This window comes from Gymnoscopelus microlampas (genome assembly GCF_963454915.1).
Source record: "Gymnoscopelus microlampas genome assembly, chromosome: 13".
Lineage (NCBI taxonomy): Eukaryota > Metazoa > Chordata > Actinopteri > Myctophiformes > Myctophidae > Gymnoscopelus > Gymnoscopelus microlampas.
The window spans coordinates 23,915,925-23,988,013 of NC_139950.1; the positions used below are offsets into that span (position 1 = coordinate 23,915,925).

The window sequence follows — 72,089 nt, forward strand, 5'->3', positions numbered from 1 at the left end:
CAAGGGGCCTTCCTGTTGTGATCATCTTTGTAATGAAAACCACATTGATAATAACTGCATATTGTAGCCTATTTTATTCACGTTTCTTTTTCTTGTATAATTGACGGTTCAATAGCTATTTCTCAATAGACATAGGCCTATTGGAAACCATCCTATGACAACATCCACAGTCAGAAACATAATTACATTTACTGTACTGACTCTACAGTACTGACATAAATCTAAACCTATTTAGATTTATAAAAGCAACCAATTTCTTTCACAGAGACTTTTGCCAGTTCCGGAACTTCCGAAAGAACTTCCTTAGAACAATGCGCAATGCCCCCTGCTGCTCTGCAAGGTGAGTGTCACAACACGCATGGGCGCGCGCACGTGCACACATGCACGCGAGCGCACACGCACACGTTGATCGACTGAACAAACAAACACAAACACAAACAAATCGACTGAGCGAACGAACATGAATTTGAACATAAATTATATTCCCCTCTCAATTCTGGTCCTAATGATCGTAAATAGGTTTTTACAGCCCACTCATGTGAGCATGGGGCACTAAAGATTGTGTCTGTTCAAATCACTTTGTTCTGGTTTGGTATAGCAAGCAAGGTTTTTTTGCAAAAAAAAAAAAAAAAAAAAAACCTGGATTGGATGCAGTGAAAACTGGATCGATTTTTTTGGTCCCTAACATTCATCGACCTCTGGACTTAATACATTTCACCATTGTGTCACTACCGAAACGAAAGTTGGTCACTACCGAAACGAAAGTTAAATCTGAAAAAATCACTAAGTGTGGAGGCCAAAATCGCCCCCCCAAAAACCTGTTAGGAGTACGTTTCAGGCAATTTAGAGTTGATTGGTAGTACTTTGTAGTGACGATTTTTTTGGTCCCTAACATTCATCGAGCTCTGGACTTAGTACATTTCACCATTGTGTCACTACCGAAACGAAAGTTGGTCACTACCGAAACGAAAGTTAAATCCGAAAAAATCACTAAGTGTGGAGGCCAAAATCGTCCCCCCAAAAACCTGTTAGGAGTACGTTTCAGGCCATTTAGAGTTGATTGGTAGTACTTTGTAGTGACGATTGTTTTGGTCCCTAGCATTCATCGAGCTCTACATGGCTATAAACACATTATAAACACATATCGATGACATAATGTATCAAAGGCGCCGCTACCTTCACACAGGGTGGGATTTTTTTTTCTACTTTTGGAATTGTAACAGCTGAAATCAATAATATATCAGTATTCTGATATTAACCTGCGGGCTGCTTTAAGTGAGGGTGGGGGCCGCGTTTGGCCCCGGGCAGCCAGTTGACAAATTCATGTGAAAAACAAATTCATGTGAAAAAAAAACAGTGGCCATAAAATCACAAAAAATACTAAATTAAAAATTGTTAATTAATATGTAAATGTATTAAGCTCCTCCCCCTGGAGGTGGGTTCCCTCCATGCTCCTCCCTCTCCTACCGGAGCCAAAAGAGGGCGTGAGGAGGGAGGCGGGCTTCATCCATGGTTCTCGCCTTAAAAAGACCGAAAATTGAGATCTTCCCTGACCAAGATTCAAACCCACAACCATCCGCTTGTGAAGCCTATGCTTTACTCTTGCACCACCAGACCTTTCACATTAATGAGGATTTCGAGGTTATATTTAAAGTTAAAGCGAGAGGTGACAGGTCAAAAGATGAAAATCCACAGCAAACACCTCTACCCCTGACAGAATGACTGGATCTACTAGATACACCCTCTGATGATCAGGGAAAGGGTTCATTATGACACGACTGAGATTTAGGTTGTTTAAAACCATCTGTTTACTCTGGCTGAGTCTGAACCCAGATTTACACTTTCATTGAAAGGAAACAGAGAGATGTTTCGTAATGTCATAAAAATTCATACCCTTTTTGTCATTTATAAATTCCTTAGTTTCAGATGATCAAAACTATAGCAGTTTTGGTGTTAAATCAAGTAGGCTACATTGTTCTCACTTTGGACTGGACATTACAAAATAATAGTTGCTCTAACTGCACCACTGGGGTTTCTTAGTTGTCTAATGTCTTGTATGCTCTTCAGCAGTGGTGGGAGAAGTAAGGCCCAGCATCCCTATTCTGGCGGCAAACATTTGTCAAGATTTACAATGTGTCGACGTGTTGTGAGCTTGTAGATTGACAATTCTTTGCGAAAAGATTTGGTGTAGATGGTAACAAGGCAAGCGGGAAAGTAAAGTTGCGGTTTAAGTGGTGAAGTTAATGTAGAAATACACTGTGCATCTAAATACTAAAAGGATAAGTATTTCCTTCTCATCTGAATGTTTCATGTCTCTGTGGCTCAAGAGATGTGTCACTGTTTATGAACCAAAGAATTTAAGGTTCAAAGCTCCTAAAGAACATTTTCATTGTCCATCTCAATCCTGAAAAGGTGGTTTAAGTATTATGTTCTCAGTTGCATGGTTCATGCCACCATGGCTCAAGAGAAAACTCTGGGATTTATAAACCGAAGGTTTAAGGTTCAAAACTCCTGGAGCACATTTTCACTGTCCATCTAACTTCTAAAAGGTGGTTTAAGTATTACGTTCTCTTCTGTATTATCCATACCTGTGTGGCTCAAGAGATAAACTCAGGGTCTGAAAGCAGAAGGTTTGGGGTTCAAAGCTCCTGAAGAACATTTTCACTGGCCATCTAAATTCTAAAAGGCGGGTGAAGGATGACGTTCCCAATTGTAACTTCCATGCCAGCGTGGCTCAAGAGATTGACGCAGGGTCTGAAAGCAGAAGGTTTGGGGTTCAAGGCTCCTGAAGAACATTTTCACTGTCCATCTAAATTCTAAAAGGCGGGTTAAGGATGACGTTCCCAATTGTACTTTCCATGCCAGCGTGGCTCAAGAGTTAAACACAGGGTCTGGAAGTAGAAGGTTTGGGGTTCAAGCCTCCTGAAGAACATTTTCACTGTCCATCTAAATTCTAAAAGGCGGCGGGTTAAGGATGACGTTCCCAATTGTACCTTCCATGCCAGCGTGGCTTAAAAGATAAATCAAAGGTTCACAAACTAAAGGTTCGAGGTTCAAAGCTCACTCAAAACAACTACTAAATAAAAACTAAAAGGGTAATACAACAAAAAAACAATGGAGCTGTGGTCAATACAAACTGGTGATGAAAAAAAACAATAAAAAAATGTCTCAAACAAATTCATGTGAAAAAAAAACAGTGGCCATAAAATCACAAAAAATACTAAATTAAAAATTGTTAATTAATATGTAAATGTATTAAGCTCCTCCCCCTGGAGGTGGGTTCCCTCCATGCTCCTCCCTCTCCTACCGGAGCCAAAAGAGGGCGTGAGGAGGGAGGCGGGCTTCATCCATGGTTCTCGCCTTAAAAAGACCGAAAATTGAGATCTTCCCTGACCAAGATTCAAACCCACAACCATCCGCTTGTGAAGCCTATGCTTTACTCTTGCACCACCAGACCTTTCACATTAATTAGGATTTCGAGGTTATATTTAAAGTTAAAGCGAGAGGTGACAGGTCAAAAGATGAAAATCCACAGCAAACACCTCTACCCCTGACAGAATGACTGGATCTACTAGATACACCCTCTGATGATCAGGGAAAGGGTTCATTATGACACGACTGAGATTTAGGTTGTTTAAAACCATCTGTTTACTCTGGCTGAGTCTGAACCCAGATTTACACTTTCATTGAAAGGAAACAGAGAGATGTTTCGTAATGTCATAAAAATTCATACCCTTTTTGTCATTTATAAATTCCTTAGTTTCAGATGATCAAAACTATAGCAGTTTTGGTGTTAAATCAAGTAGGCTACATTGTTCTCACTTTGGACTGGACATTACAAAATAATAGTTGCTCTAACTGCACCACTGGGGTTTCTTAGTTGTCTAATGTCTTGTATGCTCTTCAGCAGTGGTTGGAGAAGTAAGGCCCAGCATCCCTATTCTGGCGGCAAACATTTGTCAAGATTTACAATGTGTCGACGTGTTGTGAGCTTGTAGATTGACAATTCTTTGCGAAAAGATTTGGTGTAGATGGTAACAAGGCAAGCGGGAAAGTAAAGTTGCGGTTTAAGTGGTGAAGTTAATGTAGAAATACACTGTGCATCTAAATACTAAAAGGATAAGTATTTCCTTCTCATCTGAATGTTTCATGTCTCTGTGGCTCAAGAGATGTGTCACTGTTTATGAACCAAAGAATTTAAGGTTCAAAGCTCCTAAAGAACATTTTCATTGTCCATCTCAATCCTGAAAAGGTGGTTTAAGTATTATGTTCTCAGTTGCATGGTTCATGCCACCATGGCTCAAGAGAAAACTCTGGGGTTTATAAACCGAAGGTTTAAGGTTCAAAACTCCTGGAGCACATTTTCACTGTCCATCTAACTTCTAAAAGGTGGTTTAAGTATTACGTTCTCTTTTGTATTACCCATACCTGTGTGGCTCAAGAGATAAACTCAGGGTCTGAAAGCAGAAGGTTTGGGGTTCAAAGCTCCTGAAGAACATTTTCACTGGCCATCTAAATTCTAAAAGGCGGGTGAAGGATGACGTTCCCAATTGTATCTTCCATGCCAGCGTGGCTCAAGAGATAGACGCAGGGTCTGAAAGCAGAAGGTTTGGGGTTCAAGGCTCCTGAAGAACATTTTCACTGTCCATCTAAATTCTAAAAGGCGGGTTAAGGATGACGTTCCCAATTGTACTTTCCATGCCAGCGTGGCTCAAGAGTTAAACACAGGGTCTGGAAGTAGAAGGTTTGGGGTTCAAGCCTCCTGAAGAACATTTTCACTGTCCATCTAAATTCTAAAAGGCGGCGGGTTAAGGATGACGTTCCCAATTGTACCTTCCATGCCAGCGTGGCTTAAAAGATAAATCAAAGGTTCACAAACTAAAGGTTCGAGGTTCAAAGCTCACTCAAAACAACTACTAAATAAAAACTAAAAGGGTAATACAACAAAAAAAACAATGGAGCTGTGGTCAATACAAACTGGTGATGAAAAAAAACAATAAAAAAATGTCTCAAACAAATTCATGTGAAAAAAAAACAGTGGCCATAAAATCACAAAAAATACTAAATTAAAAATCGTTAATTAATATGTAAATTTATTAAGCTCCTCCCCCTGGAGGTGGGTTCCCTCCATGCTCCTCCCTCTCCTACCGGAGCTAAAAGAGGGCGTGAGGAGGGAGGCGGGCTTCATCCATGGTTCTCGCCTTAAAAAGACCGAAAATTGAGATCTTCCCTGACCAAGATTCAAACCCACAACCATCCGCTTGTGAAGCCTATGCTTTACTCTTGCACCACCAGGCCTTTCACATTAATTAGGATTTCGAGGTTATATTTAAAGTTAAAGCGAGAGGTGACAGGTCAAAAGATGAAAATCCACAGCAAACACCTCTACCCCTGACAGAATGACTGGATCTACTAGATACACCCTCTGATGATCAGGGAAAGGGTTCATTATGACACGACTGAGATTTAGGTTGTTTAAAACCATCTGTTTACTCTGGCTGAGTCTGAACCCAGATTTACACTTTCATTGAAAGGAAACAGAGAGATGTTTCGTAATGTCATAAAAATTCATACCCTTTTTGTCATTTATAAATTCCTTAGTTTCAGATGATCAAAACTATAGCAGTTTTGGTGTTAAATCAAGTAGGCTACATTGTTCTCACTTTGGACTGGACATTAAAAAATAATAGTTTTCAACTATAGTTCCTCAAACAGTGCTGTATTATGACCACAGATCCTCTATGATTAACTGAATTAAGTTTAAGAAAATACCACTTCGCACTCATGGCATGCAGCATATCAATCAAATCAATGATCAATTATAGGCCGAGCTCCATACTTCGTTTTGAGGTATTCTAGTGACTCAGGGATAACAAATTACATAAATTCAACCACTTAAATGTAATGTATTTATTGCAACAACCAACCTAGAGTGTTGCAAACGGCTGAGTTTGTAACAAAATGTGGAAACTCACACAAACAAAGAACGTTTAAATTATTTTATTAAAACTAACTTAACCCCATATGGGTAACCGGTGAGCCTCAGGGCTCAATACTAGTGTATTTTCTGTTTTGTGTTATTATGAGGAAAGTTTTGACTGAAAATAGCCGATCGACAAGCTCACAACGTGTCGCAGTGAGCTTGTCGATCGGCTATTTTCTGCTAAAGCTATACCCACAATACGGATACTGGGATGGTTAACAGTGCTTAAAGGGCAAGACCACTTTGGTAGAGGTTTGGGTTGTGTAGTTACCTTGCCATGATGCATCTCCAAAGGTGGGCAAGAAATCTAATATAATTGCTCCATTGATAATTAAAAAATATGCTCCTCATTGAATTACATTGTAAGCTGAAACAGCTCTCAAAGTCACTCTTTTAGCACAAACGAACGCAAATAAAGTTGATTCAGACTATATAGAACATCACCAAACCCACTACCGTTTGTTTTTTAAATAAAAATGCTAACATCCTGTTGGATTTTGCTATTTTTATTAAAAAGAACTCGGACTGGATTCGCGGATCTGGATCTTCAAATAGTAAAAACAGGAAGTTGACATTTTTATTTAAAAAAAACAAACAGTACTGGGTTTGGTGATGTTCTATATTGACTGAATCAGCTTTGTTTGTGTTCGTTTACGTGCTAAAAGAGTGACTTTGAGAGCCGTTTCACCGTACAATGTCAATGAGGAGCATATTTTGAATGATCAATTTCTATTCAATTATTATACAGCAATTATTTTAGATTTCTTGTTCAGCTTTGGAGTTACATCATGACAAGGTAACTACACAACCCAAACCTCTACACAGTGATCTTGTTCTTTAACAAGCAAAATCCAAAAGGCTGGAGTGCTCCCAGTGAGCTTCACGGTGAGAGAGAACAAGAATGAAGTCCAGCCACCTCTTTTATAGAGGACAATCCAGGTGGGCCAGATCTCCACTGATGACACACTCCGCCCTCCAATCATTCTGACACACATGACACATGGTTAGTAACCATGACAACCACACCAGTCACCTTGACAATCCCCAGGGTTGTCACAAGAATTAAATATAAAAATATATAGCTGTGCTGTGAACAATTTAGGCTGACAAGAACAAAGTCTTTTTTTAACGACAGGACTGTATGGCATTTTGTTTATACTAAAGTATTGTATGACTTAATTTTTTATGACAGTACGAGTTTAGTATGACTTTTCTCATATACTATTGTGTCAATGTAGGAACTGAATTAATAACAAGCTAAAGTCCTTTTTGCATCAACTCCTCCAAGGAACAGGCCATATGGTGTAGTTGGCAGGGCTTTATTGATGAAAAGGTGACATTAAAAACAAACAATTAGACAAATAATCATACATTGATGATGACAATGAAGTGCACATTAGCATTCACACGGATTTACATGTCAACCTTAAAGTCACATCAGACAATGAGCATGAAACTGTCACTTTTACAAACTGTAATAAAAGTTATCCTTGCCTGGGCGTACATCTGTGCTGGAGGCTGACGACAGGGGAACAGGTTCTCCTGAGAGCAAGAAGCTGCGATGGAGAAATGAGTGAATGACATGGTCCAAGGAGTCTCAGATTCACTGAAGCAGTTAAACCGTGCAGGGTACAGAGGTCTTTTTTTTTTACCACTATAGAACTGTTGTGTGTATTTGAGCATTGCCCTGCATGCTCTTCAGTGAAAGATTACAGCCAGCTACAAACATGAAAAAACACCTATAGTGTAGGTCAGGGGTCTTCAACGTTTTCAGGACCCCCTAGCTGAGAGAAAGATGAAGCAGGGACCCCCTCTATAATTGTATAAAATTGTGTTTCAGATTTTTTGTTTACTTAGTCTGCTCTTTTTACCCTCTACACCTCTACATCTTTGGCAAAAATACAACACAACGCCTCGCAGCACGAGGCGTTGTGAGCTTGTAGATCTGCTATTTTTGGCTAAAGTTCTCCTCAGAAAAGGGATGCTAGGGTTCAAGTGGTTAATGTAAAAAAATAATCATAGCACACAAAGTTTTGGCGGACCCCCTGTAGTAACTCTGAGGACCCCCTAGGGGTCTCGGACCCCCTGTTGAAGACCCCTGGTGTAGGTATATTTTGCTTGTTACGGGGCCAGAGCTCAGCTCTGGATCTGTTTTATTACGGGGCCAGAGCTCAGCTCTGGACCTGTTTTATTGGGAGGCATGCGTTAATCCGACAGACCTTTTCTCCGACTATGTGGCATCCGCGTGCGGTTAGGGTTAGGGTGCGGGTTTGGTTCGGGTTTAGTATTGGAAACGTCGGAGCGCTGCGCTGCCGGAGGAATGTGCTGTCGGACTAACGTACTGCACCGGTTTTATTATTGGCAGTATTTTAGTTCTTCTTCTGCCACTTTTCGCAGTTCTGGCTGAACCGTGCTGTCGCTTTTTACAAAACTCGGCCATATGGTAGATGGTCATGAAAAACGATCAAGAAATAATTCTCACACTCATTCGTCAAAAGGTGGCGCTATAGCACTCAATTGAAAAATGGCAACTTTGAACAGCTACAACTCATGCCCTGTTTGCCATGAAACTTGGATACACATATGCGTCTCCTCATGCTGAACAACTTTCACCCTCTGACTTTTGACCTCTGACCTTTAGATCTCCCACCATTTTGAATTATATGAAAAACAGTCATTGGCTCCTAACTTCTGCATTTTTTCACTTAGACAAAATCCACTCCTATCGTTTTGTCGGCAGAGGTCCAAAGTTCACATTTCTTTGAAACTTTGCAGAAATGTACAGTTCATTCCAAATATCACTGAAACCAATCTCACTCCAATTGGCCAAAGGGGGGCGCTATAGCAATTTTTTGAAAATGCAAACTTTAACCAGGCATAAGTCATGCCTCGTTTGGCCGAAAGTCGTGAAACTTGCTCACACTTGTGCCTTGACTCACGAGGAACACATGTATCGCTTTGACCAGTAAGCTCCGCCCTTAGATTGTCCGCAATTTTGAGATGTTTGAAAAATACTTGTTTTTGGCAGTTCTGGCTTAACCGTGCGTACGCTTTTTACGAAACTCGGCCATATGGTAGATGCTCATGAAGAACTATCAAGAAATAATTCTCACTCTTTCGTCAAAGGGTGGCGCTATAGCACTCAATTGAAAGTGCCAACTTTGAACAGGTACAACTCATGCCCTGTTTGACCTACAACCATGAAACTTCGATACACACATGCGTCTCTTCATGCCCGACAACTTTCGTGGTCTGACTTTTGACCTCTGACCTTTAGATCGCCCACCATTTTGAATTATATGAAAAACAGCCATTGGCTCATAACTTCTGCATTTTTTCACTTATTGAAAATCCGCCGCTTTTGTTTTGTCAGCAAAGGTCCTAAGTTCGTGTGTAAAATATTTCGTGCAGATTACTCAAAAATCCCAGGAGGAAATAGATTTTAACTATTGCAGTTTTATGAAAATTATTCATCTGCCCCTAACACATACATGCAAGACTCACATTTCTTTAAAACGTTGCAGTTATGTAGAGAGTCATTCCAAATATCACTGAAACCAATCTCACTCCAATTGGCCCGTAGATTGTCCGCAATTTTGAGCAGTTTGAAAAACACTTAAACCCAGGATTTTTCAGCTATTTGCGTGAAACTGTATCATTTGTGTGATCTCCTTTTTCACAGTTCCTTGTCCAATGGCGTCTCCCTTAAATCAGTGCCTTACAATCTCAAGGTCGCCAGTTCAAGCCTCACTTGATGCAGATTTCATTTAAGTTGAATTGCAAACAACATGACTGTATCAATGAATACATGTGCAAATGGTAAAGATAACCTGAAATGCTTATTTGAGAGTACGTTTTTTCAATCTATGACATACTTCATTCTGAAAATAGCCGATCTACAATCTCAAAACTTTTCAGATAGCAACGTGTTTCTGAGCTTGTAGATCGGCTGCTTTCACTGTTTTCGGTTGCGAGGAGACATACAATTTCTCTATTGGCAAATGGTTTTTGAACGAGTGATCTTAGTGTTGGCTTGGTTCATGACAGAAGGCAAGAGTTTATGATCTTCAACAGACAACATCAGCCTGGACAAAGCTATAGCACTATAGGTAGTGTTGCAGCATATTAGTCCGAAGGTTGAAAGTTCGATTCCTGTTAATGGCAATAGGATAAGATGTCCAATCAATCCATTCTGTATCCATCTCTCTCTCTCATCAATCTATTCCGTTTCCATGTCTCTCTTCAATCTATTCCGTTTCCATGGCTCTCTCTCTCTCTCTCTTCAATCTATTCCGTTTCCATGTCTCTCTTGTCTGTCTGTCTGTCTGTCTGTCTGTCTCTCTCTCTCTCTCTCTCCCCCTCTGGCCCCGTATTATCGCTGCTTGCAGCTATATTTATTTATTTATTTTTGTAGTTTCGTACCGTACTTTTTTGAAGTCCGGTCTGTCTTGGAATGTTGGAACTAATCGGATCTCGGAACAAATTTCACGGGGCCAATTGGTAATAAGAAAAAAAGGGTCGTAATGGCTCGGAATCGGACCAAATTGTCACGGTTCAACTCGGTTTTGATTCCGTTATTTGAAAATATAAATCATTTTGAGAGAAAAATGCTATTTGTCCCAAAGTGACTGCAAAAGATTGCTGCTATCTTGTATTGTCTGTAGACTGAGGTCCTCATGGTGAGAGCCAAGCTTAAGAATTTTAGCAGGACTTGATCAAAGCTTACCATATACAAATATTTCCTGATCTCTTTTTTTCACCACACACAAGTTAATCAAGACTACAAACAAACTTGTTTGGTTGAAACAGGTTTAATGTCGCAAAGAGTTTCACGCCATCCTACGAATAAGGTGCAATACAGTAGCTTATGCCAATTATTAAAGTATTCCAGTGCATGTGCGAGGTTAGCAAAATGCCAATCAAAGTGCTTAAAGAGTTCAACAAAAGGGCAACTCAATGCGCCCAGGGAAGGAAAATTTGGAACGTCTTTTTTAAAGCTTAAACACAACATATCACTAAATACTTATACCATTATACACTGTATGTAACATAACAATACAGTAGCTTATGCCAATTGTTAAAGTATTCCAGTGCATGTGCGAGGTTAGCAGAACGCCAATAAAAGTGCTTAAAGAGTTGAACAAAAAGGGAAACTCAATGCGCCCAGAGAAGGAAAATTTGGAAGGTTTCTTCTGGGTCTTTTATAAAGCTTAAACACAACAGATCACAAAATGCGTATACCATTATATACTGTATGTAACATAACATACTCAACATTGTTTTAAAATTTTACCATAAGCGCGTATACAGCAGCTGGTATTTGCAAACAAACACTAAAAGCAGGACAGCAAATAGCATGTAGAGTAACTGGTAACTGGTAAAGGAGAGGAAGGGATGAACGCTACCATACCTCTCAATGATTATACAACATCTCAATCACAGAGGGGTATGGCTATTAAACCCAGCCAACAATACACAATTAAAACCATCAATGTGCTGCCACATTGTATAGAATGGTAATCTAACAACCAAAATGGAGACTGAAGGCAGTCTCGGACAGACGGACGGACAGGGAAGGGGGTAGGACTAGGTAACCTATGTGGTGTTCTTTCCTTCTGATGCTTTTGCGATGCATTGTGATGATCAACCAGTCTCTGATTATCCAGTTGAAGCAGCCAATTGGGGGATGGGTTTGGGTGACCAACGCCGTGCCCTGGGGAACCCTGGGATCGGCAGTGGAGCACAACATTCATTTGTTCTTCTGAGCCTTCTGGGCGGACTTGGTGACTTTGCCTGTAGTAGACACCTTCTTCTCGACAGCCTTGATGACGCCGACCGCCACAGTCTGACGCATGTCACGCACTGCAAAACGACCTGCACAGAGGATGAAGAGAGAGACAGAATGTGAAGGTTTTACAATTTTAGGCATTAAGACCTGAGGTTAGGACCTGAACAGTTTTCTGAAAACTGTATTTTTCTATATCAGTGGTGCTCAAACTTTTTCTTGTCAAGGACCCCCAAAATTAAATGTATTTGGCCGTCGACCCCCATCTCAAAATATTTTGTTCCATGGACCCCGGAAGCAAAGATTTGAGTTAAAAAATGTTGCTTTAAAAAGTATACAGTATATATTCAAAGTTTTGCGCAATCTTTCAGAATTGTTCTAAAATATCAGATCTACAAGCTCATAGCGCAGCACGAAGTGACGCGCTATGAGCTTGTATATCTGCTATTTTTGAATTTTTTGGGGGTTTTAATGGGTTAAGCCGAATATTAAGCAGCTTTTTACGAGTAATGGAATAAAACATTTATTGGCGGCAGTTTTTATGATATTATCTAAACATTCTGAAGCTGTCTGTTCCAGGATGTTTATTTGGTTTTCAGCAAGGCATAACAACCAACAGTAAATAAAATATGAAGGAAAATACATGCAAACATACAAAATGGAAAAATATATAAGATTGAAAAGCTCTAATCACCAGGAAAATGGGGAGCATAAAAAATAACCAGTTTTCATACCCAGTGGAGGGTACTCAGAGAAGCTCTCCACACACATGGGCTTGCCGGGGACCATGTCCACGATTGCAGCATCTCCTGACTTGAGCGCCTTAGGGTTGTCCTCCAGCTTTTTGCCGGAGCGGCGGTCGATCTTCTCCTTGAGCTCAGCGAACTTGCAGGCAATGTGCGCGGTGTGGCAGTCCAGCACCGGGGCGTAGCCAGCACTGATCTGGCCTGGGTGATTCAGGATGATCACCTGAGGAGGAAGAGGAGCAGAGAATTAAAGTGGAAAATACCCCCACTTGGGTTGAAATGCAAAAGAAATTGTGCAAGTAAATACTCTGTTACTAGCACGGTCATTTCAATCCATCAGTAAATGAACTAAAAAAATAGAGCCTAAAATGTTGCCTGATTTAAGAGTTTTAGAGAAAGCTCTGCCCCAGAGAAAGCTCTGCCAAAGTCCAAGAATCGTTTTCAACTTCAGGTGTATCCTTTGAAGAATTGGTTGTGCCCACGAAGGGGGTGCTAAAACCCTTAACAAATCAGTGGGTTGAGTCCACGGCGTAGCCCATCCATTGATTATAAGTAAAACAGATATCCATTAGAGTTGGTGCACACATTCAAAATGTCTGAGGCGTCTTTATGAGCGTCCACAACAGACCAACTACCTGATGGTGAGAATTAATTCTCAAATCAAATCGGGGTATTATGTAATTTATTGCCAAAAGCGGGTGGGATATACAAAATAGTTTCATTTTAATGACAACTGATAGAATTATTTTGATTGATCATAATTTGTCTAGTGTCCTAAACCTGCTTTAAATGTCAAATTAATATAATGCTGTCATATTGGCCTAAATTCGGTCATGTACTCTATTCTCCCTATTTCTCCTGTCTCTGTCTATGCAAGGTCAAACTAGCTACAGGGAGTACAGGCGTTCTGTGACTATCTATTGTTTTGAGAACACTATATCTCGGTGTTCTCCTCCAATGCATAACCCTTCTCGCAGTGTCACGAAGTCACCTCTGACCAAGTGACCGGTCAGAGCCGAGGCCAACGTGTTGTTCGAGACATGTGGACGCTGTTTGTTCAAAGATAAACTGTCACACCATCATCATCATCTTCATCATCTACCATCCTCATCATCATCTGACGATGACGTAATCATCACTCTCCACCAATGGCAGGATTACACCTCCGACGGCTGGACGCTCGATGTATCTTCAATGATGTCATATGTTTATGTTACCGGACGCTGTTAAAATCCAGTGCTTTCTCTGTTTAACGGGAGAGAGACATGACCGATGATGCGTTAACACCTGTTGATACTGTAACCTTCCATTCTCTCTCTGTCTGAATACAAGATATTTCCCTACATCCAATGGCTGCCTGTGTTCTGAGTCTGGTTTTTCTTTATCGCCTTTTATGAAAATGTCTGGTACTTATATACATATTTATGTGATGTTTCGCCATGCATGGATATATATATATATATGGTTGATAAGGAAAAACATACGTATCAACAACAAACTTTATATAGAAGATATGTTGGATAATAGATCAATGGGCTTCATCCATATTTTAAATTAGACAATAGCAGTTCTAACATTTTGGGTGACTTTGCATCAATAAACATTCTGTTAGAATTATTGTCTTGATGCAAGATCCTCCACAGGAATCATGCATCCATGCAGTGCAGAACAATCTAAGCAACACTAATCTGACTAATAATACAAGATTCCAAACTGGTTTTCAAAGTAGAGAAAATACTAACAAACATTAGGAATGAATTAAAACATCTATTTTCACTGCTGTAGCAACTTTGCTGTAGCATCTCAACACCATTACACAAGGTATAACTAGAAAATGTGCTTCTCGGAGCACAAGTCTCCGCCAGCAAATATTGATTAATCCTGTCTAAGCTATTTATATTACGTATTGTGATGACACCAGTGTGTCTACATAATGTATTGCTCCGCCATTTCTCAGCCATTTCGTGATTATTCCTGTCTTACCTCACTTTGAAAGAGACACAGACTCTTTCAAAGTGACACATCTATTTATAGGCCGCTATACGTCATGCGTCTCACTAGCCAATCAGAGCACACTCTTTCAACGTATTGTCACGTGTCACGTGAGGCTTGACCAATGTTAGCTTGGCCGAGGGGGGGGGGGCGGAAAGTGAAAACATACCAGATGAAATATTACAAAATCATCTTTTCCCACCAAAGACAATCATAATCTTGATTACAATATTCAGAAAAATAATCTGGACTATCATTTTAGTCATAATCATGCAGCCCTAGAAGATAGTTGCAAAAAGGTTAATCTTCTGCACACCAAAACTGTAACACGGGTGCAAAGTGTCTAATCCGTTAAATGGTTTATAATAGTCAACCTTCTAAAATACAGATGACAATAGCTCCTTTCTGGTAACTACCTGAGCTGTGAAGTTGGCAGCCTCCTGGGGTGGATCATTCTTGCTGTCACCAGCAACATTGCCTCTGCGAATGTCTTTGACAGACACGTTCTTGACGTTGAAGCCAACATTGTCTCCGGGCATGGCCTCAGTCAGCGCCTCATGGTGCATCTCCACAGACTTGACCTCAGTGGTCACATTGACAGGGGCAAAGGTGACCACCATGCCAGGCTTCAGGAGGCCGGTCTCTACGCGACCCACAGGTACTGTTCCGATACCTGAGAGCATGAGCATGGAGGGAGTGTAAGAATGAGTATTTTAGGCGTTAGTGATTTATGATCTCAATCACTGGATCCAGGTGTGATATTTGTCACCGTATATTTGCACATATACATAAGATGTGTCATCATACAGTTTACACTTTACAGTTTAGGCATTTAGAAGACGCTCTTAATCCAGAGCGATTTACAGTAAGCAAGGACACAAGATAATACATCATACATTTCTCCCACCCTAACTATTAGGAGCAGAGGTGAAGTGCCATTAATACAGTACCCAGGGAGGAGCTGGTTAAGTGTCTTGCTCAGGGACACTTTGTCACATAGACTGAGTGGACCAGGGGACCAGTAACCTTTTAATTACCAGATGGTCTCTCTACCCACTCAGCTATGATCAACCCTGGCATAGTCTACCGATTAACATCTTCCCAAGCTCATATCTCCTGTTTCAATAAATACAATACTAAGGAGAGTAGATTGCTGCTCCTTTCCAAATGGAAATGGATAGCATTATGGATAATACATGGCCCCAAGATTTCCAAGGCTTCAAATTTACACTTGGGAGACCCATATAATATATAAAAAATGTATGCACACATTGTACAGTAAGGGGCTTTTGGTCACCATGGTCCCAAAATGGCATATGTTATGTCACGCCGTGTGGGTATCCTTCATCAGTTTGGACAATGTTTTTGTATATCACCATAGGAATACCTCTGCTGATTCAGCTGACTTCATTCTGACTGAAATGTCATTCAGTGAACATGCTTATGATGAACAGTGAACTGAACATATCCGTTTGAAACTAATAAAGGTGAAGTGTTGTTAACTCTTGCAGGAGTTAACTAATAAAGGTGAAGTGTTGTTAACTCTTGCAGGAGTTAACAACACTTCACCACGATCATTGGTGAATAAAGCCACAAGCCAGATTTTGGCCGTTTCTCAATACCAAGAATGCAGAGAACAGAGTTGCGTCTTTGCATCTACATTATATCATTACTGCATCTCTTTATACTTTAAATACTATGACGCAAAATGTTAGTTTTTTTTTAAAGTTTTGTTTTGTTTATTTTGGGAAGTTGGCAGTGGCAATGATTGGGGGCTGGGGATGGATAGGTAGGAGGAGGTTCCATTGAAAAATAATTGCTTGGAGCAGCTCATAAAAATAAATCAATTTTTTTGGGGGGGGAATGTGAATTTAGTTCAGAATTCAAGAGCTGTGAGTGTGAACTAGTTCAATTTAATCTGTGTGAAATGAAATTTGAGCTAGCTCCCGTAAAGTGTGAACTTGCAGAACACTGTTAACCACATGGCATACAGTATGTTATGTACGCAAGATTATCATTTGTCTATTTGGCCAACACTGCCATCTAGTCCCAGGGGAACATTACAATAATCAATGTCCAGCTTATCGCTTCAACACATACTGTGGATACCCTTCTTTGTTTTAACTTGCCTCCGATCTTATAGACGTCCTGCAGTGGCAGGCGGAGAGGTTTGTCTGTAGGACGGCTTGGGGGTTGGATGGCATCCAGAGCCTCCAACAGCGTGGTCCCAGAGGCGTTGCCATCCTTCCTTGTGATCTTCCACCCTTTGAACCAGGTCATCTGGAAGAACAGAAGAATAGTAACACCTGCAGATGAAGGACTGTCGATCTAAATATAATTGGATTTGGATATTGCCCACTTGGCACCTATTGCATGTCTACCTGCCGTGGAAGGCGGTCACCTCTTTTGTGATCTTCCACGCCCAATGACCCATTATACATTTTATTCACTTCAGCTGTATTACTTACATCACAGTGTACTAAGTTCAGCACCTGCGTTCAGCAAAAATGTCTTAAAAGTCCTTTGGTTTAAAACTGATTTAATCATTTAGTTAACGCAATCCCATACTTCTTCACACAAATAACAATTATATAAACAAATTCAAACCTACCTGAATTGTACCTACTACCATTTGAATTGCTACATTTTGCATTCTGCTTACATTGGGGCTGGCCTCCAGCATGTTGTCTCCGTTCCAGCCGGAGATGGGCACGAACGCCACGGTGTCAGGGTTGTAGCCGATCTTCTTGATGTAGGTGCTCACTTCTTTCACAATCTCCTCATAGCGCTTCTGGCTGTAATTGGGCTCGGTGGAGTCCATTTTGTTGACGCCCACGATGAGCTGCTTCACGCCCAGGGTGTAAGCTAGAAGGGCATGCTCACGGGTCTGCCCGTTCTTGGAGATGCCCGCCTCAAACTCTCCCACACCAGCCGCCACTATCAGCACGGCACAGTCTGCCTGCAGGCAGAATAGATGGCAAGGATACAAGGTTAGCGAAGGCACCGTCTTTAAAAGGATCCCTGGCTAATAAACCTTAATACAGTATAATTGCCCTCTATAACTAAAATGAAAAATACCTTAAATATTTTTTAAATAGTTAATCTTTTACTCAAGGGGGACAACGCCCGTCGCAAGGTGATGATGTAATTTGTACATGTGTGGTCCAGCCCTATGAAAGGTGTGGAATGCATGTGCGGTTAATATGAGCAGCAAAACAATATTTTAAATACGTTTCTTTTAGCACATGCATTCCATATATTCCATAGGGCTGGACCACACATGGACAAATTAAATCATCAACTTGCGAAGGGCGTTGTTCCCCTTGAGTAAACTATGAACTATTTGTAAAATAAATAAAATATAAAAATATTTAAGGTCCTTTTAACCTATAAACTCCTTCCCATTGGTTTGGTTGTCATTTGCTCAATTTACCAATTTTGACTTAATCTACTGTGCCTACTTTGTAGGCAGAGGTAGAGATTTGGGATTCATTTAAATGTCTAACATGTAAACACTTATCTTGGGTATCTTTTCAAAGCTTTCATGTGGTTTTAAAGTGCCAACAGCAGTCTGTGCTTGGAGCAGTTTAATTAAGGTCAATAAAGTTCAACTGACTTAGCTTTCTGCTGTCTACTGTCAGGATGCTACAACTTAACTGAATTTAAGCTTGCTGTTGCACACGTTTATTGTCACTGTGGGCAAAAGAATCAGCTTAAAGTATTATGTATATGCATCTGTGCTAAGCTGTCATCATGATGTACAGTATGTACAGTAACAGTACTTCCATAGCTTTGTGCTTGTGATGCATTTTAGCAACATGCAGCCCTTGAAATCTGATGCCAGTGACCACTGAGTGTGGACTGTGGAGTAGATCTTGGATACACAATCGAGAGCAGGGACCCCGTGGCTATACCATAGCGTAGTGTGGACAAAATGGCCAGCCAGCGTCACGTTACACACCTGAGAGGTCCCAGTGATCATGTTCTTGATGAAGTCCCTGTGACCCGGGGCGTCGATGATGGTCACATAGTACTTACTGGTTTCAAACTTCCACAGAGAGATATCGATGGTAATACCACGCTCCCTCTCTGCCTTCAACTTGTCCAGAACCCAGGCATACTTGAATGAGCCCTTCCCCATCTAAGGGAAAACAAAATCTTATATATAGTGTTCTCTAGAACATTATTTCAGTTCATAAGGTCTTTCACACTGTGAAAAGAAGAAAGACTGACACATTTAAAAAAAAAAGTTAGTTATATATCAAACTAACTAACATTAACTAAAACATTACTTTGATATAAAGGTGCCCAGTTGCAAAATAAATGCATGCAACATGTAAGTAACATGTTAACATCTAATACATCTATACATTTAACATCTAACTATGTTATGGATGAGCAGAGACAACAGTCACATGCAGAACTCGGGTGGTGTGACAGTTTGTTCAATAGTGCTATACTTGAGGGGAGAAATGATCTCTGACTACATTCTACAATTAACATTGACTCACCTCGGCAGCTTCCTTCTCAAACTTCTCGATAGTCCTCTTGTCGATGCCACCACATTTGTAGATGAGGTGGCCGGTGGTGGTCGACTTGCCAGAGTCAACATGACCGATCACCACAATATTGATGTGGACCTTTTCCTTTCCCATGGTGGCTAGGGTTGGTTACAGTGACGTGACAATCTGCCAGCACAGAATAATGTAGATTTGCAGTTAGTACAGCATAGCACTCCTGTGTTGCTTGATTAATTAATAGGAAAATGGCACAAACAGACAGGTTTAGATGTTCAATTCCATCATGTGTAAGGGGTAGAGCATTTCCTGTCGAACCAAAACTAGTTTAAGTGACAAATCTGCTAGCGCAAACCAGTACTTGCTTGATTGGTAGAGCATATTAACATTTCTAGGGTTAGGATATGTATCTAGCTTGACTGGTAGAGCAGAGCATCACAGACTTCACATTTACACAATCAGCCAGTATTAGGACCAGTGGGGCTAGCCAAAAAGCACAGACTTAGGACATAAGCAAATTGGGTACAATGCCGTTTACAGACAGGGCAGAAGGATTGCTTAATCAACACTCCGTAACACGTCATTATGACAAATGGACTTCAAAATTCACAAGCTTAACATGCCATTGTTTTACAATGAAAAATAACGTCAGTCACACATGTGACAGGCAAAAATGGTTCAGCATTTGGCTTATTGCTGGCGGTAATTTAACACTCTCTTTGACTGTCAATGCACACACATAAGTGTTGCAGCTTGGCCAACAAGGACGCTGATGGCATCAGTGGTGCAGGTGATTTCCCACTGTGCTAATTGCCCCCAAAGAGACTGGCTCAGCTAGCTATGGAAAGGTCCCTGCCTGGAAACATTGCACTATTTGGCCAGGAGGTATTCCTATGGGGATGAACTGTTGTCTCAGGTGTTTATGAACAGAACATACTGGCTGAGAGACAGAGGCATCTTTAGAGCGACATTTTATCAGTGACCTGACTTGGAAGTACATAGACTAGAGTGACTGTGTTGTAATGTAAAGGCTGCTGGGTTCAGTCCCCTTTGCAGCCATCTCTACAGTCCTTGACCATGGTAATGAGCCCTAGAGGCTCTCCCATTTTTAAGTTCCTCTGAATAACGGCATCAGCTAAATGGCTAAAATGTAGGCCTAAAATATGGGGATAGTAGTCCTATATATTCACTCAGCTTTCCACAAAGCAACTGTGCCGAGAACAGAATGCCCTGCCCCTCCGCTCTGTTTGCCCGTCCATCCGCAGCCCTGCTCTTCTCTTTCCCAGAATCAAACCACCATCCAGCCACCTGTCCTGTCCTCAACACTCTGCTTGGCTTGGTTCTGCACTGGCCGTGACAGCAGGACTGAAGAGACACTCTCTTTTTTTTAAGCCCCTGGTTTCAACAGAGGTGTACTCCTGAGTAAGACTCCACCATTTTGTCAAGATCTTTCCAACCAATGGTGTAGCAGCCATTTCTACAAAGCCACAGCAGTAAATTTCACACACACAGGTTAATGTAGGGATGTATATGTTGTTTAGGTACAGTACCTAAAGGGCATATGGGATGAGTACCAGAGTTGCTATGGGGACGATTATAATAGTTGGTAAATGGCAATTGCACAGTCTACTATAAAATATAGATAGATTTTGTCATATGACTAAATCAATGTTATTGTAATTGACATAGTAGTTGGACCAGTTATAGGTTAGTCAGTGGTATAATCCAATTGACATGCGAATCCCCAGATGATCTCTAGACCTGTCACAAGTATTACTTAACCGTCTAATTGCAATTATTTGAGATAATCGCAAATATTTTGCATAAATCATAATCGTTTCCACGTTGAAAACTTAAATATCATGTCATGTATTTTCAATCATTTAAAACTATTTTGGAAAATAGCAGATCTACAAGCTCACAATGCATTGTGATGCCACACGTTGTGAGCTTGTAGAGTAGACTGGCTATTTCCACAATTAATGTTCTTTACATTAAAGTTATTAAATATGTCAGACATTTCTTTGCATGATTGGGTTATTTGTCATATCTGCAAGCCAAATAGAAAAGTAATTTGTATTCATAATATTATGTTCGACTACAAAAGCACAATTAAATCGTTAATCGCAATAATTAATCGTCAAGTAAAATGTCATAATCCTATGACAGCCCTATTTATCTCTACAGACGGGCTCAGGTGTATCATGGCAAGCCTACTACTTATTACCACCAGGGTGTTTTATTTCGACGCACCCACCTCACTGACTGAATTACCATTTCGTTACACCTGTGTCTGCCGCTGCTGTCTATTTTTAAAGTGCCGATAAGGGAAATAAACAAATACCACATCAGCACCGTGTAATTGTAACGTGTAGGCTATTATTAGAGATTTAGATGGCTCGTCTCGACCCCAATTGTTGTCGCCGCCATATTCCCTCTCATCTGCCCGCTCACTGAAACCTAGATGCGTATTTACCAGTCGCTTGGAAATACGAAAACGCTCGCCCCAAAACACAGACGCCCGGGGCAAATCCGGCGGCATTCACCTGGTATTCCTAAACGTAACCTCAGTGAACTATGCCTGGCGGACTGTAACCATATTCCTAAACGTAAACTCAGTAAAACGGCGCCAAAACCTAACCTTATTCCTAAACGTAGCCTCAGTAAAACTACCCCGAACCCTAAACGTATTTCTAACCTTATCCTCAGTTAGGAAATACAAGAATACAACAACCGCTGGTCCGCAAAAAAACAAAGGGGGCGAGCGTGTTTTGGGGCGAGTTTTCCAGTTACCTCATCGCTTGCCCTCTTTAAGCATCATCTTAAAAGGCTACTCTAGACGCGCATGCAGACGGAAAACGATAACTTATTTAGTTTTGTTTGTTGACTAAATATGTTCATTTCTCCAATACAAATAAGCCGTTAAAACAAACTATTGTTGGGCACTACGACGACTATACCTGTGCGCGACGGTGTCAGGTTCGGTGCAGGACCTGGAGCTGGAGAGAGAGGAGCTGATCCGTTTAGAACGCTCTCCTCTCAGGACGGGCGGGGGTTGCGTAATGTACGCTACTCCGTGCGCAGTGGTGTAAAGTAACAAAGTACATGTACTCAAGTACTGTAGTGTAAGCTGAGTTTGTATTTCCAGTTTTCTTCTACTTCTTACTTCTACTCCACACCACGACATCTTAGAGGCCAATGTTGTACTTTTACGCTGCTACAATTATTTGAAAACTTTAGTTTACTAAATTACTAGTTACTTTGTAGATTTTGGTTATTACAAAACATACAGTAACCACTTCAGCCTTATATACATTTCGGCCATTTGAAAATAGCTGATCTACAAGTGACTGTAGATTTTCTATTTTCAAAATATAATTTTTTGAAAAATTGTGAAATAGGGCATAATGAGTACTTTTACTTTTGGTACTTGTCTTTAAGTACATTTTGATGCCAATACTTTTGTACTTTTGCTCAAGTACATTTTTAAATCAGGACTTTCTACATTGCAGATACTTTTTACTTAAGACAGATTTCAGTACTTTTTCCACCACTGGGACCCACCCAGGTGCAAAGTTTCACCCAGACATTACGTTTAGTTTGTAATGCACATGAGTCAAACCTTTACACAAACACGTATTTATATGTTTTTTTACCTAGGTTGCATCAATGGCAGTTTAAAGAAAGGGTTGTATAGCATATTAGTAATGAATCATCCGATCGGAACCAATAGTTATGTAAATTGGCTTGAGACCGGACCTGAGGTCTCAAGGTATCAAAATGAATAGTAAAGTTAATAAAGACAGATATTTAGCCTAATAATTTATAATGCAAATAATAAACACACATTTTTGTTTAGATCATAATTGCATTTAGTTAATGCCTTGACATAATACAATGCAGACAATTTTCTTCTGGAATGTTGCCAGAGGACAAAAATATTTGTGAATATGGCATACAGACAGTGTATAGCTTAAGCATTCCCCTTTTAACGTTTGCATAACACAAATGTTAGCTAAAGCATAAATTACACAAATTAGACTATCTAAAAAATAAAAAACAGTAACTTTTAATGGCATTTCACTTTTGCAATGAGTAATGTATTGATTTTCTAGATGTGATATATAGGCCTAGTCCTGAATTCTCTAACCCTGATTAGACTACTGTAGGCTAGCAATGTACGGTATAAGGCACAAGGGCAGTGTAAAATATGATAGGATGTGGATGATATTTGTTGGCAGATATAGTAACATGGTTCACATATTGTTTACTTCACATTCCCTTAGGAGTCTCATCTATGAAATGTCCTTCAACAAAACCCGTTATAATCTAATCCAAGCCAAAACGGTAATGAAAAATGAGACTTCATTTGATGCTTCTCCAATTTTATGACATATCAATGGCTATGTTTTGTGTGTGTATTATTATTTTTTAAAACCTTTTGTTTTTGTATGAGTTCCATAAATTGTTTTTAATTTTGTTTGAGAAGATGCTATAGGACAAAGGTTCATTTCTATAAATGTAGCCCCAGTCATAACTGTTGAACAGTGATGTTCTATTCCACCATGTTTTACAACTACACTGATTCCATCCCTGATTTAGATGGCTTGAATGAAAACCGTCGGTTGAGAACCAGTACTGCAGAATGAACACCTGGTGTTCTATCCTACCAGGAAGGTTAACGGCATTCAAGCAGTGTCCCCAGTCTAATAAATCCCTGATTAAAATGACAAGGACGCTAACCTCGGTCCCAGCCTCACTCATCTGCAAAAAGAAGAGCCTGGTCACGACCTAAAGCAGCAAGTGTCTAGGAAGTCCTGAGTGGACAGGATTTCCGTTTCCCCCGGAAACTATATTTTTTGATCAATCACAACACTCGTTTCATTCACGGAGAATGTTAACAGATTTGTAAAGCATCAACGTCATTTCCTTGAGCGGTACTTCCGCCAAATTCAACCATTTCCGGTTGTCAACTTCCTAGACAACCAACATCCCAGGTCTTGCCCAGGGTGCAAGGACGCCAAGTGAATGCAATGAACTTCCTTGTAGGACAGAAAACCAGATGTACTGGAGCCCCCCACGAACAAGGGTTGGGAGCCACTACTAGGGATCTGTTAAATGCTTTTCATTACTTAATGAAAAAATAATTGACACCTGATATTTGACAAAGACAAAGTGCAAGCCCTGTAAACAAACCTTAAAATATGAATACATAAAAATGTACACATATATAAAAAATAACAAAATAATATAATTTTTTAAACAGGGCCTTATAACCAGGAAACACAATGGTCCACTTACCATCATAAAATAACAAAGAGAACTTTAAAATCAGCTTAAGAGGCTTATATATACAGTATAAGGCTACGTCTTCCCAATAGTGTTTGTGTGCAAAGCAGCCACAATATGGTAGACACAAGTGTTTACCCCATGATTGACAATCTCCAACACATGACTGACAATCCCTCTCTCTTCCGTTAACAGGTGACTGTCTGATACTCGTTTCACTGAGACTCAACTAGGAGTCCTTGAGTGTAGGGTCTGGGAACGGCCCAGGGTTGCACTGTGCCTCTGCCAAACAGGGTGTAGAAGGTCGCTCCCATCAGGTTGATCCCAGCAGAGATGTAGAACACCAGCTGCCACTCCTCAATAGTGTTCTAGAACAGAATCAGTCAAACACGTTATTGCACTGTTTCCCAAACAGTTGGTTTGGTTATTATTTCAACAACAAAAAATGAAATTAAACTTTTTAAAAAAATGCATTTTATATATACAATTCCATAAACATATATTTTTTTTTAAGAAGTAAAGAAAATAGCAGCTCACATCGTGACCGCATAGATTGGCTATTTTCACTAGTTTGAGTTCCAGGGAGACATCAAATTTGTCTTTTAGGTCTCAAGCTAAAAGGTTTGGGAACAATAGCGTTTTTGTACCACAGTTAATTCGGACCTCACATTGTGATTGGTTGAGGCATTCTAATAGGTATGGACAGTTTATCGGTCATATCGGTATCGGCCGATGTTTGCCTTAAAATGCAATATCGGTATCGAACCAATATCAAAATAATCGGCTTTAGCTGATATTTTATAATAATTATGGTTATATGTGAAGCTGAAAAAGCCTTTTGTGATGATGAAGGCTCCAGATTCAATCAGTGTTTTCTGGGGAAGCTTTCAAAAGGGTCAACAAGTTGGAACATTTTAAAATAAAAACATTTGGGCCACTGCTCTTTTCAAATTCAGTGTTTATATGCCTTTCTCAGAAAGGACATTTTAACTTGTTTTTATACAGATATTCGACATCAGTAAATATCTGTTATCGGCCATGACAGCAATGTTGACATCGATTATTGGTATCGGACAGAAATGTCACATCTAATAATTCCCAAGATGTCACTCAACATCTAAAGAACTCTGAATGCCTCCTCCTTATTTAGAGTACATTACCTGTAACCTAGCAACGGTCACAGATAGTTTATATTCATAAATATTATTGATTGCAATAATTCACTCTAAATCATAAATATTATTAATCGCAATAATTCATTCGAGGTCATATTATAACTTGAAATATTGGTTCTGGTTTGCTGATCTGTGGCTACGACTGCAGTACACCAGTGCCAATTTCTTGCAGTATAGCATTCCCTTTCAAGTATAATTGCTCCTTTGTATTTATATTATATGTAATGTGAGCAGGCCATCATTTATTAAGTGCTGTAAACACATTACCCGGATGAATAATTAAGTCCAAACGTAATCATAATCAAGGACTTATGAACCCTGCTAGTACTACTCAAAATACGATATCCCACGCTGTGGTGGGGAAACCGATAGCTAACCGAAAGCTTATCAACACTTAAATAATGTCTTGGGCTATTAGAACATTTTCAAAAGGGCTTTTGTTTAAATAATTTGATAACTATACAGAAATTTTCCAGCACGGCTCTCATCAAAATTACTGACAAAAAAAGAAAAGAAAAATGTGACAAAAATAGCATTAATCATCACCAGTAAAAACCTAATGTTTGTGCTTCCATCTATGATAGATTATGTACACCCTCTAGTGGCCAAATGTATACTTGCTAACCCTGCCTTCAACCCTAAACCAATTACACAGGAAATGAAAGTCAAGGTGACGTTACCATCTGGACACTAGGGCAACAGTTTATAAGCACCATGACTGACTCCATTATATTATATTTGATCTAATTGCAGTAAATGTTTGTCTGGTGGCATGGCTCTGATCTGAGATCTCTCTGCCCTTCCATATGCATACATGTAAGAAAGCAGCAAGCAAACCCATGTGTACTCAGAAAAGAGCAAGCAAGCAGCACCAATGACATGAGACAATGACATTGCTAAAATCAGACGAGCATAGGCGGAGCTGGGTGCAGAAACTGTGGCTTGCATAGGAAGAATTAAGCTGTTTTAAAGGTCTCCATTACATGAAAAGCCAATGACTTTGACTATCATGACCTGCTGAACTAACGCTATGCTCCATTTTGCATTTTTTGTTGGTTAAATTTTATGGGTAAAACGTTTGCTTTAATTTTGATTATTAAAGCACTTAAAATCACTTGTAAACCCCTTTAAAAAACAAATAAATAACAATACAAATAAATATGTATTATGATAAATGCAACCCTGGTACTCACATTTTTTGTTAGGGCTCTGGCAATGACAGGTCCCACCATGCCAGGAATGGTGGCAAAACTGTTGGTGATACCCAGCAGAATGCCAGCATATCTAGAAAGAAACACGTTTGTTAAATGTCATGCATTCATAGAACCTGGTTAACTGCTACACTGTGAACATTTGAGCAGACGCTATTATCCAGACACCCAGAGTGATATAGGCCTATAAAGTCTGGATTAAGTGCCATGAGCCTTTGTCCAAGCACAACAGGTAAAGTGGTCAAGGAATTGCTATGAAAAGTATGTGCAACAAAGTAACTAGGATAACAAATAGACATTAATCTTAGCATCTGCAAAGACAAGTAATGTAGGGCAATACTTATTCCCCCACCTCGGTCCGGGCAAGTCAGATGCACTGTGGCGGAACCCATAGTCCCCTCAGTGGTGGTCAGAAACTCTTCCCTTTAGCCACCTGAACCCCACTGTTTACCTTATATTTGATCATCCTATAGGCCTTAGGTATTGGAGATATGCTTAAGACAAGTTCTTGGACAGACAGAAGTAACCTATAGTCCCCCCCCCCCCCCCAGGAGGATAGTAACATACACACAGGATCTGTCTAAAAGTAAACATAGAAGCATCCATCAAAATAATATGAATACAAAATATTCATCATGCAATACAGGTCTTTTGTAGTACAGTTTTCTCAGTCAAACTCGTTACTAGTGCAGTTTCTCCTTGCAGATAGATGGTAAAGTCTTACGAGGGGGCAATGTCCAGGTGGTTAATGTTGAAGCCAGAGGCAGACAGTCCACCCAGGGCAGAGGAGATGGTCAGGAAAGTAATAGCCAGGGTATAGTTACAGCCCGTATAGCCTGTTGCAACCAGGAACACTGCTGGACCGATCATACCTACAGTACACACACACACACACACACAAACACACGCACGTATGTCAAACTAGATTTTTAGAACTCCAAATATGGATGCTGTCTCCAATAAAAAAAACAAAAGAGTCCAATAGTGGCATGGCCACTCTATACATACAGTAGTTAACATACATCCATCTATAAATAAATGCACGTAATCTCTGCGTGCATGTGAATGAGTGACTGTTATGATTATCTGTCAACATGACATCAACATGACATGATAGTCCTCCACTAAGTAGTCTGACAACGGGTACAGCGGGTATTGCATAGCGGGCATCACCATAGTTTGGAATAAATACAAAATTGTCATATTATCAACTCAGAAGACACAGGTTTGCTTGTAAAACAATGGTACACACAAGACACCTTTAGAATTTATTCCATGAGTACATCTTATTATAGGCAAGTCCTCAAGTATGCAACATAATCTATGACAAATGTACAAGGATGCAGGCCACAGCTTCTGAGTTGATATATGACATTGTTGGATTTATTCCAAATGTATGTTAATTATGTAAACTATTGTATCGATTGTGTTCTGTATATACAGAAGTATATTGAAATTTCTTGTAGGCTTCTTGGCCACAACATGACTAAAGGGCTGATTGATAGCACCTTGTGTCGTTTCATTCCCATTGGCCACCACTAACATGCTGGTTACCTAATTCAATCTAAGACAGAAAACATAGAACTAGTGCAGCTGGTCTGAGGACCAAAATGTCCACTCTTTCTCGCTGTCAGTACTTTTTTTTTTTTTTTTTAATGAATAACTTATTTTTGCACCCAAAAAGCCTCAATATATATTTGTTGTCAGTGTGCAGGCTTTCTCTCCTTACAGTGGATTATTATACTGGCCTCTAGCATCTGCCCCATTCTTTGGTAAGCCTCGAGTAAAGAGCACAAACTTTCTCTATTTTATACATGCGTATATTTATCAGAGCCATTCTGTACACTCGAATTACACCAAACCCTCCGCAGCAAAGTTACGTCAATGATGACTTCCTGTCACTCTCTCCGTCCTATTATCACTCCCCTCTCCCTGGGCAAATAAAGGCTGGGTATGTGATAATAAATATACAGTGCATGAAAGGCAGCATGTCTTCCGACAGTGCGGTTGGTGTGTGAACATGTACTATGCCATTGCTGTTCCTCACCAATGATGGAGAATGCCTTCCTGACACTGACAGTGCGATATTGGCAGGTCTCCCTCAGGTAATCAGCCACCTGACCCCCCAGTATAGCCATCAAGGCACAGCCAATGTATGGCAGAGCTGATAGCAAGCCATTCTATGGAGCAGAGAAGACAGCCATGTTCATTAAGCCTTACTTAACACTTGGAAGAAAGGCCCTCAATTGCCCAGTAACACAATGAACAGTAAAGATAATAATATTAATTAACATGATGCAAGACTTTATTTCTTTTTACAGAGCCTTGAGTGGATGCCCCAAGTCTGGCTATTGTGACATATGTGGACATATTTTAACCTACCTAATATGATTTTCATTGATGTAGTTATATAAAATGTTAATAACCTAATTATTTGGATAATACAGCAGTCAATAATGCATTGTAGATTACATTTCTAATAAACTGTGTAGCCCTAACAATCTAATCCATCTATCAGAATCTGCACATGCATCTGTACTGCGGAACATGAATAAATGCCTGTATATGTGTGGGTTTATGCTTATGCATGCGTTTGACAGAATCATGTTTACATACAGTACAAGTGTAACTGTATGTACTTAAGTTCCAAAAGGCATCACCTGCTGTATGCTGAAGCCCAGTATGTCACTCATATATGTTGGCAGCAGGGTGAGGAGCGTGTAGAAGGTCCAGTTATAGGAGAAGTGAGCGACTACGATGGCCCACAGTGGCCTTGACGTCAATATGGAGCGCCAGGGGATGTGACTCACCGTGGTAGACAGCTGGACCAATGACAAAAAAATGACCAGACATTAGACGTGGACAGACAGATACAATACATTCGTGTTCAGAATTTACTGACATATATTTTTATACTACTCTTTTAACATGGCACAAAGAATGATAGGGTTCAGAGTTTCATAACAATATTAAACCTGCGTGCACATATGGTACAATAATTAAAGTTTTTGCCAAAAATGTACACGCATTCAAGGGAGAGTTCGATTATGAGGTCAAATGTCATAGCCTAACTTAGCTCAACAGTGATAAAGGAATAAAATGCTGCAGTATATAGAGATTGTACGACATTACTGCACAATAAAAAAATCGTAGTGTGGTATGATAAAAGGAATGTAAAATGTAATTATACTCATAATGAAGTGTCACATGAGTGTCAAATCAATAAATGACAGAGAAACCTTTCGCTTTAGCGATAAACTGCAAATTGCGTTACACTTACTAAATAATGTACAACAGTGGATGAGATTTCACTTTAAAACAAAACTCCCATGAGCCCATGCAGTCTTGTTACCTCATTCTTGAGGGAGTTGGTAATGTATAATCTCTCTTTTTCTGAGATGTAAGGGTGAGTGCTGGGAGTGTTATACACTAAAGCGGCCCACAGGAAAAACCAGACCATCCCGACGGCTCCTGAACAGACAAACACCAGCAGACATTAATTTACAGTATTTTAGATGCATCTTAATATTATCCTGTATTGTGGAAACAAAGCTTATATTTTGTAGAGCGTTATCATTCACAACTGTACAATATACAAAGCCAAAGGTTGACTGAAAACAGCGGGGGTTCTGAGCATTGGATGTAGTCAGCTTGGTTGTGTGTGTTTTTTCAGCTGGAGTCAAACCTCTCTGAAGATGATGCAGACACCTGTATTCGGTCAATTTTGAGCCAATCAGCATATAGCTAGAAGTAGAAGGAGTGTGGGGTGGCAATGTTTTCTACACTGAGATATCCCAACAACCAGTTGATACGTTCTCAGAGAGAACGTATCAACTGGTTGTTGGGATATAGTGATCATGGCATTTTGGAATTTAGAAAACGAAAATCGACTAGACAGAGGATGCCACTATATTGTACGTATAATATTTCAGAGAGTGCCTATTGTGACAAGAAACGGTTAAGTCCAGGCTGTGGCAAGAAATACTGGCTATCATGTGTTTGGATAAGTTTAAATCCCAGTTTGTTCTGGTGATAATTTAGTTCAAATGAGGAGACAACCCATCGCCACCAGCGAGGATAAACTGTCTAGCAGGCCCTGCGCTTCGAAGCAATTTGCAGTGCTTTAGTGTGAACCCGGCATACATTTCTAGAATACTTGCAGTATATTTGTCTCTATACAGTAGGCTCAATAAACAAACATTGGAAACCAAGTTCATTATTATTTAATGAAGATGCTTAGTTAATTAAAAATTCGATATTCGATATCCACGGTGGTGTCATGTGGGTGGTGACTGATTTAAGCAGTCACACCTAGCCTGAGACAAACTAACCGGAACATCAAACAGCAGATCTGCAACACACTGAGTTTGTAGGTCGTCTATTTTCGTTGCACAATATAGTATAGAGGTTGTAGAGAAAGGCAGTAAACAAGTGTTGGGGTGAAGCGTAACCACAAGCCAGGATTCAGACTCGGTCAACACTACTGTACTACATTGTGCCCGCACACTGAAGGATTGAACCCCTAGAGAGCCCCAACACTACATTCTCCTCTTAAACTTGCAAAATAATCTTTTCCACAAACAAAATAAGAAAGAGGAACACATATACAGAAGCTGTGCATTCTGCAAACTGTGCATGACTAGTGAAAACTTTGTCTTTTGCTATAAAAACAAACAGAAAAACTGGTGCAGAAGTGCAAACAGCTTATCCAACAGAAAAAGAAGTCTGGCAGACTAGTAGTGAACAAAGAGGCAACTTGAGTTCACAAATGCCAAAATAGAAGACTTAGACGTAGAACTATAGGGTGCATCTCTTATGTCTTCTTTTCTTTCTTCTGCATTTTATGCTTTTATGTCAGCTTTTTATGTCATATATAGACAAAATCAAATATCACACTCAAATATTATGAGCTATTAAGAGCTAAAATAGCACATCTTTACAATCACAACACCTCACAATGTTATACAGTATTTTGGAAAGTTTGATTTAAAAACAAGAAGATATAATGTCAGGCGTAAGTGATAAAATCATGTCACAATATCGATATATTGTCCAGCCCTACTTTTATTGCCTTTTTACTCCTTGTTTAAAGCACCTTGGAATTGCCCCCTTGTGTATACTTTGAATTGCCCTTGTGTATGTACTTGCCTTGCCTATGTACTACATACTGTAAGAAGCAGGTGTGCAGTGTTTCAAGCTATGTTGTTTAGAAAATGGCATCATTACCAAACAGATAGAAGACATAGGTCCAGTCCAGGTAGAAGCAGATCTCTCCGGACAGAGGGAGGGCAATCACTGTCCCCAGCTGGGCTCCTAAAGACGACATGTTTTCAGGATATTAGATGTGTAAAAAGACATTTATAAGATTAGAAGCTTGTTTTTAGAAGTTTTCTTTTAACAGTAATATTACTTTTTTTTCTTTTCTTTTTTTTCTAACAGTAACATTACTAATTTGATAGCTGCCATTATCAAATTATCTGAAAACTTTTATTAATTGAAGACTGAACATTGATAGCCTTTAATAATGTGGCTAAAGTGAGTCCAATTTATACTTCTTTTAAACAACCCTTTCAGACACATTTTAGCTGCAACCAAGCTACTAGTATAAATTACTCTGTCGGTCAGTTGGTCTGTCGGTCAAAAATCTTCAAATTCTGCCACAATGCAAAATCATAGATGGATTTCTCAGTGTTCCGTTCTGAAAGTGCATGTTACTACAAGCAAGGTTTTAACATGGCAGACTTTGTAATTGTTACAGATATTTAACCTTATAGTTTTTTAAACGTAACGCTGTACAGTATGTACATCGTAAGTCACACATGAAAGCTCTAGGCAAACAGAGAGCTGGTCACAGCTTGTCACGAATTATATGCTGGTTTTAGTTGAAAATACAATATGTCATTTATGTTGAGCGAAAGGGTCATGAGACTAAAGTATAAATTTAAGTTAATATTATGTGTGGTCTACCAGTGTAAGAGATGGTGAGCAGTCGGCTCCTCTCCATCGGTGGGGCCCATGCTGCCCACATAGCATACATGGCAGGAAATGTCATTCCCTGAAGACCAACAAAATGACAGCATCAACAGGATTGCACACCACAGACACAAATCTATTGAGGATAAAGGCATAACCATCACATACCTGAAAAGTCACAAGTTCAATCCCCTGCAATGGTAAGTACTCACCTATACCCATTTTGCCTCCTTGACCAGTACACTCAATCAGTACCTCTATACGTGTCCGAGGCAAGACTTGTCCATGTCCGTGGCACATTTTGTATTTCGGTTATAATGTGTAAATAATCTATCCTAAATATTCACAATTGTTTTTTAAAGAATTTGTTTGAATGATTTTGGTGACTCGTAAAGTGTATAATATATGTTGTGTTGGTAACAACCCCAGAGCCACGGTAGAAAAGTGAAGCGGCTGTCGCCTGGTGGTCAAATCTGAGAATGCAATACTTACACATTTCATTGTTCCACTGGCACACCTTACATCACCTGCACACATGGTCTACTCTAAGACTTTCTCATCAACATCAAATACTTGTTCACCTTAACGGAAAGCACAACCCTTGAATCTAACAAATGAGTGGGGCAGTGTGAATTAACAGAGTATTGACCCTGGCAGCATATCAATGGTACAGGTGTGTTACCTGTTTATTAGCTACTACCATCTTTCAACCATAACTAACGAGACAAGACATCAGTTGAATGAGTTTGGGGACAGAGGTCATCATGAGACAAAAGACATAGTATACAACAAATTGCAACAACTATGCAGTGATAGTGAAGAAAGGGAAACGTGCAAAGACACTTTCTGACAAACACAAATCATTTGACCAGACCTTTCCAGCAGACAGAGAACTGAAGGAACTGAAATCTCAGCCATATGTATTTGTCAGCAAGAACTGCACAGTTATGGTGAAGGAAGAGAACTTGGAAAGACACTTAAGGACAAACCACACGTCATTTGACTAGATAATTTCAGCAGACAGAGAACTGAGAAAAATAAATAAACTAAGGAAATTAAATTTCAACCATTTTTCCATATACAAATATCAAGTCAAGTGCAATCATCAGTATGTTCATCATACATTTAAAAGTTTTTCATTATTGTTTGATGTGCATAACACTTTTTTCACAATCATACATATTAAGCTATTGAATTATTCCCTTTGCATTATTTGAATTAGGGGTAAATAGATCTCATGCCCATAATGAGAATGTTGGGGCCCAGAGCTGGCCCTTCTGTTCTAACCTTCTTGAATTAGCACTCATGTCACAGATGTGTTTCATTGTGAGCTTGTAGATCGTTTTGCTTTTTTACCAATATGTATATATATATATATATATATATATATATTGAGTGTTTGTGGCACTAGTGTTTATGCAGACGTCCATTAGTTTACATTTAGGGCTAGTCATTTGGGTTTCTGGTAAAATTATTGACCAGTTATTTTGTATGTCTGTGACAAAAATAAAACATTGATCAAAATGTCCATCACAAGCAAGCATGGTGATGACCCCTGCTCTATAGGTTTGGATAAGAGTCTAACTACCTAAAATGTGAATACCTATTAATAAAGTCAAAGTTACTCTTCAGTTTCTAACTAGCATACACTTAAAAAGCTTGTCTCACATGCCTGGATCTCTTCCCCAACGCCCACATATCCTATTCCTTATAGCGTCCGGAAAGTAATGACATTTACATTGTAGTAATATTAAATTAGAAGTAGTAGTAGTAGCAGCAGTAATTACCAGCATCAACCTGGGTAAATAACATTATATTGCCTACCTCTCCTACTCCTTCCAGCACTCGTACAGCGATGAGGTACCCAGGGCCCAGGTCAGCAGCTATAGGAGTCAGCATTGTAAAAAGTACTGTTCCCAGAATTCCTAGGCCCATCAGCCACTTGGCTCCATAGCGGCTAGCCAGGTAGCCACCAGGCACCTGGGTCAGGATGTAGCCATAGAAGAAGGAACCCAGGATCCAGCCCTGGGTCTCTGAATCCCAGTCATACACACTAGCCTGCAGGCAAAACATACCCATGGAACATTAGAGAAAATGTACAGTATCTCTCTGGTGAACTAGGTGAACCTGGTGCCCTTTGTGGTTATCAGTTCAATTCAGGGTTGGGGTTCAAAAGGTTTTTATCTACTGTAAACGCAATTCTGATTCTAAAATCTGTGGGTCTTTAGTACAATATTCTTTCAGGCTTCTAAAACATATGAACGTCTAGTCTAGCTTCTATTATTTTAATTTAACCACTTACCGGTAGTTATTTTATGGCCATTAGTACTGATGATGATTTATCAAAAATATCATTGTGTAAATATTTTAACAGTCATCCCCACAATCTCTTCACAATATTGATAGGTATTTGGTTAAATATATTTTTTTGAGTGCCAGAATTTTTATTTTTTTTAAACGTTTGGCAATTCTGGCACTCAATTGTACTACCTATGAGTATGTAAAAGAACAGAAACTAATAAACAAAAAATATTTCTATATCAGTGAGTTTTTTTCACAGAAAACAAAAAGTGCTTAGGAAGCGAGATACAGCCTTTTTCATTTCTACGTTAAACAAGGAGTGGATGGAGCTGCAAATCTTCAGATGATGATGATATCTTGGGTTCTGGACATGCTTTCACAAAAACAAAACAATTTTTTTTTTTTTTTTTTTTAAACTATTTTTTCGAAAACACGTCATTGGCACGTTGAGCCATAGCGGTAAAAACACGTGAAACACGTTAATGGCACTCAATGAGTTAAGGCCCAGCCCTACTTTAAAACCAACGTTTTATCAGCATCATCTTCTTTAGAGCTCTCAAAGCTCTCCTCCCACTTGTCCATCCTGCCAAATTCCATAAACAAAAGTATGCTTTACCTACATCAAGTAGTAGAACTAATATAAATGATCTGTTTCACAGTGTGTTTGCTACAGTAAGTGTCCCCCCCTTATGAAGTGTTGGAAAACATATATTGATAACTAGATTATGTATAAATTCCTTTAGTAAGGGTAGAACAAGCCAATCCTATGCATTGAACTCATCTTCGAACATAATGTCCTTGTTGTCCGGCTGTTGATTGGAGAGACCTGCAATATGTAACCCTATAATATTCTTGTGACATCCTTGTGAACCTGCCCACGGTTGCCCCATACACACAATCATACAAACAGACGCATAAGCATAAGTATAGCTGAAGAGACTTCAATTGTCTATTGCGGTCTGTTCTAGTTCCATCATGCCTGTAGAAGTGTGGTCAAGGTGATTGCAGCGGCTATTAATAGCAACCTACCATACCATGCCCTTTATAACCTCTAACACCTTAATCCAGAGGTGGGCATCTATGCCTTTTTGATCTACTGGTAGATAGGGATGTAACTGAGCATCGCAAAAATTACTATTACTTTTGAAACAGAAGAGTGCATAATTTAGTTTTCAGTTTTTGTTTTGGCATGCAACACCATTGTAATACCGAGTGTAAATTAGGCTAACAATCTGTTGGAGTGGCATGTCTGCCCGCGGAGCCCTGTCACCAGCTCAAAATATGCTGTATTTTTGGGGGGCAGTGCTTCCAGTGAAACCAAAACGCAGTTTCCATTGGAATACCGGTTCATTGCTGGATAAAGACTTAACCGTTAAGATGGGCATGACTTTCCAGCATAGGCAGTGGTATGTCATGCCCATCTTAACGGTTAAGTACTGTTGTCAATCATGTGCTTGTTCCCACGTTAGATGAATGCAACTTGATACTCATGCGAGAGGTGTGCTACCCAATTTATTAGAGCTATAATATCTATATAAGCAATTGCCCAACAATCCATGTCCCAATATTGCACTTTGTGCCAAGAGTTTTATTTGCCATTTATAAAAAGTAGGTAGGTGTCTTAAATATGTAATTTTAGGTACTTTTGCAACTTGCGAAATAATGCTGTCAAACAGCTTGTCTGTTAGCCTCAGGATTCTTTTGCAGTGTTGTTGCTGGTGGAACTGTAAACACATGAAGAACTGGATAGAGCGGTCGGTAAGTAAATAGGCTAGCCTTGGGAACCAACTGTTCCTGGGCGATGTGGCTGTAGGTCAGGCACTCTCATATGTACACTCTCAAAGAGTAATAGGGGTCCGTGGCCTAATGCATGCCGAACTGGGGGTCCTTGAAATGTAAAAGTTTGAGAATCACTGTCCTAGAACTCCTCAACTGTACTGTAGTTGTTGAGGGAGTGGAGAACTATACTCATTTGGTTCACTGCCCAGAGTTTGATTCAAACATAAGACCCTCTGGTCAAAACATAATTTCTCAAACAGCATTTTTTCACGGCTTAACATACCAGATTTACAGATATATGCCGTCTGCAAAGTGAAGCAATCATGCCTTCATCATGACTGTGTGCTATAATCGGCACACCACAATTGCCCTGTGGGGGGAGAACCACTTCATACAGAAGATTCTCAAAAGAGACAAGTTTACAACATAACTGTAGTAGCCTACCATCTGCATTGTGCTTAGCTTTTTACGCGTAAACCCCCACACGCCCACCTGTGATCGCTACAACAACCGTTTTGACTGTGCACACTCCAGCTCTTGCATTAGTGAAATAAAACGTACAGCGAGTGTTACTCACTGTATGATTGTGCTTGGGACGTGCAGGGCTGGGGTGCGCAGGGCACACCGAGGAGCTTTGGTTGGGGCTGGCATGATGGGTGGCATTCAGCATGTCCACCATAGCCACACTGAGGTTGACCCGCAAGGCATAGGCCACGAAGAAACCGTAACAGGACAGGAAGGCCAGGTTGTAGCGTGCTGAGCAGCATGCTGGGGCTGGGGGAAAGGGGAAACATAAACAGAATTTAATTTACAATGTATTTACAAAGTATTAGAATATATATTATAATAATAAATTGCGAGGCTTTGACATATCTGAAATTTGCATATACTCTCTAACTTGACTCTGGTGTTTAAAGTGTACCGCTGCAAGGTTCAGGTAGGTCTGAATTTACCATTTCAGGCCAGTCACAAATTCCCAACACTCGTGACCCATCCCAAAGTGGGCCAATAAACGTTAACTACCAGGTAAAGGGAAACATGAGACTTGCATGAAAAGATGAAAACAACCCTGTTTGATGATGTGTATGCTGTTGGAAATTAACGTTACAGCGATGAATTACAGTAGCTGATACTTGTGCTGTGAAAAGATTTTAAAAAGAAAAACTAAGCGCAGATGACAGTTAACGTCACCATAATGTCTTTCTGTGCATTATATATACACACAGTAAAATCTCCAGGAACACAAGATTATGCATGAAGAGATGCATGCATGTTTATAATCGTGATGTTACAGTGGTAAAGTGCAGTTCATATGGTGCAGTAAAATGTAAACAAAATCATGATCAGCTGTGGTAAAAGTGCAGATGCACGAGCTCTCTAACCCAAAAACAAAAACGCCTTGCAACACTGAGCACATTAATCAAATTAACTTAAGGTCAAAACACAAACAGTCAATAGGCCTAATTGACTCCTAGACTTGGAGTTGTTTGTTCTGATCACAAAAAGAGGTGTGCTGAGGTGTCACCAAAATCGGGGGCAACTTGTTGCTTTCGTTTGAAACTTTCAGCATCAAACAGTCAGCCATGACATGGCCCCTTTTATGGCAGTAGTAACACTTCCTTTGCTCTTTAGAGCCTCCAGGTGAGGTACTGGGCACACACCAGATGAAGAAGCTTTACCAAGGGGTGTCACAAATACCTCCTTATGGGTTAACACATAATCGGCACATATTGCTCCCTCACAAGAGAAGAAACTTTCTTTTCATTCAGATACATGACAACGCTCTGGGGCACATTTCTCCTCCTCCAAGTCGTTTACCTTGCTAGAAACACACCCATTTATCAAATAAGGCTCCCTTCTCCCTGGCAAACTCAACAAGTCTGAGGGGAACCTGTCAAGTAGTTTCTAAACTGTTGCATGTGTGCCTCTGGCACCAATTCATAGGCACAGAGCACGGCAACCTTAACTAAATTATAATCAAGACTGTAGACAAGAGGCAAAGATGTGATTATATCTTGTGCCCGGTTAACTGCAGTAGGGTGGACCAGTTCTGCTTTGGCCAAGTAAGTACAACAGCAAGGCGTTCAAAAGTGTTGAACAATGTATCTACTTCTGACTCCCGAAAGGAAGAAAGCTCAATGTGCCTAAATAAATGATTACCAGGTAGTGTTGAGGAGGTAGTGGAGGTGAGTGTACCAGTAGAGGCAGTAAAGGCAGGCGCTGCAGCAGTTGGTGGAGGAACAGAGGCGGGGGAGGTGGACGCTGCCACAGTTTGTGAAGAGCCAGACTCGAGCTCCAATTTACGCAGCCTGATGGCTGACTCTAGCTGGTAATCCAGCTCGAGCCTGCGGATAGCGAGTGGTTGCTCATGCTCAGCTTCCTGAGGTCTTTCTGCAGCTTCTCCGACTTCTCTCTCTCCTTTCGCCTCCCTCTCTCTGTTAAGGCGGGCCAGACGGACCTTAAGCCTCGCATCATCCAGTGACCCTGTCGAGGGCCGTGAAAATGCCATGGGGTCCCCCTTCGACAAGGCAGGTCGTGACCTCCCCTTCTCCTCCAATTCAGGGAGAACTGCACCAACCTGCCCCACCTCTAGAGAACACCCCAAGACACCCTTGTCTACTAAACCTTCCAACACCACTGGCTTAATCTCCCTTTTAAGGGACAGGCTACTGATTGCAATGCCAAAATGTTTGGCTATCAATATCAAATCGGCCTTGCGACACAGTTCAAAAGAATTACGAGAAGGATTTGCAATAAAATGGTCCAAATCAAAACTGTCCGAAGCCATTGTGCAAAATGCACAGTTGAGCATGAGGTGCAAATAAAGAAGAGTATTTACAACATGTGTATGCAAAGGGAATACAATAAACCAATAACGAGCCACTACCAGGGGACACAGATGTTGCCAAAATAACAAAAGAAGCTGCTAGAGAAAACAAAAACAGACTAACTAACTAACTCTTAAAAGGTAGGGTAAGTAATATTTTTGGGTTAAAACAAAAAAATATTTTGTTAAAAGGTTAAAGCACTATATTCTGATAGTAATCATTGCTATAGAGTGTTTGTGTCATAACTTCCAATTTCACTTGTTTAATCTATATCCTGATTGAGTTCTCTATCCTGATTGGATAAAATTGGAAATTAAACTGAAACTGAAACGAAAATGCATTTTCTGTTTTATAAAGAGCTGGAGAGACAAGGAGACTCCTTTTTCTGAACAAACACTGTATAGCAATGAGTACTATCAGAATATAGAGCTATTTAACACTTATTTTAACCAAAGAAAATCACTTACCCTAACTAGTAGTGGAAACAAAAGCATGCCTACCTAACTACTCTAACCAAACCAATGTTCAAAAATACATAAGTGGCAACCTCCCCTTACCTTGTGTTTATAACAAAGGTTCTGCCTACGTGGTGCTAATGCTATGTATAGAGGCTTCGATCTTTCCTGTCCCAAGGTAGAGCATTAGCATATACAATTTGAATAAGTAGAACAGATATCAAAATATAAAAGTTTGCTCTGGGATATGAAACACACAGGGCTACAAAACAAAGCCACAGTCAGGGCTACATATGGACATTACAAACGGTTGAGCAAAGGAGACTGAATAGCAAACAGAGCTGTTTTACAGGATAGCAGGTGGGTGAGTCTGATGGTGGAGGCGGAGTTATGGGAGCAGAGACTGACGAATGGGGGAGCAGGAAACACAATTGGTGGGGTAGCGCGATAGTTTTATACATAGATATAGAACCTGAATACCTCATTGGCCTCTGCAGTTCATTGGAGCAACCTGTATCACGGCCGCCATTTTGGAGAAGGCAAGCTTCCTGACTACTGGCCAATCACAGAGCGTCTTTTCCGGGACTTGTCAGAATCTAGTTGTAGACAAATATCACAATATATTGTTATACAACTAAATTCTGCCAATTCCTGGAAAAGACGCACTGTAATTGGCCAGTAGTCAGGAACCTTGCCTTCTCCAAAATGGCGCCCGAGATACAGACGCCTCAGAGCCAGAGGAGGCGTCTACCTTTATATGTCTATGGTTTTATACAACTAGATTCTGACAAGTCCTGGAAAACACGCGCTGTGATTGGCCAGTAGTAGTTTTGAGTGGCAGTTGGGGCAAACACTCACCCCAAAACATAATTTACGATTCTGTGCTTATCGTTTTTGCATTCAGCCAATCGCAAGGCAGGCAGGGCGGGGCTTGGTAGAATCTAGTTACCATTAAATAATACAAGGTGTGCTTACGACCAGGTAATGAGTTAATCAGCAGCAGATGGTGTGAAGGGTGACTTCACTTCAGACTAGCATATATTGATAGATGGAAGGAGAGACAGAGGGAGGGATACACAGAAATCCCAGACAAAAACTACGTGGAACTTAAGTTAACGAATACAGGATTAGGTGAGCACTAGGGACATCTGGACACCTCGATGTAAAAGTAGTTATTTTGTCCAAAATGTAAAAAAATATATATATTTGAAAAATGGGTCTTAATTAATGTAAAGTATAGCCTATAAGATGTGAACATGTATGGTATTGGTACATCATTATCAGACTTAATTTTATCCTTCAACTTCTTGTTGATGCCCAAAAATGACTTGATATACAGATTTTGGAACTATTTGTAGCAATTGTAGAGCTATTGTCGAATGTTTAAGCATGTTCACATCATGTATACTTTACATTACTTGATACCATTTTTCAAATATTCTATTTTTGGACAAAATAGCCAATTTCACATCGAGGTGCCCAGATGTCCCTGTCCACCTATCCTGTTACCAGCCTAACAGCACAGCAGATGATGGTCCCATTTGGAACCCCTCCCTCCACTGTATAGCTCCGATATGAGGTTACCTTTTTCCGCACATCGTATCCAAAAAGTAAAGGTCAGCCGCGCTGCTCTCAGATGTTTTACATTTTAGCGGCCAAGAACATCTTACCAACGGTTTGAAACGAGCGTTTAAATCGCTTTTTTAGTCAACCTGTGCCATGTTTTCCCGAGGGACGGGTCCCTAGCGACTTCAAGATAGCAAGAGTGACCCCACTGTACAAAAAAGGAAGCAAATTAGACCCCGGCAACTACCGCCCTATTTCTATTGTTAGCTCCATCTCAAAAGTCATGGAAAAAAATGTTTATGAACAGGTTGATAAGTATCTTGCGGACAAAAATCTAAATTACAAATTCCAATCTGGCTTCAGAAAAAAACACTCCACTGAGTCATGCCTTCTCTATTTGAACGACTACATCAAATAAGAGGTCGTCAAGGGCAAATATTGCGGCATTGTCATGCTGGACCTCCAGAAGGCCTTTGACACTCTTAATCACCCAATTCTGGATGATAAGCTAAAAGCAATAGGTTTTGATGATACGTCGGCTAGCTGGATGAGATTCTAGGAGGGAACAGGTGGTTGAAGTAAACGGAACCCTGCCCCCCCCCCCCCCCTCCCAGTGAGTTGTGGCGTTCCGCAAAGAAGTACACTAGGACCTTTACTGTTCCTGATATATGTGAACGATATGTCATCAGCTTGCGACTGCAACCTGTTCCTGTTCGCAGATGACTCGGCTCTGCTGGTCTCGGACAGGTACAGGCTGCAGGTTGAAAAATCTCTCAGCTCTGAACTCAATACGATCCGCATCTGGCTCTCTGACAACAAACTATCATTACACCTGGGTAAAACCGAATCCATTCTCTTTGGGTATAGTCAGTGTTAACCTTAACAAGGCTGAGAGCTTCACAATCAAAGCGGGTGACGATGTTATAACAAGAAAGGAGAAAATTACCTACCTGGGTTCCATCTTGGAGGCAAACCTTTCTGGTGATAAGATGGCAGAAAGAGTCATCAAAAAGGTCAATCAAAGAATACGTTTTCTGTACAGGATCAACTTTCTAGTCAGTAAAGATACCCTGAAGATTCTCGCAGGGGCCGTCATCAAGGCATTTCGACTATGCATGCTTCTCATGGTATCACAACACCACTAAGGCCTTAAAAACAAGGCTACAGACATCCCAAAACAAACTGGTAAGGCTACTTCATGGCCTCAATCATACAACCCATCTAACCCCTGCTCTCTTTGCTAGGGTTGGATGGCTCAGGGTTGAGGACAGAGAACGGCAACTTGCTTTGGGCCTGGTCTACAAGATTCGACACAACATTGGGATCCCCCTGTATTTGTCAAAATACTTCCAAACCAAAACGTAAATGAAGTCCACGATCATAACACCAGAGGCAGCTCCACTGATCATGTTCAACCCAGATTTGGCACAAAGGGAATGAACTCTTTCTCATGCTATACAACAAAAATGTGGAATGCCCTACCCAAAGGAGTAAAGGAGTTTAAAACCCTAGTCACTTTCAAAACTGCCATAAAGAATCACCTTCAGGAGGCTGCAATTCCAAACTGCCCCCCCCCCCCCCCCCTCTCCTCCTCCTAAAACTGTCTATTGTACATATTTCTTGGTTTTCATACCAGTAACCTGTAAGCTGATTGTAGGACGTTCTGCATAGTAGTGTATATTTGTATGTCTTCTTAAATGTCATCATGATTTGAGTGCACGGGGATCTCATTTTAAATAAGCCAAGTGCTTTTATGAGCGATCCAGTTTAGAGGACCTTGTATTGTGAATTGTACTTTTCACCGGTATCGTCATCGTCACCTACCGGGCACCCGACGCTGTGGAACCTCATCTCGGCGCTATACAGCGGAGGGAGGGAGAGGTTCCGATTGGAGCTAAGCATAAGCAGAAGATAGTTAACGTTACCATACGTTCTCTTTGTGTATACTACTAGACAGTCAGTATTCACCCATTTGTAACTCTCCGAGAGTCTACAAATACCCAAAGTACTGTCCATTTGGTATTGTAAATTGTATATAATTCCAGTTGCACCCTTAGATTTCACTGACATGAAGCTAACTTATTAGCTGCTAAACCAACACATCATCACCTCTTTCGACTTTGTCCTCTTGGTCCCGGCGGAGCAGTGGTCGTTGGGACTCGTCCCCCTCGGTGTCCGTCCCGTACGGGTCCATGATGGTGGCACATTCACAGGTCCAGTACTCTAGAGGTCTTGTGCATCGCAGGACAGGAAGAGGGCAACAACCTCAGGTCTTATCTGATATGATGCCGCTCTCTCAACTCACATGAAACAACACAATCACATGACACATGAACAGGGTTGCCAGATTTTGCGAGAAATGATCAATCAGGTCTATGAAAACAAGCCTAAAAGAAGCGACTGGGTTACATGAGACCTTTAAACCTATATGCATTGGCTATTTGAAAATAGCTACAAGCTCAGAAACATTTTAACAACACAAATCTTGTATGGGGGGCGGGGGGGGGGGGGTCCCTGGTACAAAATATTTTCAGATAGGGGGGTATTTTAATGTGGGAATGTGGGGGTCCTTGACATGAAAATGTTTGATAACCACTGGTTTAAACAACATTACACAGCAAGCCCCAAATAAGCAAATACACTTTAGAACGCAACCTGCAACTACCAATATTTATAAACAACTTTACAGAAAAATAAGCCCAATGTCGCTTATAATAAGCAGACATGGCAACCCTGCTCTCAGCTCGCATGAAACAACACAAACACATGACACATGAAGCGGCTTCGATCGGACCAAGATAAGTGAAGGAGGGGTCATTTCTTTGTCTCTCAATGCATTCCATTGAAAAAAGTCCGGTCCAGTCCTAGTAGTGGTGTAAAAAGTAAAACATTTTTTTACAATTAAGTATAAGTATCAATATTGCGATGTAGAAATACTTTGTTGGAAGTAAGTCCGGAATTCAAAATTTACTTGAGTAAAAGTCCAAAATATTGGTATTGGTAAAGGGTAGAAAGAACTCATTATGCAGAATGTCCCATTTCACAAGTTTTCAAATGTATAAAAATGATAATACAAATAATTGTAGTGGAGTAAAAGCAAAATATTTGCCTCTGAGATGTAGCTTAAAGTGTGTTAATACAGCATCACAATCATTTTAAACATGTTATCCATTTATACATTGGCTATTCAAAAATAGCAGATCTATAGATCTTGTACACCCATTTTCTTTTTTCCCCCCTTTTTTAAATCTCAAATATGTTAGCACAAATCTTCTATTCTGGGGGTCCCTGGCACAAAATCTTTTCAGATAGGGGTCTGTGGTCAAATACATGTCAACTTGGGGGTCCTTGACATGAACAAGTTTGAGAACCACTGTTCTAATCAATGCATGCATGTCCATTGAAGCAGGAGGTCTCTCCACGATTAAAGTCCTAACTCCCAGGAATTTCAAACAGTTCAGTTTGTTAACAAAATAAGGCCAGACACAGAAATGGATCCAGGATACCTGGTTACATTAAACATGCATCTTTTCATACCAGTAATAGTCATAAAAACATTTTTCTCCAGTCACTGAATAATGTACATAAAACATGCAGAAATGGCCCTGTCTGTCTATAGCCAACAGTCTCATCATGTTAACTATTCAGGTCAGAACACTATCAACTTTGAAAGACTGAAATAACTGACCATCATTATGAAAAATCTAACAAGCTAATACAAATAAAATGGTTTGAGACACTGGCAGTCAGAATTCCATATTTTAATTGCACTGAAAGCATAACACTCCAAGAAAGCCAAAAGCTTATAATACCTAAGTCACAGAGCATTATAACAAACTGGTAAAGTAAAAAAAACAGTTCAGTACAGTAAAATAACTCAAATCCCCTGAAGAGAACTGTTTTGCACAGCTTTTGAAGTGTGGCCACTATTCTGTAATTTTGGTGTTGCAAGTTTGGCTATGTGGTGCAGCCACAATTTGTTAAATAGAATAACTAATGACAATAATAGAAAGTGATATTGTCGATACCAAACTGGGTATCTCGGTTCAGCTCAAACGATGTCGGTACAGCATCTGTCACTAGGCTAGCACGGCATACATCACAAGACCGCTTTCTAAGGATCTGTCCAACGACAAACCCAGAGATGTAAACAATATCACAAGACCACCTAAGCAGGTTGGCAGATAGCTATGGTCAGACTTTATAGGTGCAATATTAATGAATGGTGATGGATGCCCTTAATCTGATACTTCAGCTAAGGACATCTCCACAGCTGATAGGGATCTGGTCTCATCCTGTGCTGCTACGTTGCCTGCAGAACTGGGGGGGGGGGGGGCACCATTCAGGACCATAAGGTGGCAGAAAATGCCCTGCAGTTGGGGGGGTTGTTATTCCAGCCCTGGAGAAAAGAGGGGGGAAAACAGATGCACAACAGTTATTACAGAAAAAAAATTAGAGATGATTGCTGACTTAATTTGTTGAAAAGTTATTAACTTGTGAAATCCCTACCCCCTGATTGAACTAAAGAGAAACTCCAAGTGGTCCTGGCTAAACCGGTACGTGCAGATGTAACGCTGCACTTGGAGCAGTTCAGGAACCATCATCATCATCATCATCAGGGTGTGGATGTTAATGATGAAGCCCATGACTGACAGGTACCTTCAAAAGAAAATGTCATTAATAAGATCATGGCAAAACAAGTTGCCTTAAGAGAGCATCATGTACGGTCCATATAACCATCCATGAGACACAGGTCGGTGACAATGCATGGTGCCAGTAAAAGATATTTGGCACAACTTGGTAAAAAAAATACAAGACATTGTCAACTTTAAGGTCCCTGAAATAAATGATCATCTTTAGGACGCTAAACCAACTAGAAACATTGTTAGAACAGAACTGAGAAAGCTTGAATATTATATGAACACAGTGACATACATACCTGTATGAACTGAAAAACCTGCAACATATTCCATGTCAGTGTCAACATGTGGCAAGTGTCCATCCATCACAAAAACCCTCTCACCAGTCACTGGATGAGGAAAAAAAGTTTTTTAAAAGCTCAAGCGGGTTTTCCTTTAGTTGGCACCCAAGTTGTTACACAATGCTAACATTGCAGGCATGCCCATCCATTGTTACACATACAACTCTTATGTTGCATGAATAAAAAGGACCTTCTGTGTCTGGTGACAGACTTGTCAGGTAATAGGCAATCAGAGTCTTCCAATGGCCCTGTAGGCCGACCACCATGAAAACAAGAGTCAGCGGCAACATCCGTCTCTTGTATACCAACCCCCATAGCCACAAATCTGCACATGTTCTGGGAATGAGGAATGTACTGGAGATGCTTCTAGATGGCCATGGCGTCCAACATGAGTCACATGTCCGTACTTATCCGGGTCTTACTCACATCTTCTTTTCAACATGTCCAACATCATGTTTAGGCCAGGTTTGGCATCCACAGCGATGCGATGGTGTGGTCTAGCTAGGGCTGTCACGATTACAAATTTAAGTTGACGATTACGCACTAATAATTGAGATTTAATATATATGTTTTTTTTTTTTAAATGCATTTCTGTTTGCCTTTTAGGCTTCGTAATCAAAAATTGCTAGGTCTGGCCAACACCAAATTGGGACTCCTGAATCGCTGCCATCCATACCCTCCTGTCTAGCATCTTGAGCTCTGCAGTGTTGTTAGCTCCGCTGTCGTGCCGTAGTGTACCTACATAGGTGGTGTGCCTTCTTCCTTTCCTGGCTGTGGCCTGGCTTGGCCCCCACAGCGTCAGTTTGCTTGCTACTAGTTCCGGGTGCCTGATGCAGTGCCCTGCCAGCCTCATCCTTCTCTATCCGAACGTGGTCTGTGACCCATGGTAGGTTCCCGTAGAGGTCCACATTTCTGATGTGGTCCGACCATGTGACACCTAGTGCCAATCGTAGCATTCTTGTGTAGACTCCATCCAGGGCCCTTTCCTGTTGTACTGTGAAGGTCCGTGTCTCGGCCCCATACAGCAGCACCAACTCCACAGTAGCTACGAACAGCCATCTCTTGAGGTCTTCTCCAATGTCATATTGCTACTCTCATATCCCATGCAAGTGCCCTCCGGACCCTCAGATCCTGTTCCGTTGAAGCAGTCCAGCCCAGAGATATTTGAGGTCCTCGTCCACCTTTGTAAAATAAAAAAATTAAGTAATTTAATGTATTTGAACCGGGTTCAAATTCAACACAAGTTCAATCAAACAACACATAACAATACCTTTGTAATGTATGTGGATGGGGGAGATTAAGATGTAGAGTGTTTCTCAAGTAGTCGTAAGCTTTTGGACCATGTAGGTGGAGAGTGAGGGCAAACTCTCTCTGGTCCTTTGTGTACTCATGGCCCTGCTTTGCCAAGAGAGCCATCGGCACATCTGAAATTCAATTATCACAAAATAATTAGGAGTCAGAAGTCAAACAATATCTGAGCATAAGATATAAAGTAGAATTGTCATTTTACCTGAGAAGAAACCAAGCTTCTCATTCAACTCTTCATTTATCAAGTTCTTCTCCTGCAGATCCTTCAGAAGACTCGACACCTTCTCTTTTGCCCTCCGTTCTCTGGCCTTGACTTTCCTTAGCTCTAGCATCATCCTCTTCAAGGAGTCTCTAAGTTTGGACTCTCTAAGTTTGGATTCTCCAAGTTTGACCTTTAGACCATTGAGAGTACCAGGCAACACATAGGAGTGATCCTAGTAGGAAGAAGGATGAAAATGTTGAGTGATATTCATATGACATCACTCACAATTGGCAGTCAGATGACATAATGTCCTCACCCATCAATCCCACTGACAGCATCATGGTTTGGGAGGGAGCACGTGTGCGTGTGTGTGATGCATTTTCAACAACAGCATGTTTCACTGTGTGCACAAAGTATGTCTGAAAACAGTGACAGTGAGATTTGTACCAGTGCAGTGGCCTTGATGCTCGCAGCGGTTTTGTACATAGCCGCTACAAAACCATTTGGTTGAGTGTGTTGGGAATGTTGAGGACCATCCACTGACAGGCGGCTCTCTTCAGCTTTTCTTGAGGTTTCTGTGGTCCTTGTTGCTACTGCCTAGAATGTAAGAACATGACTTAAAAACGGGTTAAAGTAGCTCGCATTATACTGTAATATACAGTGCATCATTGATGCCAACGTCCAGAAAGGGGGAAAAACTGTTCTCGGCAGAGTGTGATATTGACTAGCTAGCAAATACGTAAGATAGGCAAGGCAATTTTATATGTACAGAACATTTCAACAACAAGGAAATTCAATGTGCTTTACACAGAACATCAAGCAAAGGAAACACAATTATAACATGAACATAGATATATGAATCATGGACATCTATGAATGCCTATAGCCTAATGATACACCTACTTTTCGAGGAGTGGAGAAGCTGAAGACAGACGGTATGGTTCCATCTCTAAGCCGGACAGTCTGACCTGTCCTGTCAAAGTCCTCCGGCTGGAAGTGTTCACTGCAGCACAAGGAGTTCTTGGTGGCAGCAAAAGCTTTCCTCCGTAGAGAAACTTCCCATTGCCTCCTCAACTTTTTCTCTTTGGGGAACCTTCAAAGAGTGAGAAAGGCCGATTGTACAAATGACTTATAAATCAGTATTAACCTCACGTCACCAGGCTTTCCAATACATCAGTAGTTCTCACACTTTCAAGATAAAGAAATAGCAGATGTACAAGCTTGCACGTGAGTTTGTAGATCTGCTATTTTTTAATAGCCAATGCTAAAATCTAAAATGACACAGATGCTTTCCCAGTTTTAATGGGTTTCCCTGCATTTTAGTTGACGAGTCCCCAAGGGGTCTATAAAAAGGTCCCCTCCTCCCCCCCCTACACTATAACCACCTTCGCTGAAAATAGCCTACTTTGCAACTACCTTGTAGATCTGCTAATTTTGCAGAATGTTCACCCCAGGATAGGGATGCTAGGGTTCATGTCTTTAATAAACAGAAATCTTTATTATTGTTAAGGTTAAGGACAAACAAATCACCTGATTTACATATTAATTTATCCTAGAACAAGAAATATTACACTTGTGTTGCGTATAACCATCAAAAACCATGTCAACTTTAACCTAACCTTTTGTGTACCAACACACATGGCTCTGATGTTGCTAGCCTGCATACGATCACGTCATAAAATCAGTTTGGAAAACCCAAATGCACGTGGAAACATCGATTATGACCAGTTTAGTTTATAATCAGTGATCTAAAGTCTCAGCATCCATAAGCTTTAGCTGCCTAGCCTGGCTGTATAGTATGGCTAGCCTATTAGGCTAATTCGACAGTAGTATATAAACATGATTTTTATAATGGCCAAATACCAAACATTATTGTTCATAAACTTACTTGTGAAAAGTGATTCCCCGCGATGTATTTGCCAATGTGCGGCTGTTTTTACAGCCCGGAACTGAACAACAACTAACCATTGTCTACTGTTTTGAATCTCTTCACAGTGGAGTTATTGGCAACTTCCAACAACAGCTCCCTGCACAATATGGCGCCCTTCAGAGCTGGAGAGGAAACAGTGTTGCCACAACTTGCCAGGTTATGTGAGAGAAATAAGCAACCAGGTCTATGGAAACAAGCCCAAAAGAAACGACTATTAGGCGAGGCCACATGAACACTTTGAACCTCATCAGCTATTTGAAAATCTCCGATCTACAAGCTCACATGAGCACTTTATATACACTATATATACACTGGTTTAAACAGTAATTATTTTTATTTTTTTAAACAAGCCCAAATAAGCCACTATATATACTTTAGAAACCAGCCCAAAAAAACGCAATCCTGCAACTACCAATATTTACAAGCAACTTCACTTCACAGAAAAACAAGCCCAAAGTGTCTTATAATCTTATAATAAGCGGACATGGCAACGCTGGCTGGAAGACGTGGCTTTGATTGGCTGAAACTGGGGTAGGGAGCGCTCGGCTCGGCTGTATCAGCAGACTCAGCACGCCCCCATTTTAAAAGCCCCGCGCCGAGCGGGGCTTTAGAAGCTCCGGCGGGACTGGTCAGAAAACAAGCACTCCCTTTCAGCTCTCTTCCTGCCTGGAGCAGTGGTGGAGAAAGTACTGACATTTGTGTCAAAATTAGCCTATAAGGATACATTTTTACACTGGCGGGAGAGTTCGGGGCAAATGTAAAATGCTGTAGTTGTAAAATGTTCCTCCACAACTAACTGACTATACTGTATAATGATAAACACATGAGCACTAATTAATAGTAGCCGCCGTTAAAATGTGTTCACTGAGAAGGATAATATTGAATTTAATGCCGGCTGCAAGTGGCTGTCCACTCTGTATCCCTATACCTCTATGCTCTGTATTAGTAGTAGTAGAAGTAGCTAGTAGTAGTAGTAGTGACTGAAGGTGTATCAAATTGGTTTATCCCAATATAAAAGTGGTAGGCCTATTGTGTGTGTGCCTCAATGGAATCATGACCCTAAATCCCATTCCTATTTCAAAAAATTACTGTTGAACACCTCTTCCTTTACTGTTTCTTGTTATTGGGTCATGCAGTAAACAACTGCATACAAGTAACCATACTTCAGCCATATTGTTGTTACACTTCTCTAATATTAATGATTAATCATAGTGGCACTTCAGTGTGTGTGTGTGTGTGTGTGTGTGTGTGTGTGTGTGTGTGTGTGTGTGTGTGTGTGTGTGTGTGTGTGTGTGTGTGTGTGTGTGTGTGTGTGTCTCTCTCTGTACAGTGACAGTCAGGACCTTTGTTCTGGTGGGGTGCCTACCAACAGTTTGTTTGAATCTTCATTCCAATTGTCAATACAATAGTGTGCCTCTTCCTTTTCCTTGCAAAATGATTAAATGCTGCTGGGATGAAACTGATTATGAAAGATATTGAGGCAGATTAATGAACAATCTTTTGTTCAATGCTCTGTTTACAAGATGTGTGTGTCCTATTGTCGTAATTCTATTGTTTCCTGCACAGGCATTCTAGTCTAATCTAATTAGAGTATGTTTACTAATGCTTGCCATTATGTAGGCCTACAGAAATATATTTAAAATAAAATAAAAACACAAATCCTGAATTCCATTCAACTCCATGTCTTTGAAAGAAATGTTTGTACCACACTCCATTTATTATTCTATAAAGAAATAAGTGTATTTACTTTTATTGTCCTTAGATCTTAAAGTCTGGCTTAATTGAGATTGTTCTGTAATATTTCTCATAGTGTAGGCTACCTTATCTATAACTCACAACAATGTATTTTATTTCATAATATCTGAGTCACTTCACTTGCAGAAAATCTGTTAAAATCTGTTTATTTTATAAGAGACAATTCTTGCCTGTAGTTATGAGCCATAATCTGGCTCATAGTAACAGGTAAAATACTGGGTTGGTAATCCAGGCATTTCATTCTTATCACTTTGGTCGTACTTTATGTTGAAATGATTCTGAACATTAACACAAGTTGACACAATGCAGTTGTTCCATATTGCACTTTATTCAACTCTGGGGGGACATAACTGGGCTGAGATGAGACCAACAATACTTTATTGCTTTCGGGCTTCTGGTGTACAACATGTCAAAACCCATCTCACTGTGCCTGCACACTGACAACACAGATAGCATGTGCCTACTCTCTCCTAAAGTGTATGTTTGTGTACAGTATAATCAACACTTGAAGATAAAATACTGTATCAGCTCTTAGAGCTACTGTACTGTGCTGACTGACAGAGGGAACCACAAGGAGATAGAGAGCGATAAATGATTGGAGAGCGAGAGGAGACAGAGGGATGGATTGACACTAAGTGTAAGGTTTCTGGTGGAGGCATAGCGAAAGAATGTAACATTAAAAGCACTGACACATTAATTAAAAACAAAACTATCCAGATAAAAAGACTACAGATGAAAAAGAGCATTGTGATATTCTTTCAAGGTAACTAGCGGGTCCATCTTCTACAAAGAAATGCTGTCACTTTCGAAGATTTAATTCTACATCATGATTACTTACAGTAGATGTGTTTTCATATGGGCATATTTTAAGAAAAATACAGAGAGAATCAGAATGAAGGACAGATCCATTTCATGGATGCTATATTAGTATTTTCTGGCAGAATCTACTGTACATCTATATACTGTATGTGGTATATGACATTTCATTGTTCTGTCACATACAGATGTAGCCCTAAGAGAAGTCCTTACTGCTTATTTGCTCAATTGGGGGAGATCTAGGATAAAGGGCTAACACTGTGCAGAGTGGTGAAGTTATGCTTTCCCTAGTTTGAAATAACTGGTGTAAATAAAGAGTGTAACATATTCACCCCCTCTCCTCCTGTTTCAAGCTAAACTGAGACCGTCTGTCTGTCTGTCTGTCTGTCTGTCTGTCTGTCTGTCTGTGCGTGCTGTTCTGTATGTACTGCTGTATAGCATATTATGTATAGATGTCACTATCTGCAAATCTGTCCACCACAGGCTGGTCCTAATGGCAAAACAAACTTGGGCTGAAAACACATCCACATTGCTCAACTATGAACACCTTTAACCATTGCCTTGGATTTTGTCAGAGAGGGAGAGGTGTGCTAACATTCCAATCTCTTCCTTTTGTTTGTCACTCTGCCATTATAATGAAATGCTCCACTTAACCCTTAGTGTTTGGTGTGGTCCAGAACATGCACAGTACTTAATCATACTGCCCTACCTACATCTTTTCTTTTCTACAGGGCTGTGATTGTGTCAACAATATGGTTGGTCTACAGTGCTGTGATTGTGTCAACAATATGGTTATGACCTTTAAAGTCAAGGAAATTAATTCGTGGAGACATCACATTTTATCTTGTACTAACCAGTGCATGGACTGTGGTTTGGGAGTTTGATCGGGTTTTGCAACCTCTGGCCAAGCTCAACGAGAAATCTCTCTATCTTTCAAAATTGCTGATCATGTTCTTTTAAAGTTTAAAAGTCTGTCTCAAATTAGAAAAATGCTTTCTCTGGTCTCATGAACTCGAGAGAACGTTCACCCTGAAGTTAACTCGATGAGAACATTCTTCCCAAGGGCACAAGCCTGTTCTTTCCGTTATTGGTATTGACAAACAGCTCTGATTTTGATTATTTTAAACTCATTGCAGCGTGACCAGAAAGTGGCATCCTAATCTGAGTGCCAATAACAGAGTAGCCTCTAGAGGGCGACTTATGCAAACTAAACTCAAGTCCAACTAGAAAATTGAGCTACTCGCACAGGTCTTTACCAGGCTGGGTGGCCTACCTAGGGCTGTGTCAGTCCTGGACTCAAATCTTTAAAGTCAATTACATTGACAGGCATTGTCACATGACTCACAAGACCATTTGTACATCATTTGGTGCAAATAGTGACATTTGTAGCATCTATGGTGCCCACTAAGTGAAATCACATTTGTCTCTGTGTTGTTAGAGGCCCCTCAATGTGTGATAAATCTTTGGGGCAGAGTGGACACTGCGCTCATGATTTGTGGTATTTCTTGCTAAATGGGCCACTCCCGCAAACTTTGGAAGCAAATCCTAACCAATCTGAATGGAATATGAAAATTCTGATTGATACATGTTCATCAGATGACTCCAGAGAAGTGTACATATTTGTACCAATTTGTAGGAGTAGTAGAAAAAAGTGTGTTTTGAAGAACATGCAAAATGGTGAAAGATTTTGTCAGGCTTGCGTATATGGTTTCATCATGATCCAAGTAATCGGGTGAGGGGGGGTTGATTGTACGGCCTACGGTTCAAGAGTTATAGGCCAAAACGTGTAACGGTCTGTTTATAGTGCTACCATGAGGCCAACTTGAAACGTTTGGGGTGGAGGTTCTTCCTTGGCCTACTGGGAGTGAGAGTGCAAAGTTTCATGCCGATTGGTCCAGTGGTGCCCAATATTAGCTGCTCAAACACAGACAGACAGACAGAAAGGCTCACGGGAGTGAAAACATGGTCTTCACCTACTGGCCTGTCAACCTGGCCAAGAAGGCAATCATAAAAACCAACTCCTGCCAGGCTGCCAACCAGATGGAAGGCACACGTATATGACTACTTCCTAGTTGTGCAAGGCTATGAAAAGAAGGCAACTAAAGATACGTTCTACACCATAGCATGCGCTATAGATGCACTGGGAGGCAAAAACTGGAGCTGGAAGTTCAATGGAATTCACTGAATTCAATGAGACTCAAGTGTATGAATAAACAATATTCTTAAGGATTGTGACCTTTGTCAGATAATCATTCATCATAATAGACATATCACACTTTGGTTTCTGTGCTCTTGTTTGTATGTGTACACTATTTCATTTTATTTGAGGTATCTAAAGAGCACAGATTAAGTTTCTACTTGGCCAGCCCATACTTCCTGAAACATACTCTGTGCTCTTTAGATAGCTCAATAAAATTATATTGTGTGCCAGACAACAGACATATTCCTGAAATTATTATTTTACAAAGGTTGCAATCATTCAAAGATACGGCTGATAGTTTATTCATACGATTGTTCACCCAGCTCTCATTGACTTCAATGCGTTCCATAAAACACCGGGTTCCAGTTTGTCTCCCAGTGTGACAAAATCTGCCAGCTGAAATAGCTGGACCAGAAAGGTAACAGTTATGTCCTTTCATTATTTAATTAGCCTTGGAGTTGTGACTCATCACAGCACTGCAAATGCGATTACAGCCTTCATTCACTGCTGTCATCAGTCTCTAGGTACAGTACAGTAAACGCGAGGTCTGGAGTCACATAATTGCAAGTCTATACTAAGTCACATGACTGGGATGAAGGCGTCTTGGTCACATGATGTGGGAGCGTGAAGGTTGTAGGCTGAAGGGAGGAAAGGGAGAAGGCCTCAGTGGTCCAGGATGCGGAGGTTGCCAGATACAATTTTATTTTCCAGCATGGAGCCAGCAGGAATATCGATCCGGTCCCCATGGTTCGCTATGATGATTACTGTTCCCTGTGAAGCACAAGACCATGCACCATAGGTTTAGGATAGCTTTGTTTAGCTGCATACAAAACCTAATGACATTTTTTTTTACTGGCATATTTTCTTCATTAGTGAGACAATCATTTGCAGGTACTATATATATATATATTTCCCTGTCCCTGCCTCTACATTTGTGTAACTCCGGTTTTAGCCAATTATTTGGGCATTTTGTGTTGGCTGTACTAGCCTGGAGGGGTCCAGCCAGATTTAGATCAGGAAATATTTCTGCAGGCTATGGCTGTACTATACACATACGAAAGACAGGAAATGAATTTGAACAGCTACTGTGTGTGGTGGTTACATTTTCCATGTTAGTATACTGACCTTCAGTGAAACGTGTTTGCCAAAGGTGACGTCTCCAGACACCGTAAGGTGGTCTAGCTCCAGCATGTCAGGGATGCTCTCAAACCTTGTCAGGTACTCCTGCACCTACAGACAGAAGGAACAGACAGATTTATCAATGACTGCATGTTTAACATGTTTACTAATACAAAACAAAAATGTATGGGGAAACTGCTGAACAGCTACATGCTGTTTTTACAATGCAGATCCATTATGATTGAAGTTATTTTTATAAAAATGAAATGAAACTAAAACTTAAACTTCATGTTATGATTTTCTTCCTCTAAGGATGACAGTGTTGCTCTGTCTAACACTTTGTTATCAAACAATAAATGCACAATGGAATTTACTGTGCACCTTCATGCTCCCCAAAGGTCACCACTGATTTAGGTGACGCCGTGGCCTTGCCTCTAGCATCACCCTTAGGCCAAAATTGCCACTTGCACACATGATATTTCATAGAGCGAATTGTCATGAAACCAGCTGAGCGCTAGTTCCCAGAGGATTAACATTTGATTGACTTCATGACCTTTCCTCTTTTCTTTCCCTCAATTTGCACTTGTTTTCTGTTCTAAAGGCACTTAGTAGCTTTTTAATCATAGTACTTTATTTTATTTGACTTTAAAGCTTTTGCTGTCATTTACAATATGTGTTAATCCTTCAGTGAATATACAGTACTTATATGTAAGTTGCAGCGTTTCTGCTAGTGGGGCTTTTAGACTCTTTTTCATGTCAAGCTAATTGTACTTCAAATTAAAACTATAGTTGCAGTTGCAGTAGTAGTAGTTGCAGTAGTACTTACATCAGTGGTACAGCAGTAGAAGTATTACTACACAACAAAATCTTCATGTTGATTTAACAGTAGGACCACTAATAGGACCACAATGGAAACAAGTCCCCTGGACTTTTTTGTGTTATCCTTTTAGCCTAAATGTCGGACTGTACCTCGTGCTGTTTACATTTCTGTCTAATAAAGCATTCAATCGATCAAAAAGTCGTAGTAGCACTAGCCACTAGTATAGACAAGAGTATACTGTAACAGAAATGTGGACCAATGTACCTGTGTAAAGGAGCTCCCCAGTTTGACGTGGGGCGTGGTGGGGAACTCTCTCTTGCTGCTCATGGTTAGAGAGCCTGCGTCCAGGCTGTACAGGTTGGACATGACCAGTAGCAGGTCAGAGGTGGTCTTGACAGGAAGGAAGCGGCTGCGCGGCACGTTGATGCCCATGGCGTTGTCGAAGGACTTGATGGCCGCGCCCACAGCAGTCTCCAGCTGGATCACGTTCAGACCTCCGTCCAGCGTCTGGTGTTAGTGGCAGAATATAGGACAAAATTACAACATGTATTAACGAAGGCAGTGGCAGCACTTCTGTATAGGTAGCTGGCTTATGAGTCAAGAGAAAACGCCAGGAAATTCGAAAGGAAAAGACCTCCATCTTGTGCTGTGTCTGGGGTAGAAAAGTTATTATGAAGTAATCAACGTTGATTATGTCAGCCTTAAGGTTAAATAATGTAAACAAAGGTAACAATAGCCACCTAAATATGATTTGGTGACGGATTGGTGAGAGATATATAGTTTAAAAAAGTCCACACATATTTTTCGTCATATTTTTGCATTTTCAGAATATCTTTTTAAAGCGTGGGATAGGAGGAGAAGGGTGACTTATAGATTAACTTTAATTTGTATTAACGTTATATAGTCTACTAGAGGTCCGGGCGGCCTACGGCCGCCCGAAACCCCTAGCCGCGCACGGGGCCCAGCGTGGGCGCGTGTATATATGGGATGAACATTTGGGAAAAAAAAAAAAAAAAAAAAAAAGTTGTAATGTAAAAGTAAAAAAAATGAGTAAAAAATTGGGAAGAAATAATATTTTTTATGTTTCAGTATTAACGTTTGTATTAACGTTATATAGTCTACTAGAGGTCTACTACTGGTGGTCCGCGCCAAAGTCGTCGGATGAAAATCTCCAAACGGTAAAAAAAAAAAAAAAAAAAAAAAAATCAAAAAAAAAAATCATGCAGGTTCTTGCTTGTTTCTGGCGTGGCATCCCAACCTGGCATCCCAATGCCGGCGATGTGTACTTCCGGGTTGCATAATGATGACATCACTGTCGAATCCTTTGCTGTCATGAACCTAGCCTGGTGTGTTGACCAGTAATGATGACATCACTGGCTAATCCTTTGGTGTCATGAACCTAGCCTGGTGTGTGGAGCAGAGCAGAGCAACGTGCTGTTGTTGTTTTGGGGATTTTCAATGGCGGGCCGTCGTGTTGTGTTGGCCTCGGTGGTACGCACGGTAAGCGGTAGGAAGCTGCTTCCACTTCCGTTGTGTCCGACATTTGGTGAGTAGAATTAATTATGTTGCGAGGTGGGAACGGTGTAGTGAGGCATGCCAGGTGCCCTACGCGAAACGTAAATTCAGGCCGCCCGCCATGGCGACAGTGTTGGCGACATGTGGTCTGACGGTGTTGTGTTTAGTCGATAACAGAGCTGTGGGGTGTGGACACCGAGGGCACGGAAGTTGCTCGCCATTTATATAGTTAGATATGCAGGTCTATATAGATGTGTCTTGTTCAAAATCAGGTTGTATTATGAGTTGCTGGCTGGGTATTGAACTGGAATGATTATGTTTTTGTTTTTTGTTTTTGCAATTGATGTGTCTGATAATCCAATGTGGGATGGGTCAAGAAATTGTCCGGACACGGAAATAAAATATTCATTCATTCATTCATATGCTTCAGTGGCAAGTATCTTTTGCCATTTGATCAGCTCAGTAGCTTACTGTGATGGCTGTGTACTGTAAGTTAGTACAGTTACACTAGGTCGGAGTGGCTTATTGTCAGTATCAACTGAACAACAAGAGCGTCTATCCCCTTTCTCTTTTTTTAAAAGATTTGTTTTTGGCTTTTCTGCCTTTATTGATAGTTTTTTAGTGAAGATGGAAAGAGGGAGAGAGAGACGGGGAGAGACACACAGCAAAGGTCATTGGGAACTGGACTCGAACCCGCAGCGCGCTGTCAGGCTGCATTAGAGCCTATATGTGGTATAGCGTCTATCCCCTTTATAATGTGCAAGAACCCGGGGAGATGCATTGCTGGATTACCCATGCCGAGCTAATCATACGCTGAGTTGACAGTGCCCAGGATCGAACCCAGAACCTTGCGATTTAAAGGTGAGCACATTAAGAACTGAGCTACCAGGTCAAAGTGTACTGTATAACTTCATCGCCAACAATGGTTTGATTCAAAGCACTGTGCACACTTAAAGGAGAATTTTGGACTAAGTTTTTCTTGCCTTTTCTATTCTTTTGGTGAGATCTGACGTTCATAGTGACAGAACACTGTCAAAAAAAAACAAAGAAAAAAAGACAGAAGTCGCGCTAGACAAGATTGAAATCTCGAGATTTCAATCCCGTCTAGCGAGACTTAAGTTTTTTTTTTTTTTTTTGGTTGCATAGTGTTCTGTCACTATGAACGTCAGATCTCTCTAAAAAAAAAAAAAAAAAAGCTATTAAAATATGCGATCTAACACAAGGCCTATCCGCGCACGTTTTAAGCTGTGGCGGACCCGGGATCGAGTTATGAAATGTTTCTACTGTACCATTCATCCTAAGATATCATAATGTCATAGAAAAGGTAAGATAAACTTAGTCCAAAATTCTCCTTTAAGTGCAGGGCTTTGTTGTCATTAAGACATGGGAACAAGTTCTATAGGAGTAGTTTGTTCACAGGAGTGTGACTTTGAACCCAACACAGCCTTTGTTTGAAGCTTACTCTGGGGTTACATACATATCTCTGCTGTCCGGCAGCAACTCCAAAATGTTCATTTTTCAGGAAATGACAAAAACAAAACAAAAATGGAGTTAGGAGGTTTTGTTCATCATTGATAAGAACAGCTAAATGGACCTCCAAGCTCACAATGAGGTTGGAGGTCAAAAGGGGGTGGAGCCTGGAGTCAGCAAAACCAGCTAACTCCACCCCCCCTTGCTGGAGTTAGCTGGTTTAGCAGAAAGTTTGAGGATCCAATGGAGTTAGCTGGTTTTGTCAGAAGCACTTTTTAATACTTTTCATTGGTTCAATATTTTCTTTACCAACACACAGACGTAAAGGGTGTTCAATGGCCCTGATTTATGGAAAAAAATGCAAAAGCGGAAAAATGGAGTTAGCTAGTTCCTGCCGGACAGCAACGAAAGTTGCTCTACATGGGAGCAAAGCCTTAAATGTAGATTTGTAATGAAGACTGCACATGAATAAATACTATGAAGTTATCTACTCTACTCTCTCTCTACTACTCTCTCTCTCTCTCTCTCTCTCTCTCTCTCTCTCTCTCTCTCTCTCTCTCTCTCTCTCTCTCTCTCTCTCTCTCTCTCTCTCTCTCTCTCTCTGCCCATCCTTTGTGTTACTGTCATCAAGATAAGATATTTATTGTCATAGTATTCAGAACACAAAGAAATTCTGTGTGGTAACACCCACTCCAAATAGCAGCATAATACAAATACAGCAGCATAATTGTAAGCACTAGGTGGCATTTTGGAACTAAACTCTATGTATAAGTGTACGATACATACATTCATGTTATATAAAAACACACACACACACACACACACACACACACACACACACACACACACACACACACACACACACACACACACACACACACACACACACACACACACACACACACACACACACACACACACACACACAGCGTCAGAGGTCAAATGTAGATTTGTGGGTCCGAAACCCCTGCTGTTGTTTATGTGTGTAACATGCCGTAACCTTTCTATTGTCACCGCAGGCTATGTCATTGTCATCACACTCATACTTGCTCTCACAAGCGTACCAATGTAAGTCAATGGTAATTGCGCACCACAGAGACAAGCACACCCGCACCCACACCCACACCCACACACAGGTTATCAGGTCATTAGCCAATCACATCTGCTTGGTTGCTGCCCTGTAATTGTTCTCACCAACCCCCACTGTTGTCCTAACAACCACATGCCTCCTTCAGTACACATGGAGTCACCACCACTGGTCACCAGCCACTTCTTTTCACCTGATGGTGAGAAGTTTCACCAGGTGAGCATATTGTGTGGAGGTTCACGGTATCTTAATAAAGTATTTTTGAGTGTGTGTAACACACTCCTATAAACAGCCTACAAAAAAGGTAGTTGTAACTACTACAAACTATTCACATCGTGTTTTATGTGTATATGTGGCGTGTGTGTGTGTGTGTGTGTGTGTGTGTGTGTGTGTGTGTGTGTGTGTGTGTGTGTGTGTGTGTGTGTGTGTGTGTGTGTGTGTGTGTGTGTGTGTGTGTGTGTGTGTGTGTGTGTGTGTGTGTGTGTGTGTGTGTGTGTACCTTAGGGTTAACTATAATCTCCATGTCCATGGCATTCTGTTCCTGCAGCCTCTTGATGGCATTTAGAGAGATCCACAGGTTGTTGGTGTTGAAGATCTTAAACTTGGTGACGGATTTGAACTCGTCCACGTGAGCCTTCGGCACCTGGGCAATCTCCAACAGCCGCAGTTTACCTTCATACTGGATCAGCGTTCCACCCTGGAGAAAGATCCAAATGTTTGAGTATAGTCAATTGTTTTTACAAGTGGTTGGTGGTCTGATTACCTGTTTAATAAAATGTCATATTAGTCCGTTTAGAGGGAAGTAAATGGGGGGATCTGATCTTAGGTCAGTTTAAAACCAGGGTATCTGCACACTTCTAAAGTACACATTTAATGCCTTTTAAGACCTTTTTAATACCTCTAAAAAGAAAAAATAATACCATTACATCGGCAAAAGAACCGACCGTTAGGGCTGAAGATACGGACAAAATTGTATATCTCGATATTGATGCCAAACCTTTCATATGGATTTATATGGACGACTTTGGTTAACTGCTTGCAGCATTAAGGACTTTTCAGATGGCGAGGCGAGGGAGCAGGTCTAGTTCTATAATCTGACAAAAGTGTGTATGTTCATCGCACGCACACTCCCACCCACTGCCAAAGTGGAACTGTCTTTCAACGCAACATGCAGAGAAACAAAGGGGTGACATTCATTTGGCACCGTCTCTGTCTAAAACAGTGGCAAATGTGTTATTGGCTGGCTGTGTGTAGGCTATATTCCACACAAGGCGTACCACTACCTACCAAAGCGAAATGTACACTCTGGAATCATCACATTACACTGTTTGTCACATGGGCTTACGTACCATATTATCTGCCGACATCAACGGAGTGAAAAGCAATAGTCTGTTTGCGACATGACATTTTAAGACATTTTTTAGGCCTTGAATTGCAGAAACTAAATTCAAGACATTTTAAGACTTTTCAAGGATCCGCGGGAACCCTACATATTGGCTTGCGACCATTCCTATTTGTGGAGTGATATGAGTACATGGCCATTTAATCGCTGTTTAAACACCGATATCTGTGTTTTCCCTAGTGCTTTTATCTATATGTACTCTGTACTATTATTATGTATTTGCAGGATGTATGCAGGGTCCAAGTGTATTATTAATTCCAGTAGTAGGTTTTTTGTTTAACGGCAAATATATTGGTCATTTCTCATTTTCTTTATAGAAAGAAGTTGCTGCGCACAGCTTTGATGCAAAAATATGATTTTGATATCAACGATTCAACATTCCAGCAGCAACAGTGCTGCCTTTATCACATCTTATCGAATCTAATATTGGAATTAGTATAGGTTCCATAAATACCTCATCAGTCAGTACCTACTACATACCTTAACGTCGGCTCGCGTTTTGTCCGTCACCTCCATGATGAACTCGCAGCGCTTGCCATTGGGCTGGCTGACAAGTTGGTGCAAGATGTTGAGGTCTACGGTGGCTCCCAGGTTGTCGATGTTAGACACAAAGATGTACTCCTTGCCCTGGGCTATGAGCTGATCCAGCAGGCCAGAGTTGTAGAAACTGGCGTAGATATCTCCGTGACCAGGCGGGTACCACACATCTGCGTTCTGACCTGTCATGCCCATGTCTGTGGCCACCGGCAGGAGGGACTCCTTGTTGATGCGTGGGTACCTGAAAGCAGGGGGAGAGGGAGGGCAAGAAGAGAGAGAAAGAGAGAGAGGGAATGTCAGAGGGTTATCAAGAGTAATAATAATAACACGCTAACCCCAATAATAATAGTAACAATAAAAGACTTAAAGGGAAAAAAGGAAGCAAATGGGGTGCAGGTGAAAATTATGATTAAACACTAATTCTATATACTGCAGCACTGCAATTTGCTTTTGTCCATTATGGAATTCTCAAGAAGAGCATTGCAAAAAAGAGAGAAATAAACTAATTTGGATCTATCACTCACTAGGGTGCTTTGAATGCGTGACTGCACACATAAATGGCTAAAAGCACAAGGAGAATACTGCATTTGTAATCTCAGTGGATGTTTGCTTCATGTCTCATCTACGCCGTGGAAACCTTTTTCTCGCAATGCCTGAACGCCCACCCCTCCTGTGCCGAAATCTTGTCTGTTTAGATTTCAGATCTGCACTTCAAAGGCCAACCACATCAAGAAAAGAAAAAATATATTATTTTTTTTAGTTTTTCCATGAACGAAGGGAGGCAAGGCAAATGGCCTAGAAAAAGGAAAGACAGTGAAAGCCGTCATTGCTGAGTACAAGTGAGAAACCTGATCAAAGAGCTCCTGAGAGGGATCCACGTCAGGTCAACTTAACAAAACTCTTCTCAGGAGAGAACAGGAGCAAGCTCTGATTTGGCCGTTGGAAGATGAGGAGGGAGAGCAGGTGAAAGTAAGTGTAAAAGCCTCATTGAAGAGGATTATCTTCAACAGAGCATTTAGAGAAAGACCTTTTGCACCATAAACTATCACGATTTTCAACATTCTCTCCTTATGTCTGTTGTAGGATGTTTGCAGCCATAACACTGCTGAGCATTCTTCTGAGCGTCTCTGAAATGCTGCCCAAGTTGTGCTGAAAAGTTTACTTGAATGTGAAAACTACAACCATTGCATCCTGGTTGTAGCTGCTACTATTGGCGGCTGTGACATTGTCCTTGTTTGCTGTGTTTATGGCAAAATAATGATCTTGACAACAGAATAAATATATGTAGTATACTATATAGTAAACTATATAGAAATTGTTCCTAGACTAAGACAACTACTAAGTGAAATGCACATCAGCAGCATGATAGTGTCCCTTTAAGGAAGCATTAGTAAAGAGTCTAAAGACGTCTCTTCTCCAAAGTTGTACAAATTATTCTTGTGGTTGTATCTTGCAAAATAAGTTATTCTAACGGTCATGAACTCAAATCTGATTGTGTTTCTGATTACTCAGAACTTGAAGCCATTAAACCTCATTAGTCTAAAGAAACCATTCTTTAATTACAATTCAATCATTCCAATCACATAACATGAGCTTAAAATGACTACTTAGATGAATCTCCTAAATTTGATCTACTGGGAAATAGATCAAAGTTACCACCAGGAATATCTAAAGCAGAAAGAACATGCTTTCATCACTGCAGCTTGAATTATTCTTTGCAACTAGAAGAGTCAGACTCGACCAGAATTTAACGACTGGGTTAAGCTGATGATTGTTAATGCCTCCTTTGAATTGATTAGGTTGAATGATATCAAGGGGAAATCTTTATCAGGTTTGGGTTCATTTTATTAATTATATACAAGAAGGAAATAACCTAGTAAGGTCAAGGACTATTGTTTTTTCTAACACCACTGAGGAAGGATGTATGGGATATTTAGTATCCAAATGTGTCTTCTTTATTATGTTATGTTCATGTGCTAATATATAGATAATTAGCTTTTTTTCCTCTTTCTTATACAGTATGTATTCTTATTTAACATGGTTGTATTGTCTATATTGAAGTGACTGTTTATTTGTTTGGTCTTTCGTCCATACAATGTTTGATTAATGCTAACTTTGCCAAAAAAAACAACTACTAAGAATACTTATTGTGACATACAAGGGGAATAAAAAAAAAGCTACAGCTAGAATTTGATTGAAGGCTGCCTTTTGTGACAAAAAGGCAAAAAATGAACGGCCCCAAGGTTGGTCACTTCATAGTCTGGGAGTCTGGGCGTCGGAGCTTGGACAGCAGGGGCGCGGCCACTGCGTTGTGATTCAAATCAACAGCCAGTGAAGAAAAGGGGGCGGGATCCACATGCAGTGGGTGTTGCATCTAAATAGAATCGATGGGAAGCAATTTCCCCTTGAGAAATTGCGCCCGCCGTTGTTGTGTAATGCTGTTTGCCTCTCGTCGGACTTTTTAGACGAGTTGCACAGCCTCAGACCGGTAAGAGGCGTGTCCGCTCAGATTCTGAGCGTAAATTACATCCCGCCCACAAATACCAGGGCTCTGGCCCAGAAGTTCCTCGCCAGAGCTGGCGAAAACTTCTGGGAACTCAGATTAGTCACTTCATGGCTGCTTTACCTTTGTAAGTGGTATTTGTGGTCCTTGAGGGAAAAAAACTATTTCTCTGCAACAAATGTCAAATACCAAGTGACACAATTTGACTTAGTCTTTATGTTTGCGCACGCACGCACGCACGCACGCACGCACGCACGCACGCACGCACGCACGCACGCACGCACGCACGCACGCACGCACGCACACACACACACACACACACACACACACACACACACACACACACACACACACACACACACACACACACACACACAATAAAACACCCAATCTGAGCAGTCTGGCAGTTGCACAATGATCCAAAAAGGGAGCTATGTGAGGGCATTTCCTGAATCCTGAAAGAAGCTAATCAAATATTAACACTACACTGCTGCACTCAAATTAATATTTATCAGCATGCTGTTGCTTTGTGATTCTCATGGCTCCCAACAGGACTGCACTACATACACTATGAAATACATTGATCAGATCAAGTTATGATGCAATAACAGGAGTTTTCTTGCAACGGTCTACATACTGGCATTACATTTTTTCCTACACTTGTTATAGATAAATATTGCTATATATTGCTTACTGTGCTGCATTGTGTTCTTTATTTACATTACGATTAATCAAGCAAATAACTGAACTGAACTTCCATGTATGCATGCTTTTTTATACACATGCATTTCTTTGGGCAATTATTACTGTCCTTAGATAATGACAGTGTAGAGAGACAGGAAGGGTAGAGTGGGTAAGATGTGTAACACATGGCTCTGGCTGGAATTGAATCACAGACATTGCAACATTATGGTCGGCGCACTAATCATTCACCCAACGGCGTGTCCCTTCTACTGTGTGTGTGAGTGTGTGTGTGTGTGTGTGTGTGTGTGTGTGTGTGTGTGTGTGTGTGTGTGTGTGTGTGTGTGTGTGTGTGTGCGTGCGTGCGTGCGTGCGTGCGTGCGTGCGTGCGTGCGTGCGTGCGTGCGTGCGTGCGTGCGTGTGTTTGTGGGTGTGTGTGCGCATTCTTGGTCAATAACGTTTCTTTTGATTCTGCAAGACAAATCTCCTTGTTGTGTTTTCTCCTTTGAATACCATCAATGCTGATATAAACTGTACACATACAGTGTATACATACTGTATGGACATGCTGTTTTGTTTATTTTTTTTCAGTTGCAAGAATAACCAATTTTAATAATATTTTCCGTGGCCTTAATTCATAGGCCAGGGATGCTGCACACAACCTAAGTTTATCATTCTTTCAAAGCTTGTCTGGAACTCAGTGTAATCTCATCATCTTCAAGTCATCTCTCTGCCTCCCCTCTACAATCTACAGTATACCTTCCTGATCTTCATCACTGTAATACATGTCAGAAGGCAGAGAATGAATAGATCAAAGGCACCTTTTTCAGAATGCCTTGGTGAGCTCTGAAACGTCCTCCCAACACTGTATGTCAAGTATAGCGCTGATGAACAAGGGAGTGGTGAGACAAGTTCACTCAACGTTGAAAACAACCCCTTTGGTCTAATGGAATAATTCTGAATTCCAACTAGAATAGATAAATAATTAAGGAAGACTCTCTGTAAAGTCTTTATTGTGAACACTAACAGCGAGTGATGTAGTTTCCCCAGCCCCCGGTATGTGAGATCAGTGAGTGAACTCGTCCTTCTTGTGTGTGAACTAAACATTTTTGCAAACGTAAACTGACGTCCCATGATCAGGAACCACCTCTGAGCTATTTCATGTCAATGAGTTTGAGTGGGATCTTCTCCTAGAACTCACATAGATTATACTGTACATACATTTGCACCAACATGAATGCTTCTCAGGTCATGTGTGATGATCACAGCGTTAGATCTGTTATCAAGCCCTCTTACCATTACCCAACTTTCTCTTTACTGCCACTTACGTCCAAACAACTCCAAAGCTTGTGCACCCAAAATACTCATTTGCATTTCCCTCAAGAATACACGTGCACTAAATAATTCAAAATGCATTGTAAAAGGCGAGTACCATTCAGCTGACAAAACGAAAGGACTTGAAATATTAATGACGGGCTTGCTTGATATATTCCATTTCCTGTGAGACTTCCTCTGTTCTTTGGGTAGAGTTGAGATTAACTGTCTTTTGACATACTGTACAGTACAGTACACTACACAGCACCCTCAGAGTACAGTAGACAACAGTGCAGTAGGACATGACCGGTACTTTTACTACTGTGATACTGTTCATTTCATCAACTCTAAAGACTGTACAAATGGAATCAAATGGACCCATAAGGGACCCTTACAGGTCCAATGTATAGTTGTGATAAGACCAAAGAGTTGTTTTACACCAAAATACAAAACCTTTACAAAAGCTGTGAAAATTCTAAAAATAACCACATTTATGTGGTAAAAAGGTGGTGATGATGACTGATCTTTTTGGTGCAAGAAATGTCAATAGTGATCAGCCAAGACAACTCCCTATGGTATCTATTCTCCCCCAGGTAGTCAAAATGCTTAAAACATGCTGAAGTTGTACTCTGCAATCTCATAAAAAGAAAAACACATGAAAAGAAAGAAAAACACATGAGAACAGAGGCATCTCATTCTTGTTTCAGAATAGAAGCAAAGCAATCAGTCTGTACATTGTGTGCCTGTTCACTATGCACTGCTGTCTAAAAACACAACTCAGTTCATTCATTCAGCTATCATCGCCTGCAGACTGCAACACACTGTAGCCATCCCAATTTTACCCGCTATGCTTGCAAGCCTCTGCCTAGTGTAGTTGTGCTGTCTGCAGTTAAGAAACTCATTACCCTACAGTATCTAAGCAGTCTAACGTCCATGCACTATGTCCGTATTTATATGAGCTTAGTATAGCCATGACTTTTACCCTGTATAACATGTATCATTAGTGCTGCTGATGCACCAGTACTATACTAGCAGCACTCTATTCCCAGCTTCACTCTGGAATTCCCTACACTGCAAATCTTGGAGAGTTAATTGAAGTCTGAGAGCTGGACTCTCATGAGTGAATATTGATGCTCCAGATTTGGCATTGTACTTCTTCTGTACATTCCATATAGAATGTATAATGTTACATCTATTGTAAAGCAGTAAGCAGCATCTGCTGTCAAATGTGCAGTGTAGTCTACTGTATATCCTGCAGTGTGTGTTCCATTGAGAGGAGTCTTGTTCTTTGTCCTGAATCTACCACTGTGGCGGCATCTTCTGTCAATAATCTAAAAGTAATTGGGGGTCCTAGCAATGAACCCTGTTGTATCTGTTAGGATTATTCTGGGCTGGGCAGTGCAGCAGGGCCGGACTGGGACCAAAATTCAGCCCTGGCATTTTAATATATTTTTCAAAAAAAAAAAAAAAACTTTTTTTTTTTTGGCCCAGTGGCCCACTGGCCCAGCGGCCCACCGGGCATTTGCCCACCGGGCATTTGCCCGGTACGCCAAATGGCCAGTCCGCCGCTGCAGTGCAGTCCCTCTTATGTACAATGTCTTATGTACTCTCATGTACAAAAATAAACACATGTTTTCCCAACAGTATAACTTCCTCAACTGGCTAATGGTGGGCTAATAGTTGTGGGCTAATAGTCCTGATGTTGGCACTACAGCAACCGTCTAAAGTTGGACATTTGAAAATCCAGAACAAATCATTTGTCACATGCTACCACTTTGCAACTTCCACCAAAATGAAAGGCCAAGTGAGCAGAAATGTTTGATTAATCAAGCTGGCTGGAATTAAGAAGTCCATCACTCGTTTTTGTCAAAAACTGTAAAACTATTTTAACCCATCTCCTCCCACATTCTTTACTCAGTTTACACCAAACTCTCTATACTGTATCTTCAGAATGTTGCTTTGAGAAGACACCTATCCTCTTTCACTTTGAGTTTGCATGCATCCTCTTTCGCTTTGAGTAGGCATGCATTATCTTTTGCTTTGAGTAGGCGCACATCCTTCTTTTGCTTTGAGTAGCCCACCTCCCAAAACCTACCCCCCAAAAAAATCTGCACAAATCACGTAGGAGGTCTAGTTCTGATTAACAATAGCAGATTTTGCCGAAAGTTTGCATGTCTGCTGTGTGACTTGGAGGTGCCTTCAACTTTGCACTACATTGATACAATGGTGCTATCTTGCAAATTATGGAGGCCATTATATTTTGCAAGCCTGAAAGATTTGTATCTATGTCAATATTTGTTCTCTGTTATCTCTAAGGCGTCAGTCAATTATAATTTAGTGGAAAGATATTCTTGGACATTAAGACAACCAAAGAGCTGTAAAATGTTCCAGCTAACCAAACCCTGAATTCATAAAGTAATCTTGTGCAACAGCAGTTATACTCCCTCACTACGTGTCGGGTTTGATTTCAAATTTGATTTGATTAACAAAAATAGTTCAAAGATGTTGACTTCTGAAAGTCATCTTCTTCACAATCTCCCGCTTCATGATCTTTTCATAGCCATCTTCTTTTTCTGTACTTGGACCCAGTTCATTGCGGCTACATTTAGATTTTGACTCTGCTGTTACCTGCTCTGGTTGAAGGTGTGTATCTTGACACGGTGATGCGTGTACTTCTGCAGAATCTTCTTGGTGTCCTCGTCTGTGTTGAAGGAGTTCATGAGAACAAGAGGAACATCTGTGTTGTACGTCTTGTTCAAATGCTGCATGAGAGAGAGAGAAAGGAGGTGTAGGGGTCAGATAAAAGACAAGGAAGAATTACACAAAGGTGGAAAAAAGAATAACGTTGAAATGCTATTGACCATAATCATCCGGCAGCCATTTTGCCCTTACGCACTCTGTGTGGGAAACCTGATTACTTGACGCTTGTAAGTGATCAAATGAAAAATTAAGCAATTTTGCAATTGAAGTACAGTTAATGTTGTGTTGCTCATTGAGGCAGTAGGAAAGCAGAGAGAGAGAGAGAGAGAGAGAGAGAGAAAGAGAGAAAGAGAGAGAGAGAGAGAGAGAGAGAGAGAGAGAGAGAGAGAGAGAGAGAGAGAGAGAGAGAGTGGACACTCTTAACCGAATGAAACACTGCAAGTGATGAAAAGTATGCATCCTGTTAACACATTCCAGAACAGTAGGCCTACTGACATCCTTGAATGTGGTCACTCACTCAGTACTAGACACATTCTAATTCTATTGAGACAAAATGTGCAACCTTGGCAGCTGCCCGGCGAAGGCTTGTGAGACTACACATCCACAACTCTAGAGTAACCTCATGGTATTACACTGGTTGTACAAAGTTTCTAACCCAACATGAACCCTAGCACCCCTATTCTGGGGGCAAACATTCAGCAAAAATAGAAAATCTAGATCACAACGTGTCGCAATGTGATGCAATCGTCAATATATATAACTGTACTGTATTTTCAGCTGAGATATTGTATAGAGGGGAAAAGGAGGGGGCCTAATATAGAGCCCTGGGTGACTCCTGTCATCAAATTAGGGTTTAAGTGGTTAATGACTAAAGTATTGGGACCAGCATGCTAAAATTGAATCCAACCCACTTCTTTTAACATAAACTACTTCAGTTGCCCATGTAGAATTTTGTGGTTCAGAGGTATGTTTAGGTAAAGCTTTCAATATCAAAATATTATGTATTATTGTTTTATCTAAGTTTATTTGCAGGAATTTCTGTCATGTTTAGACTGGGAGAAGACAAATGTCCTTGATCTGGATTCAAACCCAAAACCCTGCAGCTATGGGTCAGCACATGTAGTGGTATAGAAGTGTTATTGTTATGGTGAGTTGCTAGGAATTATGGTCTTATTATTATGGTCTAAGTAAAACCACATAATTACCCTGTTGAGACACTGTGGAGTCTCTTAATATTTTTATAAACCAAGTAAGGACCTTAAAAAGGTGCCGTTAGTGATATTCTTTGGTTGAAATAAAAAATAAAACTACATTCTGATAGTAATCATGCTAGAGTGAGTGGCCATGTCACTAGCTAGGCAGTGAGTGCACTGTGGTTGGCACTTGCTGTTTCTGGCTTTTCTTCACACTATGACATTTCTCAATAATCCCACTAGCTCATAAGTAAACATTCTCTATTACTTAGATAAACATTAAATACATAATGTTTAAGGTTAAATACATATTCTGATTAACTACATCCTTTGTGTGATATCATCGCTCAACAAGCACAAGTATGTTTAACATACAGTACTTAAATGACAAGTGAGAGACCACAGAAAAAAGGTCTACATAGTACGCTACACTTTTCAACATGTTGACCATGGGAGTGTGGTTTAACAAAACCACAAGCAAGGGCAGGGCTGAATAAGGAGTGGAAGTGAGTAAACTGCCATAAACTAACCCTGAAATTATGTAATATTGTTATATGACATCCATGAACTCCCCTTTTGAAGGGAAAATACATTTGATAATACTGGACAATACGTAGCATTTATTTAATCTACTCTTAAATTGTGCAACATGAGATGATATGTTATTTTGGTGTTAAATATTAGACTGTAAAAAATAAAAACAAAGAACATCATCCACAATAAATGTTGTACAATTATGTCCCTAACAGAGCTTCCACCAATAGGCTCTATGCACAGCAACCGTATTGAACAACAATATGGGCCTCTTCCTTACTTCCTTCACAGGTCTTATGAATTATACAAATTAAGGCTCTGTTCCATTCTGGTCAAACAGAGTCAGCTAGGTGCTGATTTTGTGCATGTTGGCTCACTGGAAACACTCTGCTACATCAGTGTGGTCCAGGTACCCTTATGGT

At 40.5% G+C, this 72,089-nt stretch overlaps 3 protein-coding genes across 4 annotated transcripts in view; all 3 read right to left on the reverse strand.

The window, feature by feature from the left end:
- Positions 1–10,775: 10,775 nt before the first annotated feature.
- Positions 10,776–22,037, reverse strand: LOC311058447 (elongation factor 1-alpha 1-like). Its single transcript, XM_084075903.1, has 8 exons — positions 21,984–22,037; positions 19,018–19,194; positions 18,468–18,647; positions 17,169–17,465; positions 16,636–16,786; positions 14,923–15,179; positions 12,503–12,737; positions 10,776–11,857 (listed from the first exon to the last, which is right to left on the reverse strand). The coding sequence occupies exons 2-8, from the start codon at positions 19,159–19,161 to the stop codon at positions 11,733–11,735; spliced, it is 1,389 nt and encodes a 462-aa protein (XP_083932029.1). The 5' UTR covers positions 19,162–19,194; positions 21,984–22,037; the 3' UTR covers positions 10,776–11,732.
- Positions 22,038–23,463: 1,426 nt separating this feature from the next.
- On the reverse strand, positions 23,464–43,900 carry slc17a5 (solute carrier family 17 member 5). The gene is made up of 11 exons (XM_084077243.1): positions 43,710–43,900; positions 37,329–37,525; positions 34,496–34,729; positions 32,666–32,753; positions 31,925–32,011; positions 30,051–30,169; positions 29,359–29,520; positions 28,746–28,878; positions 27,423–27,570; positions 26,681–26,771; positions 23,464–24,680 (listed from the first exon to the last, which is right to left on the reverse strand). The coding sequence occupies exons 1-11, from the start codon at positions 43,792–43,794 to the stop codon at positions 24,528–24,530; spliced, it is 1,497 nt and encodes a 498-aa protein (XP_083933369.1). The 5' UTR covers positions 43,795–43,900; the 3' UTR covers positions 23,464–24,527.
- Positions 43,901–52,082: 8,182 nt separating this feature from the next.
- ugp2b (UDP-glucose pyrophosphorylase 2b) overlaps positions 52,083–72,089 on the reverse strand; it is a 48,454-nt gene continuing 28,447 nt past the window's right edge. For both annotated transcript variants that reach the window (XM_084076938.1, XM_084076937.1), the window contains 6 exons: positions 69,869–70,002; positions 62,686–62,983; positions 61,303–61,500; positions 56,996–57,238; positions 55,918–56,022; positions 52,083–55,563 (listed from right to left, as the gene is read on the reverse strand). In XM_084076938.1, coding sequence (XP_083933064.1) covers positions 55,456–55,563; positions 55,918–56,022; positions 56,996–57,238; positions 61,303–61,500; positions 62,686–62,983; positions 69,869–70,002 — 1,086 coding nt within the window. In that variant the 3' untranslated portion in view covers positions 52,083–55,455. The remainder of the gene's footprint in view (positions 55,564–55,917; positions 56,023–56,995; positions 57,239–61,302; positions 61,501–62,685; positions 62,984–69,868; positions 70,003–72,089) is intronic.

What these genes read in the sequence shown, in the direction of transcription:
- LOC311058447 (XM_084075903.1), bottom strand. Translation starts at nt 19,161, where the DNA reads ATGGGAAAGGAAAAGGTCCACATCAATATTGTGGTGATCGGTCATGTT. An exon ending in GGACGTCTATAAGATCGGAG is followed by an intron (nt 15,180 to 16,635) that starts GCAAGTTAAAAC and finishes TCATGCTCTCAG; the next exon opens with GTATCGGAACAGTACCTGTG. An exon ending in CTCTGAGTACCCTCCACTGG is followed by an intron (nt 11,858 to 12,502) that starts GTATGAAAACTG and finishes TCCTCTGTGCAG; the next exon opens with GTCGTTTTGCAGTGCGTGAC.
- slc17a5 (XM_084077243.1), bottom strand. Translation starts at nt 43,794, where the DNA reads ATGGACCCGTACGGGACGGACACCGAGGGGGACGAGTCCCAACGACCA. An exon ending in GCTCACCATCTCTTACACTG is followed by an intron (nt 32,012 to 32,665) that starts GTAGACCACACA and finishes TGTCGTCTTTAG; the next exon opens with GAGCCCAGCTGGGGACAGTG. An exon ending in TGGGCTTCAGCATACAGCAG is followed by an intron (nt 28,879 to 29,358) that starts GTGATGCCTTTT and finishes TCTGCTCCATAG; the next exon opens with AATGGCTTGCTATCAGCTCT.